A 72,089-nucleotide genomic window follows, 5' to 3' on the forward strand; every position below is an offset into this window, starting at 1 on the left:
GCTAAGGGTCTTATTGTTGGAGGAAACCAGAGTACCCGGGGAAAATCCACTTGTAGGGCAGAAGACCCCTTACTTTTTCACGTCCATTCACGGAATTGAACCCCAGACGACTAGGTGAAAGGCGAGTGCATTACCGCTGCACCACATGACCACCAAGTGATCGCAATGTTGTAATCTAATGAATAGAATTATTATCAATGGCCACAATGAGAAACTTTGTACTGAAGACAACTTTCACTACAGGTAAGTAAATGCTACTATCAACAATTATTGATTCACTTGAATGTATTACCTTCATTAAGCATGTATCCTATAATAACCAGGCTTTTAATTCAACAAGGAAAATATAGTCAATTATTAAACAACAGATCTAAATTGAATCCCTATACAGATTTTATCATATAACAGACATGTAAAATATTAGTCAAAATTTCAAGCTGGTAATTTTCATGGTCAAAATCATCTTGTTTTTATTTTTAAAACAATCAAATAATATTTTAACAAATAAAATTTTACAATGTGGATGTAAAAGGACATTTTTTACACACATCTCGTTACCAGTTATTTTCTCAGGCTAAATGTTCGTGATCAGTTTAAATGTACAGTGAATTAGCAATTGGCTAATAGGATATGTCATTTAGGTTCCAGAATTTATATATGCAAGAAAATCTATTAAATATATTGTTTTGTTTATACCTAGCTTTAGAAAGATGAAAAGAAAGAAAAATAATTTTTTCAAACTTATACTTTTTTGTCTCTCATGTTCTTTAAGCCACTGTTTGAGATGGCCCCCTGGGCTTTTCGGAGAAACACACTTTCTATCCAGTTTACCATAACAAACTCTGGAGATTAAAACATTTAGTTCGGTGTTGACACAAAAGAAAATGTAACATGAAATATGTTTAAGGAACATACCAGCAACATATCATGCCACTAGGGGTTTTAGTTCATGAGATGAAGTCATTTAAAGGTTTTAACAAATTTGACCTCTGTGACCTAGAATATATGTCAAGGTCACTTCTTTTCACAAATTTTGTTGAGCTACATCCTAGAAACCTAGCAGCCAAATATCAAAACATTTGGCTCATTGGTTCGTGAGAAGAAGTTGTTTAAAGAAAATGTTCAGGCCAGGTGAGCTTAGTATTATATAAAAAACAAAATCAATGAAAATAGGAGAGGCCCAAGGGCCTTAACGGTCACCTGAGTTACAATGTTTCTTGTAACATGTCATAGAAGAAATGATTTTGTTAAAAAAAGTAAGATAACTTTAACTACATTGTGCACATTTACAGCTGTCCCATACTAAGGCTTCTAACTAAGTTTGAATTAAATGATATTACACTCAAAAACTGAACTCTTCCATCCAGGAACAGTAGAACATTTAAAAAAAATTTTCAATCTTGAAATTTATAAACATGAAAATTAAATTCAAGATTGAAAATAATACATTAAATGTCTCTTCACAGTAAATTCTTTTCAATATTTGAATAGTAAAACTTTTTATTATGATTATCAATTTCTTTTCATTTTTTCCATTGAATATCATTCAAATTTCATTAATGTGACAGAAGTTTTCATGTTCATAAATGTGAACATGATAAAGGGAATATCTTAAATATCAAAAACTATATCACATATATTTGAAACAATCTAAGTTTAAAATCAATTTGGATTATCACTTGAAAAATGAATATGTTTTTCAGCAATTTTTACAAATTTGCAACAGAATTTTCAACATATCTGTGAATAATCATATTGTACAATTTATATGAATACAAAATCAGACAATTATGTTGTGGTTACATTAAACAAGATTGATAAGTTACTCCAATACATATATATACATGTGGGTATATGATTTTTGATAGATGCATTTTTTTGTTAAAAAAACCTACATACCTTACATCAAGCATTTTGGATTGTGTCAACTCCTGTTTGAATTGAGATTATAATAATGGTACATCATCGCACAGAAAATATCTCCTCAACACACAGGAAGGTCAAAAATTTCTCTAACAAGTGGTAATACATTGGAAAAGTTGTCAGAAAGATCGAAGACTTTCTTCCGTAAATTGTCACTGAACTCCTCCACAATTTGTCGTAAATCAGATATAAGTACAAGCAACGATGGAAAAATTTTGATGTTTTTCGGATGATTATGTTTTAACTCAATGCGCAGAGCCTGCAGTAAGTCCATCTGCATGTTTTCTAAGTGTTTCACGTCAGCGATGTCTGGAGTTTCTGAAAACAGAATATACAGAATGTTTCAGAAGTGATGATTAACAGTATGACTATGTATCCTACATTTCACAGGGCTGGAAAAACCTCATGAATGAATAATGCCAATACCATCTTGTCCTCTGGTCATAATTTTAAACAAGCCAAGGTACTAAAATGTTACCTGATAAATCTCGACAAAATTGAACCTACAAAGAGCTGTAACACTGTAGGTGAAATCTGATTGGCCCCATCGTTAATCTTATCAGAGATTTTAATGATATAAGGCTACAAACCAAATTTCATTAATAATCTGTCCCTATTTACCGTAATTATTATGTTTCCAGTCCAATGCAACAAGTGGCTCATAGGGCCTGTATTATTCACTTGGATCTTTAAGCCCAGCAATGTTATATAAGCCTCAAATATTTCCAAATTAATGCTCGGTCAATTATCCTCCTTGGTTGGGGCAAAACCAATGTGTAGATTATTATATCATCACTGTCTTTCTCGTTTGATTCCCAGTAAGTTTATTTGGTTACTGGTTGGTATCTCAACTATATACCAGATACTAGAGGGATCTTGGTGCCCACCATTGTTTGATCTTGCTTTTTGAAAGTTGGATCTTTTCCCTTCTTTTCTCTTCTCTGTTGTAGCTCTTAATGATAAGAAATTAAAATTGAAATAGCGATGATAATCTTCATTTTCCACATTCAAAATGGTTGTCTGGAAGCCATTTTGTTTCTTCTGATCAGTTCCAAAATCAAACAGGCACAAGTAGAGACCAAAGAGAACATACATATGAAATTTGAAAGAGATCCATCAAGTTCTTCTCAGGAAATAGCGATAAAAACTTTTCAAAGTCAAATCCAAGATGGCTGCCTTTCGGCCATTTGGTTTTTCTGATCAGTGCCAAAATTACATGGGCACAACTGGGCACACCTAGAGACCAAGGGAAATCTACATATGAAATTTGAGAAAGATCCATCTCTTACTTTTCAAGAAATAACAAAACAAAAATTGTTTATGGATGGCGGACGACGGAAGGACGGACGGATGGACCAGAGATGCAGAGTGATTTGATGATGATGAATAGCTGATTTCACTTGTATACAGCCAATGGGTTATGTTACCTGTGTAATATTACCTGTAGAAAAGGTATACAGGTGTCTCCAAGGTAGTGAGTATACATAAAATACATGAAGAGTGTTTGTCTTATGTAGTGTCTGTGTTTATGTGTTAAATGTACATGTTTTGGTGTGTCAGGTGTCCAGAGCAATGATTGGGTGCTGTTGTGTACCTTAGACTGAGTTCCCGTTTTCATTGGATGTAGGTAAGAGTGTATACATGTTTTGCATGTCCCTTCCATGCACTCAGGAGACTCGGACGAACTTACAGGGATGTACATTTCTTACGGCATCTTATGGTCATTAATCGCAAAAATGCCTTTGCAGTGTGGATAATACCCAGCTGTGTTGGGGTAAGTATGTCCTTACTTAACATCATTCCTGAAGTTACCTTTTTAAATGTTTATGAAGTATATTACCATATTCTGACCAATCAGAAGATTATGAAATATGGATAATGTGAAAACTAAAATAGAGGTCAATGCCTTTGCTAGAATTTGAGGTTGGGACTTCTGACTTACTGTAATCATACCTTCAACCAAATGAGCAAAAGAGAACCTCATTTTAGCAGTGTTGTGTTTTGCAGCTTGTTTTGCCGGGGTGATGCGTACTTACAAAAATGGTTGTAAAAATAATTTGTCTTTGATGGTAAAAGGAGTATTGGTTATAATCAGCAAAAGATTTACAGAGCTGACTGACGATCGGAGGAAAGACAATCAAGGTAGATAGAAGATATGATTACATTTATGAAACTGCTCCACTGAAACTGACAAAGGACGAGAAAAAACAAAATACTGGAAACTATTTTAGTCAACATACCTGCAATGAGCACCACAGCACAGAACAGGGCTAGCTCACCCCTCTGTAACTGAAGTTTTGTTATTCTGTCAGCTACTCGGAGATGGTGGCTTAGTAATAGAGAGGCCTCCGTACAGGAATGGACTGCTGACCGATGAATTGACATATCTCCCTGAGATTCTCGCAGGGTTACACTGTCACAATCTGCAATGTCATGCATCTGTAACACAGAAATCCTCATATGGATTACAGTCAACATCAGTAACAATGTTTTATGGATATCCAAGTCATCAATCTTCTCTTAAATATCGTCTTTTTTATCTTATATACGAGGAAGAATTTTACGCAAGACCTTTTTGTAATATTCACAAATAAATCTGCATCATTTCCAATACATGGCAACAGTCTTTAAAAGAAAGTCATATTCAAACCATTACATATATATGTTAAGGAAAACACCATTTGACCCAGAGCTCCAGGGCGGAGACAGTAGGATCATCACGTCTACAACCAGGTACTAGACATTTCAACATCACATGTCAAACACAAGATTGCCATCAAAGTGTTACACATTCACTAACAAGAGGTCAAAGGGTCGTAATGGTTACCTGAGTTACAATGCAATACGTCATAGAAATAATCTTGTTTCTAAAACATTGTTACATATAATGCAAATGTAAAATGTGCTTGACATTAACTGCAATCCCATGCTAAGTCTTTTAAACAAGCTTAAATTAAAAGAAATTGCACTCAAAAAATGTAATTTTCTTTATAAATCTCTTCCTTTCATAACCAGTATTTAGTTATATCTATAATATATGGGTATTGAGAATATCTTTGAAATTTGAGACAATATGGGAACTGAGAATATCTTTGAGACTTGAGACAATGTAACTCCTTTTGGCCTCACCCACCAGCCCCTTGAGGGGTACAGCCTGGATCAGTATGTGCATATCATTACAAAGTAATCTTACATTAATAATTTTAACCAAGTTTAAACTTTTTCCGACAGAAAATGAACAAACTATTCTCAAAAATGTGATTTTTCTACATAAATTGTAATGAACTTTATCCTCACCCCAGGGGAAAATATGAGATCCTGGGGTCACAAAATTTACAATTTTTTTTTAAATCAGCATAAGAGGAGCATTTGGTTCTACCATATCTGGGTAATGATAAGAATATCTTTGACACAATGGATGACCTTTTCCCTTGCTTTACAATTAGGTTAAAATATGCATCAATCTGAAGTCATTGTGCCTGAACAAAATGGTAAAAAGTTTGGAAAAATAATCATCTTGCACAATATTCTAATTGCAAAAGGTAAATTTGGATTGATATGGCTGGGATTTAAACTTTATATTCGTAGTTTGAAGCCACACAAAAATTCCTGGAAAACTGAGTATGTATGGACATGCAGACAGGAGAGTAACACTATATGCCCCCTACTTCATGATAGGGGCATAATGAAAGTGCTGCATATGTTCAATATATGTGATTGACAGTTGTAACGGTTCATAGTGCTATAATTTGACTGCATGTGTATAGCAGGGCTCTCGATCTGCCAGATTTGGGGCCGAATTCCCAATGCAAAATAGTATCTTTATTCCCAATTTAGACCCGAAGTTTTCCCAATTCTAAGGAAAACACCATTATTTTCCCCAATTCTAAGGGCCCCCGAGCCCCAGCCCCAAAATGGGGTGTGAGAGCCCTGTATAGTCTCAACTCACCATGATTACTGAGACAGCCAATGTGCCCTGTTTCATGAGGCTGATCTGGTCGTTTAGAGGTAGACATGTGAAGCCAGGGATTCTTTTGGCAAACTTAACAGAAGCCTGCATCAGAGGGACAATCATTTTCTGGTAGCAGGTAAAAACACCTTGGTTATGGAAATCTTCTGATGTCATCAAGTTCACTATGTCAGTTTTGTTGTCAAATTTGGTTGTGACTTTCTGAAAATGGTAAGAAAGATTGAATTGAATATTATTTCAGTGTGTGTGTACCTCATTACTGACAGCGTCATTTATCAACACCTGTATAGAATCAATAACTGAGGCAATGCGCCATCTAATGAAACTTATTTACAGCTCATTATAATATCCACCTCATTATAATATCCACCCCATGAAAATATACACCTCATTATAATATTCACCTCATTATAATATCTACCTCATTATAACATCCACCTCATGAAAATATTCACCTCATTATAATATTCATCTCATTATAATATCCACCTCATTATAATACCCACCTAATTAAAATATTCACCTCATTATAATATCCACCGCATTATAATATCTACCTCATTATAATATCCACCTCATTATAATATCTACCTCATTATAATATCCACCTCATGAAAATATACACCTCATTATAATATCCACCTCATTATAATATCTACCTCATTATAACATCCACCTCATGAAAATATACACCTCATTATAATATTCACCTCATTATAATATCTACCTCATCATAATACCCAACTCATGATAATATCTACCTTATTATAATATCCACTGCATTATAGTACCCACCTCATTAAAATATTCACCTCATTATAATATTCATCTCATTATAATATCCACCTCATTATAATATCTACCTCATCATAATATCCTCCTCATTTTAATATCTATATCATTATAATATCCTCCTCATCAAATATCCACCCCTTTTAATATCCTGTGAATCTTTGATGAATGCAATGACACCTGACGATGCATTATTCCTGTAAATCAGTTTTCAGTGGGTCACATAGATAAATTAGTGGTGTGACAGATATATAACATATAAACACAGAAACTGGGCCTTCTCAAAATGATAGCTAGAATAATTGACATAATTGCGCTTCTTAATTTTCCATATATGTTAATTGGATGTAAATGATCAAAATAACCCCTTTTACAAGACATATCTCTAAAACGACTATTCAGGTACAAACACCCAGTGACCCTGACCGTTTCCGGGAAATAATTACCAAACAAACTGCCAAGGTGAAAGGTTTATTGCTTCATGAATAGCCAGTCAGGGTCATTTGAATTTGGGTATTCTTGCCGGTAAATATCTCACTGAACAACATGCAGGAGATCTGCCACATGCTGTCCAAAGCAAACTAAGTTGTAGTGTTGGGGAAGGACACCTCAAAGACAATTAACATAAGATAATGGTCTGTGATCTCAGCTTCCTGTGATGTAAACCATCACGAGAATGAACCAGGAAATCATCAAATATTTTCAGGTCATGGTCTTAGTTTTTCCCCGGAGGTCGTAAAGTTTGATGTTCTACCGATATCTAACCCTGGTCTAAGTTTTTCCCCGGAGGTCGTGAAGTTTGATGTTCTACCGATATCTAATCCCGGTCTAAGATCTTCCCCAGAGGTCGTAAAGTTTGATGTTATACCGATATCTAACCCCAGTCTAAGATCTTCCCCTGAGGTCATAAAGTTTGATGTTCTACAGATATCTAACCCCGGTCTGAGATCTTTCCCTGAGGTCGTAAAGTTTGATGTTCTACCGATATCTAACCCTGGTCTAAGATCTTCCCCTGAGGTCGTAAAGTTTGATGTTCTACCGATATCTAACTCCGGTCTAAGATCTTCCCCTGAGGTCGTAAAGTTTGATGTTCTACCGATATCTAACCCCGGTCTGAGATCTTTCCCTGAGGTCATAAAGATTGATGTTCTACCAATATCTAACCCCGGTCTAAGATCTTTCCCTGAGGTTGTAAAGTTTGATGTTCTACAGATATCTAACCCCGGTCTGAGATCTTTCCCTGAGGTTGTAAAGTCTGATGTTCTACCAATATCTAACCCTGGTCTAAGATCTTCCCCGGAGGTCGTAAAGTCTGATGTTCTACCAATATCTAACCCTGGTCTAAGATCTTCCCCTGAGGTTGTAAAGTTTGATGTTCTACCGATATCTAACCCCGGTCTAAGATCTTTCCCTGAGGTCGTAAAGTTTGATGTTCTACCAATATCTTACCCTGGTCTAAGATCTTCCCCTGAGGTCGTAAAGTTTGATGTTCTACCGATATCTTACCCTGGTCTGAGATCTTTCCCTGAGGTCGTAAAGTTTGATGTTCTACCGATATCTAACCTCGGTCTGAGATCTTTCCCTAAGGTCGTAAAGTTTGATGTTGTACCGATATCTAACCCTGGTCTAAGATCTTCCCCTGAGGTCGTAAAGTTTAATGTTCTACCGATATCTTACCCTGGTCTAAGATCTTCCCCGGAGGTCGTAAAATTTGATGTTCTACCGATATCTAACCCCGGTCTAAGATCTTTCCCTGAGGTCGTAAAGTTTGATGTTCTACAGATATCTAACCCCGGTCTGAGATCTTTCCCTGAGGTTGTAAAGTCTGATGTTCTACCAATATCTAACCCTGGTCTAAGATCTTCCCTGGAGGTCGTAAAGTCTGATGTTCTACCAATATCTAATCCTGGTCTAAGATCTTCCCCTGAGGTCGTAAAGTTTGATGTTCTACCAATATCTAACCCTGGTCTAAGATCTTCCCCTGAGGTTGTAAAGTTTGATGTTCTACCGATATCTAACCCCGGTCTGAGATCTTTCCCTGAGGTCGTAAAGTTTGATGTTCTACCAATATCTAACCCCGTTCTAAGATCTTCCCCTGAGGTCGTAAAGTCTGATGTTCTACCAATATCTAACCCTGGTCTAAGATCTTCCCCTGAGGTCGTAAAGTTTGATGTTCTACCGATATCTAACCCCGGTCTAAGATCTTTCCCTGAGGTCGTAAAGTTTGATGTTCTACCAATATCTTACCCTGGTCTAAGATCTTCCCCTGAGGTCGTAAAGTTTGATGTTCTACCGATATCTTACCCTGGTCTGAGATCTTTCCCTGAGGTCGTAAAGTTTGATGTTCTACCAATATCTAACCCTGGTCTAAGATCTTCCCTGGAGGTCGTAAAGTCTGATGTTCTACCAATATCTAACCCTGGTCTAAGATCTTCCCCTGAGGTCGTAAAGTTTGATGTTCTACCAATATCTAACCCTGGTCTAAGATCTTCCCCTGAGGTTGTAAAGTTTGATGTTCTACCGATATCTAACCCCGGTCTGAGATCTTTCCCTGAGGTCGTAAAGTTTGATGTTCTACCAATATCTAACCCCGTTCTAAGATCTTCCCCTGAGGTCGTAAAGTCTGATGTTCTACCAATATCTAACCCTGGTCTAAGATCTTCCCCTGAGGTCGTAAAGTTTGATGTTCTACCGATATCTAACCCCGGTCTAAGATCTTTCCCTGAGGTCGTAAAGTTTGATGTTCTACCAATATCTTACCCTGGTCTAAGATCTTCCCCTGAGGTCGTAAAGTTTGATGTTCTACCGATATCTTACCCTGGTCTGAGATCTTTCCCTGAGGTCGTAAAGTTTGATGTTCTACCGATATCTAACCCCGGTCTGAGATCTTTCCCTAAGGTCGTAAAGTTTGATGTTGTACCGATATCTAACCCTGGTCTAAGATCTTCCCCTGAGGTCGTAAAGTCTGATGTTCTACCAATATCTAACCCTGGTCTAAGATCTTCCCCTGAGGTCGTAAAGTCTGATGTTCTACCGATATCTATCCCTGGTCTAAGATCTTCCCCTGAGGTCGTAAAGTCTGATGTTCAAAGCATGAAATATGGCAAAAACATGCTTTGGACCATAATTAGGCGGTATGTTTGTTTTTTTCAATATGGAAGGAGTTTTTCAGCTAAAATTAGCTATATTTGGTATACATAATTACTATGGTTTTTCTTTACTGATGTTCTGAATAAATATATACTCTCAGGGGTTTTATTTTTTTAATTCAAATTGGTTGTAAAGTGACTTTCTTGATTTTGTCAGTGAAACAATAAAAGACAAAAGCTTGTTATCAAAATGCATCATTACTTTGCATTTAGATTTTTTTTCTATTAGGCCACGTCCCTCTAGCCCCTGGGGGCAGAGGCCTACTGTTTATACAAAACTAATTTCCCTTCAATCAAGCATGCTTCAGACCAATTTTGGACAATATCCTGCCATTCCAGAAGAACATGATATATTTTAAAGAAATTGATAGATTTTCTCTATCGGGCCCTGCCCTTCAGGCCCTAGGGAGGCTAGACCCATCATTTATACAAAATTAGTTCTCCTCTTCCCAAGAATGCCTCAGACCAAATTTGAATAAAATCTGCTCAGTCATTCCTGAATAGCAATATATTGTAAAAGTTGACAGGCACCTAATGCTGCAATATCCCTATAGCTCACTTAGCCCTTCAGGCCAGGTGAGCGAAAAAGGAATTAATATTAACCATTTGTTATATCTCTTTTAATTGAATATAATTTCACTTTTGAGAAAGGATTACATTTTTCAAGTTTTAAAACTTCCACACCTAGAAAATGTTACATTTTCTACTCAGTGGTTGGGACATTTCAAGAGAATCACAATCCACTGAATTTCAGGATTTCAATTTGATAACGGCACCATAAATCTATCATTGTAATAAATGTTATAACCTTGGTAAGTGGCCTTCCTGATCAGGTACAGATTTAGAATTAATTACGTGGTTAACCAACATGGTGCTATGCAATGTATTGAAAGGTGACCCGACCTCTCACCTTATTCAATACGACCAATCCCCAGGAACAATACGCCATACAAACTGAAGAATACCGAGACGAAATGTTAACGACACCAAAAACCACTAAATCTTAAGCACTGAATGTCACTGAATTTTGCACAGGAGGACTTCAAAGAAACTTAATGCAGATCAATATGGTGCTGAACTCGCAAACACACAGAACAAGGTGACATTGTAAGTGTCTGACAGTTTGTTATAAAAAGTTATCCCTCTTGTCCGTCATTGTGGCAATCTGATGGCAGGCTGAGGCAGTATACACCTGAACTCTATACAGCAACTTTATGAATCCTGTCACCTGTCTTCTAAGTGATGTTATGGTGGCCTGATCTACTAATTCATTCCACGATCCCCCAAATTGCTCATGAATAAATTGTCCTCACAGTTAATGATTCAAACTTTGTATTTTTTTTGGCAGGTTAGCTTACAAATATCTATTAATGAAGAACTCCGTTTGAAGTATGTCTGTACCAACTTTCACGCCTTTTATCATGATTTGAATTTTTTTTTCAGTTTTTTCATCCCCTACATGGACTGTCAGTCAAACCTAAAAATATATGGAATAAACTATTTTTGAATATGTTTTACTTACCAGTTCTTTTCCATTTTTGTTCTTGTCAGTCATTAGGTTTGGTTCTCCAAAGAAATCTCTGAATGAAGCCTTTATATGATCTGACAAGGCCCTTAGCTCTACTATCCTCTGACAGCTGTTTTTTGAAAGTTCTTCTTTATCGGCAACAAGTTTCTCTCTTTCAACTTTTGGCATTCTTCCAAAACGCACCGCTGCCAATAACAAGAAAATGTGATGAAGATCATGTACAAATACACTGCTTGAAATGAACATACAAAACTCACATGCTGGTGTCAAACTGTTACCTTTATATCAGAAATTTTTTCTCATTTAAAAAAAAAAAAATAAATGTACCTAAGGCCAAAAGATGTTTAATACGTGCATTCTGAGCTATAAACTGATATGATAAAAATAACTAAAACTATAACAGCAATATTGGTGGACATTTTTCCAAGACCTCTCTGTTCTTGGTCAGATATGTCAGAAGCCAAGGTCAAAGATAACATTACCCCTTGCAGATGAAAGTCTTTACAAATCAATTGTTTGAGCTTAAAGTCCAAAACACCTCAAGAATTTATGATTTAGAATTTCCCTCAACATGTACAATTCACTTGTCATTAGCCCATACTTTCTAAGAGCACATATTGACATCAAAACTACTTCATGTCCTGCCATTAATGAATTTCGACATTGTTTAAGTATAAAAAACTAGAAGTGTCATCCTGAGGATAACTTACATCCCCCCCCCCCCATATGTAAAGACATTATACACCAAATATGGTCAAAACTCCAAACAAAAGAAGTAAAAAAACAGTTGACAATCAATTGTTGGCACTCCTTCATATCTATACACAAATTTTGGTAAAAATCAGCCAAAATCCAAATTTCAACCAAAAAGAGGACAGAATCCCCGACTGCCTCTATAAACCTAATTGGACCAAACTTTTAACCAATCAGAGGCCACCATTTGCCACTGCATGGTTTTCATGGCAATGAAATGCATACAGTAAGTAATATTTGGCATTCTCTTCTATCCCTATTTACTGAATTCGATCGAAATCAGAGACCAGGATTTTGTTACCATATTCACTATTTCTGAAACACCTAATGTATCCTAGTAAAGGTTTTTACTAGTTATACCATTTGAACATTGTCAAATAATAAAATTTATTGAATGACCCAGAAGTAACTACCATTTATCTTAAACCTCTTTCATAATTAATGGTTACCATCACAAACAAACTTTTAGCACTTTTACATATGGTCCTTTTTATTGATATAAAGTTTCGTTGGAATCGGTTCACTGGTTAGGAGGAAACCTTCAGACAATATTTGCTGACTTAAGACTTCCAGACAGACAGGAGGATTCCTGTTTATTCACCCATCCATCAAACTTTGTGGGGCATGATAACCACATCAATAATTTTATAAACATTAACTTTGATTTAATTTATAGAGTGAATTCTGTTTGCATTTAAAATCTCCATTATTACATAAATTTTGCACACAGTGCTTCAAAATATGTGTATACAATATCTAATTATTTCACAAGGACATGATTAATTAATTTTGTCCCTCTGTTTCCTCGATCTTATGATCGCGTGGACATGTATTAATATCCTTTTTAAGATCATGATGGTGACCTGATTTTATATGAACCTGACCTAATAAATTTCACAATGGTATGCCATATACCAGTCCTAAATTGTCACCCAGGTGATTCTTAATTATTTTGACAGGTGCCAGCAAGTAATATCTATTAAAACAGGTATTTACATAGTCAATGGTAAGATTATGTCAACATCAACGGTTAATATATCTAAAACAAGCATCCTAAGCTCATGGATGAAGCTAAGTCATTTATCATTTTATGAGCACAGCGATTTACATATTAATTGGTTGGTACCAATAAAAAGTGAAGGTGGCACCTAGAATAAAAGCAAGGTACTGATTGTCATCAAAACATTTATTCTGTTGATTTAAGAATAGGTACATCAATTAGTTATGGTAAATTTAATCTTACTTGACAAGTTTTGATATAAAGTACACAGTATAAAAATTGATATGAACTGTTTTAGAACTGTTTTTTACTACTATTTGAGTGTCTGATTTTTTGCTTTTTTTCGACATGAGACAATTTAATGGTAAAAATTATTATTTACAAATTTTGAAGAAGAGAATATCAATAATATTATGTATTTTCGATTTTTGCTTTGAATCAAGACCATGGCAAAATTTGATATAACTAAAAATAAATATTCATTAAAGCCCAAGGAGTCATGAAAGTTACAATTTTGATAAAGCACTGCAAGACACTTCTTCAATGCGGAGTATTTGGTTTTACATTAACTGGGTGTTGAGAAGAAGATTTTTGAAATTTTGTCAGTCCATTTGACCCATTTTGTGGCCCTGTCCAACAGCCCCTGAGGGTCAACTGAGGTCAATATGTGCATCCAATCAAACTGTCATCTTATACTAATAATTCTTACCAAGTATGAACTACTTCCAACAGAAAATAAACCAATTATGTTAGAAACAAGTCATTTTCCTATATAAACTATTGTAAAGTTTACCCCCTCCCCAAGTGAAAATGTGAGACCCTGGGATCATGAATGTTACATTTTGGTTAAACCTCTGAAGGCATTTCCATCCATAAAGAATATTTGATTCTACCATATCTGGAATTTGAGAAGATTTTTCAAGTTTCCATGAATTTGGCCCCTTTCTGGCCCCACCCCCTCAGGCCCCTGTGGGTTGAGGACCCATATAATTTACACTTTTGGTGCCTCTTTAGTCATGGAAGATTTTTGTGAAATTTCATTGAAGTTGATTTCAGAGTTTTCCAAGATGTCAAAAATGTAAAAAGTTTATGACGCATTATGCTGGATAAAAGGGGATTACAACAGGTTACCCTAAGTCAATTGTACACCCACGGTGAAGTGAAGTTACCCTAGTGTAGTGGGAAGGTGGGGGTTCTTTAAACGTATTATCTTTTCCCTTCTCCTTTTCTCCTTTCTTTTTGCTCATTATTATACAAGATTTGAAAATTAAGAATTATAGTGAAAATGTTTTAATTGTCAAATCCAAGACTGTTTTCTAATCAGTACCAAATTAAACACATAAATGGGGACCTAGCAAACCAAGGCAAACCAAGGGAAAATTTTAGAATGATCCATCAAATCTCTCTACAAAAATAGCGATAGCAAATCGCTAATGCCACAAAATTGCCAACATTTAGTTTTCAGATTTTGCCATATAGTATCTCTTCATAACCACTTCAAAATTAAGGGTGGCAGGACGGTTAAAAATTGGTGGCAAAAATGTCTCATGATGCATTGCTAAGCCTATGTGATTTGTCTAATCACCCTGTACAGAATCATTTAAAAATCTACACAGGAAAATAGTCCTTATTTTTATGGAGGTTGAATCTTTCATTTTCATAATATGCTCTAGAAACAATATTACTGTTACTCACATATTTCCTCAAATTTGGGAATTTGAAATAGGTACATGCGGTCAACAACCTGCTGTTGTAGGGTAATGAAGAACTGGAACTTGCCTCAACTTAAGATTAATTGTTTGAGACTGTCTGATCAAAAAATGGGTGTTTTTAACAAGTCTCAAGGTTCGGCTAGATTGACAGTTGTATATCTGGCAGTGACATGTTACGCTTTTACTTGAGACAATAAACTCATTTGTTGACCTGAATAAATTAAGGTGTCTGAATATAGAAAAATCTGTCATTCATTTCTCCATCTAAAATTTTTCAAGGTGACTTTTATCACATAAGTTGAAATTAACCCTGAGTTAGATACATATACACCTAGGAACAGTTCAACACATTTTTTCCTCTAAATATTGACAAAATAGAAGGAAAATGTTATTTTTCTGGAAAGCAAGACATGCCAACAGTTATTCAATCAAAATTTAATCCTTCTTTCTTTTGTCTAAGTTATAACATTCAATAATAATTCATTGTTTGTGCAATATTGAATCAGGCTAGCACTTAAACATTATCAAATCTCCAGCTGGAACATCCAGTTTATCTAAGTCACTTTGACAACCTCCAATGTCAAATCTCCAGCTTTAGACTGGAACATCCAGTTTATCTATGTCACTTTGACAACCTCCACTGTCAAATCTCCAGCTTTAGACTGGAACATCCAGTTTATCTAAGTCACTTTGACAACCTCCACTATCAAATCTCCAGCTTTAGACTGGAACATCCAGTTTATCTAAGTCACTTTGACAACCTCCATTATCAAATCTCCAGCTTTAGACTGGAACATCCAATTTATCTATGTCACTTTGACAACCTCCACTATCAAATCTCCAGCTTTAGACTGGAACATCCAGTTTATCTATGTCACTTTGACAACCTCCACTATCAAATCTCCAGCTTTAGACTGGAACATCCAATTTATCTGTCACTTTGACAACCTCCATTATCAAATCTCCAGCTTTAGACTGGAACATCCAGTTTATCTAAGTCACTTTGACAACCTCCACTATCAAATCTCCAGCTTTAGACTGGAACATCCAGTTTATCTAAGTCACTTTGACAACCTCCACTATCAAATCTCCAGCTTTAGACTGGAACATCCAGTTTATCTAAGTCACTTTGACAACCTCCACTATCAAATCTCCAGCTTTAGACTGGAACATCCAGTTTATCTAAGTCACTTTGACAACCTCCACTGTCAAATCTCCAGCTTTAGACTGGAACATCCACTTTATCTAAGTCACTTTGACAACCTCCACTGTCAAATCTCCAGCTTTAGACTGGAACATCCAGTTTATCTAAGTCACTTTGACAACCTCCACTGTCAAATCTCCAGCTTTAGACTGGAACATCCAGTTTATCTAAGTCACTTTGACAACCTCCACTGTCAAATCTCCAGCTTTAGACTGGAACATCCAGTTTATCTAAGTCACTTTGACAACCTCCACTGTCAAATCTCCAGCTTTAGACTGGAACATCCAGTTTATCTAAGTCACTTTGACAACCTCCACTATCAAATCTCCAGCTTTAGACTTCAACATCCAGTTTATCTAAGTCACTTTGACAACCTCCACTATCAAATCTCCAGCTTTAGACTGGAACATCCAGTTTATCTAAGTCACTTTGACAACCTCCACTATCAAATCTCCAGCTTTAGACTGGAACATCCAGTTTATCTAAGTCACTTTGACAACCTCCACTATCAAATCTCCAGCTTTAGACTGGAACATCCAGTTTATCTAAGTCACTTTGACAACCTCCATTGTCAAATCTCCAGCTTTAGACTGGAACATCCAGTTTATCTAAGTCACTTTGACAACCTCCACTGTCAAATCTCCAGCTTTAGACTGGAACATCCAGTTTATCTAAGTCACTTTGACAACCTCCACTGTCAAATCTCCAGCTTTAGACTGGAACATCCACTTTATCTAAGTCACTTTGACAACCTCCACTGTCAAATCTCCAGCTTTAGACTGGAACATCCAGTTTATCTAAGTCACTTTGACAACCTCCACTGTCAAATCTCCAGCTTTAGACTGGAACATCCAGTTTATCTAAGTCACTTTGACAACCTCCACTATCAAATCTCCAGCTTTAGACTGGAACATCCAGTTTATCTAAGTCACTTTGACAACCTCCACTGTCAAATCTCCAGCTTTAGACTGGAACATCCAGTTTATCTAAGTCACTTTGACAACCTCCACTGTCAAATCTCCAGCTTTAGACTGGAACATCCAGTTTATCTAAGTCACTTTGACAACCTCCACTGTCAAATCTCCAGCTTTAGACTGGAACATCCAGTTTATCTAAGTCACTTTGACAACCTCCACTATCAAATCTCCAGCTTTAGACTGGAACATCCAGTTTATCTAAGTCACTTTGACAACCTCCACTATCAAATCTCCAGCTTTAGACTGGAACATCCAGTTTATCTAAGTCACTTTGACAACCTCCACTATCAAATCTCCAGCTTTAGACTGGAACATCCAGTTTATCTAAGTCACTTTGACAACCTCCACTATCAAATCTCCAGCTTTAGACTGGAACATCTAGTTTATCTAAGTCACTTTGACAACCTCCACTATCAAATCTCCAGCTTTAGACTGGAACATCCAGTTTATCTAAGTCACTTTGACATCCTCCACTATCAAATCTCCAGCTTTAGACTGGAACATCCAGTTTATCTAAGTCACTTTGACAACCTCCACTATCAAATCTCCAGCTTTAGACTGGAACATCCAATTTATCTAAGTCACTTTGACAACCTCCACTATCAAATCTCCAGCTTTAGACTGGAACATCCAGTTTATCTAAGTCACTTTGACAACCTCCACTATCAAATCTCCAGCTTTAGACTGGAACATCCAGTTTATCTATGTCACTTTGACAACCTCCACTATCAAATCTCCAGCTTTAGACTGGAACATCCAGTTTATCTATGTCACTTTGACAACCTCCACTGTCAAATCTCCAGCTTTAGACTGGAACATCCAGTTTATCTAAGTCACTTTGACAACCTCCACTATCAAATCTCCAGCTTTAGACTGGAACATCCAATTTATCTAAGTCACTTTGACAACCTCCACTGTCAAATCTCCAGCTTTAGACTGGAACATCCAGTTTATCTATGTCACTTTGACAACCTCCACTATCAAATCTCCAGCTTTAGACTGGAACATCCAGTTTATCTATGTCACTTTGACAACCTCCACTATCAAATCTCCAGCTTTAGACTGGAACATCCAGTTTATCTATGTCACTTTGACAACCTCCACTATCAAATCTCCAGCTTTAGACTGGAACATCCAGTTTATCTAAGTCACTTTGACAACCTCCACTATCAAATCTCCAGCTTTAGACTGGAACATCCAGTTTATCTATGTCACTTTGACAACCTCCACTATCAAATCTCCAGCTTTAGACTGGAACATCCAGTTTATCTAAGTCACTTTGACAACCTCCACTATCAAATCTCCAGCTTTAGACTGGAACATCCAGTTTATCTAAGTCACTTTGACAACCTCCACTATCAAATCTCCAGCTTTAGACTGGAACATCCAGTTTATCTAAGTCACTTTGACATCTTCCAATTACAATTACAAACTGGAGACTTTTCTAAAATAGATTTCTTCATTTTTTCCCCCATTTTTTTCTAAGCACAATTCAAAATAAGTGAAGTTGTATAACACAAATCTGCAACATTGTAACCAACAATCTCCAGCCTGTGGAAGTCTTATAAACAGCTAGTTTTGACCCTTTACATACAATATTTGTCTGGCCTGCTTTACATTCTTCACCTAGTGAGGATTACTATTGTAAGTGATATCAAAACATTGACAGTTCTGTGGTATATAGATTTTTGATGAAGACATGTTGAGACAATTCACATTGACCCAACCCACGCGCTCCACCACACAAACTCACACCATGAGGCATTCTACACAAAAACACAACCCACCCGCTCCACCACACAAACTCACACCATAAGGCATTCTACACAAAAACACAACCCACCCGCTCCACCACACAAACTCACACCATGAGGCATTCTACACAAAAACACAACCCACCCACTCCACCACACAAACTCACACCATGAGGCATTCTATTTTGAACTCCTCCACTTTGGAAAGGAAGGTGTTATTTATAAAACCATGTTTAATCAGTATGATGGTTGATAGTGGTTGATGATACACTTTCATAAATAAAAAGTGTTTTGTCTGACACTTCCTTAATTTACTAGGAGACAGTTTCCATATTTTGTAAAAACTGTCATGACACTTTGTCAAATCATATGCTGACAGTTTACATTTTTTACTTTCACAAAATAAACATTTGGCAGAAGGTTACTAAGTGGGGAGTTGGACTGCATAATTCAGGCTGAGAGGAATATCTTATGAGCAATATAATCTCTCATACCTTTTAATGTGAATGAAAATAATATCTTCAGGACTTTTGCGGTTACTTCAAAGCCGCAGCAGAAGTTACCACTACCGTTTGCATCTTGGGGTCAATAGGTCATTGAGTTATAGGTCAAATTCTAGAATGACCATCATGCTTCTTTATGATATGAATGGCTTTGTGTAACTTACCAGAAGAAATAAAATGGGATTATAAGAATTTGGTCAGCATGCAAGGGCCTTCGTTAATATTGAACAGTACAGACAGCGGTGGAGAGATTGTTTAGTAAACTATACGTAACATCAGGCCCTATATCTGTGTGTAGACAATCTGTTAAAGCTACCAAGTTTGATATTTGCTAAGTTTTTTTAACTACTTCAATAAAATAAAGGATTATCTGTGTACATTTCATTTGCAAACTTTATTAAATGTTTTACTGACTATATGTGTCCTCAATTGTCTGTTATATCAATGATCTAGGTCAACATAACGGTTACCACATCGTCAGAACTGCCTCCCGTTATCTGTTACCGTTATATCAAACGTCAACAATAGTGGTCACCATATCGTAAGAAAGGGTGCGGCTTATATTCCAGTGTGGCTTATATGTGGATCAAATAGAAAAAAAATCGGTAAAAATTCACTCTGTGACTTACATACAAGAGCGGTTAATAACCCGTAAACATGGTATACATAGAATATGAAGTTGTTCATGTACAACCTGACAATTAAACTTGCATATTATATTACAACTTTGTATGGTTGTCCTCTAAGTAAAGGTTCCATCCTAATGTAACATTTGGAACATCTACCAACGACATTTACAATAAATCAGTGTCACTCTTTATCATTAGTAAGACATTACTCTCAGCTCTTCCGACATCCACTCACCCCTTAGTTACCTCCTTCCAAATGTTTAATTTGGGAAAGAAAAAGGTGTAACCTGCCATTTGTGATTTCGCAAAGAGTCATGACAGTTTACACTTTTCAAAAAATGTGTAACATATCTCCTAGTAACCTTACAAAGTGTCAGATATAACACTTTTTACCAAAACGGGTTCTTTTGTTGGCTGCTATCGTTAAACAGGACACGATAAAATCATGCCGCAATGTTTATTTGTGTCTTGCTCAAAATGATATCATGTCAATTATGACGTTATCACAATACCAATTAAAAAAAACTGACGAGCCTCTGAAGAGATGAAAGCACTAGTTCAAGAAAGATGTTGACTTTGTTATCGCATTCTTTACATACTACATTTATATATATATCATTTTAACATTTTCTGGAAAATTTAAATTTCTTAAAGGTTTATTATATCTATCTGCCAGTGCAAGTTATATGCTCATATCCGAAAATAGTTTGCCCTGCATTAACATTTACTGAAGTTGTCCTGTAATAAGCCCATCCCCCGATTTGAGTGGCAAGTTCAGATTTTAAGTTCTATTTTTAAGGATGGATATGCTATAGATATGATATTTAGAATATGTCTTGAAATCGCTTGAGTAGAAAATCCTTTTGAGTAAAATAATTTTCAAATCCTGATTTCTTTGCTTTTATATCTTGGTAATTTTAGTTTCGGATGGCTGAAATTTCATTGAAACACAATTTTGGTTAAGTCAAAGCAATTTTGCAGTCCTTTCAAATGTAAAGCAAGGAAAAAAGTCATTCATTGTCTCGAAATTAGTTTTTGTCAAAACATCGGCACGTCTTCTGATTAAATTAGTCAATACATACACAGAATAGAAAGTCACCTGTGCATAACGCATGACTAATTACCGCGTATTGGTCCTTCGTACACACAACACTTGGTCTCTGGTGTTTAATTACCAGTTTAATTATCCAATTAAATGTTGGCTTCTGAATTAGTGTCACCATCCTGTGACAGTGACTTACCTGTTCATTGAAAAAGTAGTGTGTTTACACAAAACAAGAAAATATTTAGCTTGGTTGCATGCATCTTCAGGAATGATAAAAACGAAACTGTCAAACCTGTACAAACTTTTTGACAAAATCTGATTCCCACATTTCAAAGAGAAGCTGATTTTGATCTAGCTTGTTTACTTATAGGACTGTGATCGAGCACTTTGTCCAATTCATTGTTCGAACAATATGAAGTGCTGAAAGTATTTTTCATTGAGAGACTATATCTGTGCGTATTTGTTAAGTCTAGTGCTTGTACAATGTTTTCTGTAATGGGTAAAAGCTTTCTAGGGCCGCGTTTTACATATGTTTATTTATTTACAACAAAGTCATATTAACACGATCTGTAGCTTCATGCATCGTTTCTTGTACTGGATCAAAAACAAATTTTAATTTCATATTATTGTCATTCTGTAAAACATATGCATATGTGCTTGGTCAGTAAGGGTATTGTACACGTGTGTGGGATGGAACAACACGAGTACGAATGTATTTGATTGGAGTTGTTGTTATATGTTTTGTTGTTTGGATAAATTAACAGGAGAAAAAGAAGAAAGTAGAAATCAATTTATTTGTTATTTACTGCCATTTCAAATAACAGATTAAACAACGCTGTTTGCCTGCTATCGTAGCCCTACTTCGTTCAACTGTAATCGACTTAAGGATACTGCTATTGTCAACCTTATTTATACATATAAATAATATATATTTGTAAGTCGAAATTTGGATAAGTTGAAATGTTTTCTACGGTCCCTTGAGTTCAAGATAAAGAGTTTCAACTGTACATGTACAAGAGTTAATGTTCACAAGAATTTATAAAATTCTGCCTAAACATTAGAAGCACGTCAAATTATTGTATTAATCACAATATCTTAACAAAGCTTTTTATACATTTATAGACATGCATTTATTCAACAAGAAAAAAATAATGAGGGTTTCTAATCATGTCATGTCAACTTTTATGGGTCAAGCTGTCTTCATGAGGTACTGAAAGACCTAGTTGTGCAAAAATTTGACCTTGAGTTCAAAATTGAATTAATTACTGATACCAGAATGAATTCATGTTTTTTGTAACGAGTCTTACTAGCAATGAATTATGATATAATTGTCAATTAGCTTTTCAATACTTGTTCTAGTCTGATATATATGTATATGTTAATGTTAAAGTGGTTGACTTATTTCGTATAAAGTTGGCTTATTATGGAAATAGGTATGGGTTACACACTTAAAATTCACCTAAATTCTAAGTTCATTGTTGCTTTACGTTCTAGTTAACAGGTAGACCAGGTCAAAGCTGTTCTAGGGTTAGGTGGTGTAGGATAGTTTCCAGAGAAAAACCATGGATCTACATCCAGTTATGGGAACAGCCTTATGTAAGCCTTTATGTGGAGGGCTAGTAATAAAGATGTCTAAATGCCTTAACCACTCCCCCCCCCCTCTCCAATTCTCATAAAGGTCTGTATGAGTTGTATATCACAAGTATATGAATAATTCTTCAATATATACATATGTATGAATACATACAATTTTTTTGCGGTCTAATTTTGTAGTTTTAAAAACTGGCACTTGAGTTCATGGATATTAAGCAAATATCACTAACAAAATCCACCTTTCTTATTATCAATGTCAATTTATATACATACATTTTGTGGAAATATACAATTGTGAATTAGGGACAACCACAACTCCAAAAAAACTGAAGACCCCAACGAAAAACTGATGATTATACAGCGTCCTTCAATAACCTATAAAAAGACATTAAAGGGTTAAAGGTCACAGACATCTTTTTTTCTGAATTGTGTCATAATGAGGTTTACCATTGGGTGACATGCCAGCATTGAGACATCTCTGAAAGCGGCAGGCTTGACATTTGTTCCGAGACGCTGTGTCTAACTTGCACTGTTTGCCGTTTTTGCATGCTTCATATGTCAATTTCTTCTTTAACGTCCGTCTGAAGAACCCCTGTAATCATAAAATATCACATCACTTGATCACATTAAACTACACGAGTACAACAGTCTGTTTAGTTGATTGTAGCTGTATGTCTCAGCTATTACCAGCAGGGTCATTTAAGTACGTGTCAGGTTCAGCCGCACTGATGAAAGCCAGAGTTCCTGGAAAAAACGGCCAAAATGGTGACTGCTCCACGTAGGCATAACAGGTGGAGGGCTTCAGTAACAAGAGATACCAGAGGGATCTTGGCACCCACCATTGTTTGATCTCTATTTGTTCTTTGAAGGCTGAATCTTTTTCTTTTTTTCTCTTCTCTGCTCTTAATGATAAGAAATTTGATCATCCTTCGCAGAAATAGTGCTAATAATAGAATGGCACAACTAAGGACAAAGGGGAACCTACATATGACATTTAAGAAAGATCCATTTGGTTCTTCTCAAGAAATGGTGATAACAATATTGCAAAGTCAAAATCAAATTGTTTTTCTGTTCAGTCCCAAAATCAAATGGACACAACCAGGGAACAAAAGAAACCTACACAAGAAATTTGATAAATATCTTTACTGTAGTTATCAAGAAATAGTGATGATAAACTTTAAAAGTCAATAACCAACTTTACTAGGTGAAATCCAAGATGGCCACCTGTTGGCCATTTTCTTTGTTTCATCAGTCCCAAAAACAAACTGTCATAACAAGGGATCAAGGTGAATCTATAAATAAAACTTGAGAGAGATCCATTTGGCATTTCTCAGGAAATAGCAATAACAATAAACAAACAACAGTAGACTCAAAATCAAATAGGCATCACTAGGAACCAAGGGAAACCTACATATGAAATTTGAGAAAGACAAATGGATGGACGACCCAACGACAGTCTACTGACCATGATGTAGGGCGACTTGAATAGCCCATCATCATCAGATGGTGGGCTAAAAAAGAGAGTCTGACCGCTTACCTTCTCAATAATTGCAAACAAGCATACAAAATTCACCTGTAAGTGATCTTTTTGAAACATTGTTTTATCCCACAAAATGTTTTCTTTTTCTTATGAAATTTTTTTGTTATATTGGCTCTTCATTAGTGTGGTGGTCTTTATTTTTCAGCCATCTATGGCTAATATCAGAGTACATTAGAGAAAACATTAGGAGTCCTTATCCTTCGGCCATGTGTCGAGTACACCAGGTAACACCTGTGGTTCTTATCTTTCAGCCACGTGTATGGGACATCTGAGTATACCTGTGGTCCTTATCTTTCAGCCACGTGTACAGGACATCTTGGTACACCTGCAGTTTTTACCTTGCAGCTTGTATAGCGGACATAAGGGTGCATATGCAGTTCTTACCTTTCATCCCTATGTAGAGGACATCTTGGTACACCTGCAATTCTTACCTTTCAGTCCTTTATAGAGGACATCAGGGTAACATGTGGTGCTTACCTTTCAGCCCTATGTAGTGGACATCTGGGTACACCTGCAGTTCTTACCTTGCAGCCCTCACAAGAGTGCACTCCATAGTGGAACCCGGATGCTTTGTCCCCACAGATGCGACAAATCACTTCAAGCTCTGTCGTGTACAGCTGTTTACTTTGACCACTCATCTGTAGTATTAAATAAACAGTAAATAAAACTAAAAGATAAAAACAAATAAGAATTCTGGATCAACATATTGAACATATTGAAGTTGTATGTTACATGTTTGATAATTATTTGAAATAATCTTATTTTCTTAAGCTTGTTCTGAATATAATGGTTAAGGGACTTCAGACAGTTGAGAGCTCGCACTAAATATCATATATAAACAGATTGATGAACTCAATCATACACTGATTCAAAAACTCTTAATTGGACAATTGAGACAATAACTCATTCGTTACTCTAAGCAAAATCTAGCTGGCTGTCTGGCCAAACACACAAAGATTTATGAAATGACATAAAAGGCCAAAATTTGGAGCTACGTTTATTTGAAGTACTTCAGTGAAGTCAGCTAGCACTGATAACATTCTGTCTCCCTAAACAACAACTGTGGACAGGCAGAATTACAGCCATATCACCTAATTCTTTGAGAATATGTCTTCCTTAAATTTGGTCTTCACAACATAACTGTGTAATAAAGCTTCAAACCACAATTTGTATCCAAAAAAAATCAGTCACATACACATGCTGCATACATGTGTACATATATGTATATCAATGAAATTCCAGGTTAGAGAGGGGGTCGGAGAGGCAGATGTTTGGACACAGGGAAATGAAGACAAAGATAAGGAGAGAGGGGGTTGAAGAGGGCAGAGGTGTGAGGGGAAATGAAGACACAGATCAGGAGAGACGGGGTTGAAGAGGGCAGAGGTGTGAGGGGGAAATGAAGACAAAGATCAGGAGGGAAGGATAAGAAAGGGCAGTTGTGTAAGGGGAAATGAAGACAAAGATCAAGAGAGAGGGGGTTGAAGAGGGCAGAGGTGTGAGGGGGAAATGAAGACACAGATCAGGAGGGAAGGATAAGAAAGGGCAGAGGTGTAAGGGGAAATGAAGACAAAGATCAGGAGGGAAGGATAAGAAAGGGCAGAGGTGTAAGGGGAAATGAAGACAAAGATCAAGAGAGAGGGAGTTGAAGAGGGCAGAGGTGTGAGGGGAAATGAAGACACAGATCAGGAGAGACGGGGTTGAAGAGGGCAGAGGTGTGAGGGGGAAATGAAGACAAAGATCAGGAGGGAAGGATAAGAAAGGGCAGTTGTGTAAGGGGAAATGAAGACAAAGATCAAGAGAGAGGGGGTTGAAGAGGGCAGAGGTGTGAGGGGGAAATGAAGACACAGATCAGGAGGGAAGGATAAGAAAGGGCAGAGGTGTAAGGGGAAATGAAGACAAAGATCAGGAGGGAAGGATAAGAAAGGGCAGAGGTGTAAGGGGAAATGAAGACAAAGATCAAGAGAGAGGGGGTTGAAGAGGGCAGAGGTGTGAGGGGGAAATGAAGACAAAGATCAGGAGGGAAGGATAAGAAAGGGCAGAGGTGAAAGGGGAAATGAAGACAAAGATCAGGAGAGAAGGGGTTGAAGAGGGCAGAGGTGTGAGGGGAAATGAAGACACAGGTCAGGAGAGAGGGGGTTGAAGAGGGCAGAGGTGTGAGGGGAAATGAAGATAAGGTCAGTACTTACTAAAGAGGTGGAACTAGGACGTGCCCTAGTCAGGGAGAAAATGTTCAGGCTGCCAAGTTCTGATGATGGTGATGGAGAGGGAACTGGAGATGAAGATGATGTTGAAGACGAGTAAGACAAGGCAGATTGTGGTGATGGAGCTTGTGATAATGAAGATCCAGACACGCAGGAATCCTGGCCAATGTTTATCAGCATGGTCTTTGATGTTACTCGGTCATTTTGGTGGATATCGACTAAAAGGCGTTCAGTGTCCAAATCAGAAAAATCTGAAAAGACAAAGAATGTTTATCTAATGAATGTTTATAGGATAACCAATGATTTTTGTTTTGTTACAAAATGTCTGTAAAACATTAATGTCCCCACATCCAATTTAACGTGGATGAACAAGTGGCTCAGTGCTAATGCACTCATCTTTCACTTAGGTGTTTTGGGTTCAATTCCCGGAACAGACATGAAATATAGATTGTCAAGTTTTTGTTTAGTTTTTCAAACAGCAACCAAATTTTTAAGAATAAACTTTCTCACATATTTGATCTCCATTTAGTACAAGAATGCACTGTTCAGTATTTATGTGAAATTTTCATATTGTTGTGCTACTTAATTAGTTTGTCTACAGAGAGAGTTATATGATCACAGGTAAACAGTAAACAGGTAAACAAGTTAGTATGATTAATTCATTATAGATTAAGTACCTGGTAATAATACAATAATAGCCTTTTAGTAAACATTTGAAATTAAAATTTTTCACATTAACTCGGTTTATTCCATATAAGGCAGATAAATTACTTGAGACAAATGCTAATTTAATGTAATTCTGTTTTTGTTTTCAGCATGTTTAATTCATCAGTCAACAATTTTTGTATTTTCATATTCATTCATACACACAAAACTAAAATAAAGGCAAAATATGTATTTTAGGTAATGTACATATATTTCATTTCTAAGATAAATACAATGTTTGGCAACAGCACATTTAAGCAAATTTAAACTTATCTTCATTTTCAAAACTATTAAGTCTCATACACATGCTCATAATGGATTAGATATTTCTTGCAAAAAACTAAATCAATCTAAAGGTGATATTGAATTTTAAATCTAACAAAACAGCAATTTGAAACAAGAGGCCCAGAGGGCCTGTATCGCTCACCTGGATATTTAAGTCAATAATGGAAAAATTTACATTTCTTTAGAAGGAAATTATTTCCCCTGATGAGCCTCATCCCACAGATACAGCTGCATATTCCCTAAAGGTGTGGACATGCAGAGATCAGTTGTTAATCTCTTGATGTCCAGCAATGTTATTAAGTTATGGGATGGTAATCTCAATGGCTTCAAAGATATAATTTGTCCTGGAGTGGGACCAGACCCCAGGAAAAATGATCATGTATGATTGTGTTTATCTATTGTGTTTATCTCCTGATGCTCAGCAATGCTATAGTTATTCAGTGGGGATCACAATTGTTTCAAAGAACCAAAGATCCAAATCAGTTGTTGATGGTTGATTCAAAGCAATGATATAAAATGAATTAAATCTAATTGGGGGGTTAGGTTTTCCCTGTTGGGCCCTGGCAATCTGGCCCATAGGGCAGAAACCCATAAACAATATCCTGCAATTCCTGAAGAACAAGACAGATTTCAAAGAAATTGATAGATTTTCTCTACTGGGCCCCTGCCCCTCAGGCCCCGGGTGGCCAGACCCACCATTTACACAAAATTGGTTCCACTTTCCCCAGGATGTTTCAGACCATATTTGATTAAAATCTGCTCATTCTTTCATGAACAGTTGCAACACAGAGTAAAGTTGACACCTGACAGATACTGTAGTATCCCTACATGAGGTTGGAGGTAAACAGGTTTAATAAAATGATGATATCTTATTAGCTTTGATAAGTAAAACACAATTCCTATCACTGTAAATTGTAGGTTGGGAAATAATTAGTGACGATATCACTGTAATATTAAAGTAAACTATAACGTATATCACATAGATATATACTACATGTGTGAAATAAGTTGTATATAACCATCAGTACCTGTCACCCTGATGGAGTACTATAGCTGAAGTCTTCATTATTCATTAGCTTTTGAGTTAAAGCATTTCAGTCATCGTCTACTAATGATAATTAGGGTAACTTATCACTTCACTGGGATATTTCATTACTTATACGTGACCTATAAACAAATCTAGAGTATATAACACCTACCTGTATGGACCTTAGGTTGGAGGTAAACAGGTTTATGTGTCAAATATTTGTGGGATAACAGGAATCAGGTACAAAATACCATTTCATTGATATTGAATGCAGCTTACCAAACAAGATCTGTTGTAGATATTTCATTTCTCTCACTGAAGTTGGCTATTTTTAAAGGTTAAAGAAAAAAAAGCCCTGTTTCTGCTACTGTAACAATGAAATGACCTTTTTCAACATATGGGTTAAATACCCAATTGAAATATTTAAATCAATTTAATTTCCATTTTAAATAAAGAGTATTAGTGAAGCTCATGAATGCTCTGTGAAAAGGACTTTATTGGACAGAAAATCAATGGGATTCAGGCACTGAATTCAGTACACTGTACATCCTCTCAGTATGATCAATGTATCCATCAAGGTTCATTATCCTAGTTTTAATGCAAGCAAAGTTAACGCTCACGTCACAAAATTGTGATAAAAGCAATGATGATATTAATTTAATATACTGCACATTTTCTTAGTATGACTTATACATAAATCACCGGGCCAAGTTATGCTGAAGACACATAAATTTAACAAAGGGCAATAACTCTGCAATTAAGTGTTTGGGGGCCCAAACATTGGTGCACTGCACATTATTTGTGTATTATCAATGTATTCACCAAGTTTCATTATCTTAGCTTACATGATGGGCAAGATATTTGAACAAAGGGCAATAACTCTGTAATGAAGGAGTTATGGGCCCTGAATTTTGTACCCTGCACATCCTCTTAGAATGATCAATGAATACATTTGGTTTCATTATCCCAGTTTAAATGTAAGGAAAATTATGCTCTGGAAAAGATATTTCTAACAAAGGGCAGTAACTCTTTTAATCAAAGAGTTGTGGGCCCTGAATTTTGTCCACTGCACATCCTCTTAGTATGATCAATGTATACATTTAGTTTAATTATCTTAGTTTTCATACAGGCAAAATTGCCAGTTGCTGAGAAAAACCCTTACAGAATAGTCAATAAAAAGGGAGTTAATGAGGAAATACCACAACATCAATGCTTTGATTTTTCCCTACCTTTCATCCCGATTCAACTTCGTGAGAAATATGCTAATTGTGGTTATTGCTTAATTTAAACTACAATGTAGCATGTTTACTGTGAAATCTGCTTTCAATTATTTTATTTTTTGGGGGACAATTAGTTGGTAAAACAACATGTACTGAATATGCATCATTATTTTTTCCACAAGACATCCCTGATGTAATGTATATTTGCATATATGTGTACACTACAACAGGTGACAGCACAGTGGATAATCAGCAGACATAAAGAAATATTTGTTGATATTAATACAAAAGTGTTGCAAGTTAACTGGATTGACATCAACATACCTAACATTGTCTTAATTGTCTGATCAAATCAGAACACATCATGTATCATTTAAATGATCCAAAAGCATTAATTTACAACCAATTTGATAACAATATAATCAAGACAAGGGAGGCAACCATTGTTTGTCAAGCTAAAATGAATGAATGTCTGGATTATTGTTACATTACATTACAGAACCAAACAAATAAATAGTCCCTCCACACACCTTTCAGCTTTAAAAACCATGAAAATTAAATAAAGGATAAAAATTTCAGTTATTTTTTTCAAACTTTCAAATCAATTTTTTTGTTTGAATCATCTTCAATTTTAGGTGAGGTATCAGTCAGGAAGTGTGTGGGTGGTCCATTGACTGTAGTCTGTTAAAGACAGGAACGTCTTTTCCAACTGATCTGCCGAGCCAAGTCAAACTAGTGGCTCCTCATTTGGGAGAGCCCAGTACTTAGCTGAGAGGATTCAAGATTTTATGAGACAGTCAGCCCAGGTTGTACTGTGTTCCCATTCTGTGATGGAAAAAGAGTAACTCCAAAATACATAGCAGCCCTCCCAATGGATATTGTGTCCTGTACATGAATAAAACTGATGCATTTAGTGTCTTTTGTTTTAAGCATTACTTGATTATCTGCTCTTCAATCTGTTATAAGCCTATGGCTACAAGATCACCTTGACTGTGACGTATACTTGTAGCATATTGTACCCTAACCTTTACAATAATGCCACATTTTTTTTGCAGGACATTTTACAGATTAATTAGCATAACCCATCTTCTTTAGAAACATACATCGTTGCTTCAATTAGGGAAGTCCACCAGGAACCTTTCTGTTATGTTGTACTGTTGTGCTGATGTATGATATATTACTTATAATCAGAGAATGTGGAATGTGATCAAACAATTATAATAGAATCACAAATTGAAACTTTATGTTTTGTATTTGTTTTAGATTTCCAGTTTGTGTATTGGCAATCAAAAGTTTCAAAAAAAACATAATTTGTTCAATGTTTTCATCTGATATACTTTTGTTCAATAAAAAAATTGCCATCATGCACAAAGTTAATCAGCGGTACTCTCAATGTATTTGACAATTATTGTAAATTGTATTTCACTCTGTTAAGAGTACATGAAACTTTTTCAGATTTTAGGTTTTAGGAAAAAAACATATCACTAGTTAGATACATATATTTTGAACTGTACACAAATGTCCACACATAAATGATATTAAATATTAATACACATATTTTACTACTGGTAGTATAGTTCACTGATTTTATGATAAATCAATTAACTAGAGACAATGATGTTCGAAAATCATTGCTTACATTGTGAAATTTGATGACGTCACAATGTCGTAAATAACACATCATAAATTTTATAAAAATAAATACATTCTTGTAAAAATGATTGGAATTGAAATGGACACTGTGCCAGCAATGATGGTCCTATCCTGATAATTTTTAGCTCATTTTAATGGTTTTTTTTATCTTTTTTTTAATATATTAATGCCAAAATATAAAAATCTATTTTTTGACCAGCTCATATAAATCATCAGGCAAAGTTATGCTGCTGACACCAAATTCTAACAAAGGGCAATAAGTCTGTAATTAAGCATTTGTGGGCCTGAACATTGGTGCACTGTACATTATCTTTGTATGATCAATGTATACATCAAGTTTCCTTATCCTGGCTTAAAGCCCCAATATACGTAACATTCACCAAAAATTTAGTGTAGAATCACACATAATTATTGAGATATTCTCTAAGATGTAGTTAAAATTAAGCTATTCAAACAATAGTTACCATGACTTTGTGCATGAAGTATTTATATATGAGCAGTTGAAACTTGCTATTTGTAAACACACCTCCATTTTAAACACGCCGCCATCGAAATTAGATTGTTGCCGAAACACGTCGGAAAGTTCATGACCTGATCTCGCAAGAGTTGAGGCTTCTACTTATAGAGGAAGCAAATGCAGATATGTCTACGGTAAGTTTTTGTTTACAAACATTGTTTGCAAAGTCTTGTCGTACAACTGAGGTATTTCTGTGATAAACATTCAGTTTTTGAGAGATTGTTAGAAGGAATAATTAGCTTAGAAACGATATCATGCACAATTATAACCTAAGAATTCAGAATTGGCCTGTATATGATTGGAAAAAAAGGAAGCGACTGGTGAACGTCTGTACTGTGTCTGCCATGTTTACACACGCGGAATATGCGCATGCACAATGTCATCGCTACGAGCGGTAAGGTATGAATTATTGTGGGTCCCACATTGTTTATTTCCCGATTTCTTCAATTTTTATTCAAATTGAAAACAGTCAGTTTTATTTTCTTTAATTGAAGGAAAGTATTTGTTTTGTTACATATATTACGGAGAAAATAAGATAAAAATTGTTTTTTATAGTGATTTTTACGTATACTGGGGCTTTAAATGAAAGCTATGATCTGGAAAAGATATTTCAACAAAGGGCAATAACTCTGTAATAAAGGAGTTGTGAACCCTGAATTATTTTCACTGCACAACCTTTAAGATCAATATATAAATTAAATTTAATTATCCTAGTTTTAATGCAAGCAAAATTATGCTCTGGAAAAAATACTTTAAACAAAGGGCAATAACTCTGTAAAGAAGGAGTCATGAGCTCTGAATTTTGTTCACTGCACATCCTTTAAGATCAGTGTATAAATTAAGTATAATTATCCTAGTTTTAATGCAAGCAAAATTATGCTCTGGAAAAGATACTTTAAACTAAAGACAATAACTCTGTAACTGAGGAGTCAAGGACCCCAAATTTCTTATAATACATATCATCTCAGTATGATCAAAGTATACACTGTTCCATTATCTTTGTTTAAGGAGCTTCCTCCAATCTGTGTTTATAGGCATTCATATCATGCAAGCAAATCACACACAGTTGGCATGCATTTAGCACATAATGCCTGTATGTGGTACAGAGCTTTAAACTTGTACCTGTTTGGAAGCTCTAGCATCTGATCCATGTGCCTGGCACACAGTTCATGCATCTAACGATTCATGGTCCACAAGAAACTCGTCCAAACCTTAGCACACACACAGGCCTTTGGCCTTTTAGCATGATTAAGAATTATGATTGTACAGATGATAACTACCTTTAAACACTGACCCTGACTAATTTATTGAACTAATGCAGTGAATATTTATGACATCATAGGATATTGTCAAATAATACTTGTCTATCATTACATTTCTCTTTTAGTTGACGATCATTTGTCAAAAAACTTTGTACCAACAACTAATTTAAAGTTCTTACATGTCACATTTTGACTAAAATATAGTTATAGCATTTGCAAGTTTTGAAAGTTGACAGCTTTATTTTTCAACTAACTGGCTATTTGAAGTATTTTAAGTATGAAATTTGGCACAAAAAAGAAAAAAAAAAATGACAATAGGATATACCATAGGGTAACTTATGGATACATACAGATATTGTCATTATATTAATATCTTAATATACCTTAATATATTTCAGAAAGAAGTAATCATTGTTATTTTATGATGTTTCTGTATTGCTTGCCAAATGATTATATATTTCATTACAAGGTTTTTCCAAAATTGATTACAAAGTCTTTAAAACATTAACTGTTAATAATTCAAGAAGTCTGTTTCAGATTTCGACAACTCTAAAGCTATTTAAAAACATTTCTGAATACCATGCCTGAAATATTTTGTCCTGATATTTTGTGTATGTCCAATTAAGCTATCCTCTTGTTTAACCTAATGTATCATGATTCCTTTCTTACATTCAGCTCATGTTGGTTGTTCATCATTTTTAAAAGGTTCATACAATATAATAACTATTGAGCATCAAGTGAACTTTCAGGAAAATATCACTTAAACAAATAATAAAAAATTCTATAAAGAAAAAAACTGCAAACTATTCATACTATTTTCTTTTTGTCTTTTTTAAGAAATTAAATACTTAATCTAATATTTGTACCAGGAAGCAATGAACATTACCTGAAAGGAAGTCCAAACAGCTTGTAAATGGATCCATTGAAATTCTTAAGTCACATTTCTTATTGAATAGAAGCATTAAGCAAATCCTCTTTGTGCATCCAAACACTCACTTGACTGAGAACTAAGCATTCTAAGCACCGAGATTCTTATAATCCATTTGGCAAGAGTTACCCCATCCTGACACAATCAACTTTGTTGTTAGTGTTTATTTCCATTTCTTCTTCTGTGTTGACCTTTCATTATTGTCGAAACAAGAGGAGGTAATTTTTACGCAAGGCTAGTTATAAAACAGAATGAATCATTTCCCTGCTGAAGTATTGTACATGCATATGTTAAATGTACCTGTCAACCCTGACCTAGATCAGTGAGAACTATATATATATATACATAAATATTTTTTCCAGGTGTAGTATTAAAAATAGGACTTCCAAATAAGGTTTATCATCACTGATGTTATTTCGTCATTGCAATTCTGAGACTATGAAAATTTGGAATAAAAAAGTAGAAAGGAGAAAAGAACAAAGTAAAAAAAAAAATAACTAAAAAACCCTGACAGGCTGAAACAAAATTCAGCTGATAATGTCAGAGGCTTACTCAGGGCCAACACTGGAATCAATAGACAGGGATTATATTGTAAATTAATTCCCTGTCATTGTTATGTAAGCTTTATTTCATTCATTGATATGTACATATACATCAGGATTATACAAGAGGCCCAAGGGCCTTAATGGTCACCTGAGTTACAATGGATCTTGTGACATGTCATAGAAATGATACGGTTAAAAAAAGTAATGTAACATTCACTAAATCGCCCACATGATGCATATGTTAAAATTGTGTATACATTAACTGCTGTCCCATGCTAAGGCTTCTAAACAAGTTTGATTTAAAAGAAATTTCATTAATAAATTGAGCTAAAATTTTTCATCCAGGAACAGTAGAACATCTTTGAAATTTCAGTCAATTTCAATTTGACCCTTTTTTGTTCCTTGCCTATCAGTCTCTAGAATCAGCAATGGTCAGTATGTGCATCTCATCAAACTGTCCGCTTAAACTTATAATTCTAACCTAAACTAATTCCAATAGAAAATACACAAATTATCTAAAATAATGTTATTTTCCTATATAAACTATAGTAAAATTTACCCCCTCTCCAGGAAGAAATGGGAGACCCTGGGGTCATGCAATTTATAATTTTGGTAAAGCATCTGAAAGCCTTTCAATCCATTAAAAGTGCTTGATTCTACCATACCTGGGATTTGAGAAGATTTTTGAAGTTTTAATAAAAGATGAACTTTTTTTGGCCCCACCCCTCTGGGAGTTAGGGACCATATAATTTTAAATTTTGGTGCACCTTAAGCCATGGAAGGTTTATGTACAATTTCAATCAGTTCTGGAGTTTTCCAGAAGAAGTTGAAAAGAATAAAAACTTACAATGCTCAACGCCGTACAAAAGATTTTGTCTCAGGTGACCTAATAAGAACAATTCTATCTGAATTGAATTCAGAAACAAGGTTTTCAACTCATATACTGAGGATATTTAAAGGCATCTTCAGTAACATTAAATATATTTTGTATAATATTTTTGTATCTTTCACGAGTGTACAGCATTAGACACACAAGAGAAATATATTTTTATTACTGAAGACACTGTTTAATATTCTATTATTACATTTTCACAAGCAAAATTAATGGGATATTTAGAACAGATACCAGACAATGAAGCTTATTAGGCATGTCATAGACACTACTTACTCATCATAACTTTACTGTATGTGACACAATATAGTCTGCTTTAAAAGAAAAACAAGAGGCCCAGAAGGCATGTATTGCTCACCTGCATATTTAAGTTAACAATGCAAAACTTTATATTTCCTCAAAATAAAAACATTTCCCCTGATGAGCCTCACCCCACAGATTCAGCTTCAAATTCCCTAGGGGTGGGGACAGAGATCAGTTGTTAATCTCTTGATGTCCAGCAATGTTATTAAGTTATGGGATGGTAATCTCAATGGCTTCAAACATACAATCTGTCCTGGGACGTGACCAGACCCCAGGACAAATTATCAGTAATCTTTATCTCCTGATGCTCATTAATGTGATAGTTATTCAGTGGGGATCACAACTGTTTCAAAGAATCAAATATCCAAATAAATTGTTGATGGTTGATTCAAAGCAATAATTTAAAATGAATTAAATCTAATTGGGGGTTAGATTTTCCCTATTGGGCCCTCCCATCTCGCCCCAGGGGACCAAAACCCATGTCTCATACAAAACTGATTTCCTTTCACCCAAGCATACATCAGACCAAAATCTGGACAATATCCTGCAATTTCTTAAGAACAAAATAGACTTTAAAGAAATTGAAAGATTTTCCCTATTGGCTTCCACCCATCTGGCCTCAGGCCAACCATTTGCACCAAACTGCCTTATCTTTCTCCAAGGACGCTTCAGAACAAATTTGATTAAAATCCACTCAGTCATTCATGAATAAATGCAATATATAGTAAAAGTTGACAGATGATTGGTGGCGGACACTGTAGTATCCCTGTAGCACACCTGGCCCGCAGCTAATAAATCATCGCAAATATTTTAAATCTAAAGCATATTTAATTGTTATCTAATTTTTATATTCTCATTGAAAATGTTACTTATTCATATCACTAACAGACAAAACTTGTGGTCAAACATTCAGAGGGATTTAACCTTTGAAAAGTTACTAACCAGCTGAAAATGTGGTGGCAACCTACAGCTGTCAATGTTCGTGACATGAATCTCCTTGAAATGTCTAATATGTTTCAAAACATTTGGGTTTGATCTGTAATAAGGTAATTTGCATTATTTGCTGACTTTCAGCGAAATGAAAGTTTACTATGGAATTGAAGGTTGTGTTATTAGTTAACAACCTGTCACGTTTCTAATTTTATTTTTTTTATACAGAGTTGTACGATTTGTCAATTGTATCAAATGATTAGTGTTCCTTATTTTCACTGGCGTAAGTCTGCAAAAATGTTATTTTTCAACAGCAAAGAACTCTAAGAGACTAATCACAGACAGCAGACAAGATTTCATGTAAAGGCTTGTTCGACAAGAAAAACAGAGGAAAATTCTTACCAAAATGAGTGTGATGCTCGTATTACGTTGAGGAAGAATTTCTTGCAGATACTTAGGGAGGAGACCATAAATCATTTAATGGAAATGAACAATTTTTATGATATTTATGAGAAATATTTAGTTTTGGTGAAAACTTAGATTTGATCAATAAATATGATCAGTCCAGCAACCAATTTTTGATAAAAACAGATTTAGATGTTTATTTGCATTAACTTCAGGAGTAAAGTATTGTTCATGGTTACAGGAGGATGAAATACACTGTAAGTTTTCATATATGTCAGTAAAGTTTCTGTTTTTGCAGGATTTAAATTTGACAATCAATTTTTCAACTCATTCATGAATTTTACTGAGATCGTAATTTAACATTTCTGCGCTACTCACGAGTGTCTCAATAATGACATACAAAAAGGGGACCAAACATCAAACCCTGAGGAACTCTGCCGTCAATATTCTACCAATTAGAAAATTTACAGATGTGAACAACTCTTTGTTTGAGATTATGAAGATAACTTTCAAATCATTTTAAGAATGAGCACCAAATTCCAAAACAAGAAAGCTTACTTAAGAGCACCTTACTGCTATCCCCACAGGTGATTTCACGAAGGCGCACACCTTTATGCTATCCCCACAGGTGATTTCACGAAGGAGCACACCTTTATGCTATCCCCACAGGTGATTTCACGAAGACACATACCTTTATGCTATCCCCACAGGTGATTTCAAGAAGGCGCACACCTTTATGCTATCCCCACAGGTGATTTCACGAAGGCACACACCTTTATGCTATCCCCACAGGTGATTTCAAGAAGGCGCACACCTTTATGCTATCCCCACAGGTGATTTCACAAAGGCGCACACCTTTATGCTATCCCCACAGGTGATTTCACGAAGGCGCACACCTTTATGCTATCCCCACAGGTGATTTCAAGAAGGCACACACCTTGAAGCTATCCCCACAGGTGATTTCACGAAGGCGCACACCTTTATGCTATCCCCACAGGTGATTTCAAGAAGGCGCACACCTTTATGCTATCCCCACAGGTGATTTCACGAAGGCGCACACCTTTATGCTATCCCCACAGGTGATTTCACGAAGGCGCACACCTTTATGCTATCCCCACAGGTGATTTCAAGAAGGCGCACACCTTTATGCTATCCCCACAGGTGATTTCAAGAAGGCGCACACCTTTATGCTATCCCCACAGGTGATTTCACAAAGGCGCACACCTTTATGCTATCCCCACAGGTGATTTCACGAAAGCACACACCTTTATGCTATCCCCACAGGTGATTTCACGAAGGCGCACACCTTTATGCTATCCCCACAGGTGATTTCAAGAAGGCGCACACCTTTATGCTATCCCCACAGGTGATTTCACAAAGGCGTACACCATAATGCTATCCCCACAGGTGATTTCATGAAGGCACACACCTTTATGCTATCCCTACATGTGATTTCACGAAGGGGCACATAACTTTATGCTATCCCTACATGTGATTTCACGAAGGCACATGCCTTAATGCTATCCCTACAGGTGATTTCACAAAGGCACACCACACCTTTATGCTATCCCTACAGGTGATTTCACAAAGGCACACACCTTTATGCTATCCCTACAGGTGATTTCACGAAGGCACATACCATTATGCTATCTCTACATGTGATTTCACGAAGGCACATGCCTTAATGCTATCCCTACAGGTGATTTCACGAAGGCACATACCTTTATGCTATCCCTACATGTGATTTCACGAAGGCGCAAACCTTAATGCTATCCCAACAGGTGATTTCATCAAGGCGCTCACCTTTATGCTATCCCCACAGGTGATTTCAAGAAGGTGCACACCTTAATGCTATCCCCACAGGTGATTTCATGAAGGCGCTCACCTTTATGCTATCCACACAGGTGATTTCACGAAGGTGCACACCTTAATGCTACCCACACAGTTGATTTCACGAAGGGGCACACCTAAATGATATCCCGACAGGTGATTTAGAAGGCACACACCTGAAAGCTATCCCCACATGTGATTTCACGAAGGTGCACATCTTTATGCTATCCACACAGTTGATTTCATGAAGGCGCACTCCTGAATGCTTTCCCCACAAGTGATTTCACAATACCCTGGTTGGATCTCAGGTCTTGATCGTTCAGGTAAGGCTGGTTTTCAGAAGTGATTTTCAGTATATTCAATCATTTCAGACACAAATTTGATTTGGTCTTCAGAATTGAGAGGGATTGGTATTGGAAAGTTTTTTTCAACTCCGAAGTAAATGATTCACATGCTGCTATAATCAAAAAATTATTCAGCTTAAAGACCTGGTACATCTGATTTTAGTTTTGTACTGGTCAATATCTAACATTTAATCAGAGCAGATCAAAATCACATCATTGTGCATTCATATTAAGTAAATATGGTTAGCCAGGCATTGCAATTCCATTCATGGTTCCATCTTGACTTAAAAATGATAAAGCATATGTCCATTAAGTGTGAGATCAGAATCCTTTATGGAATGAAGCTGCTATAGTGCTGACAAAGATTTTCTAAAAATGGAACAATGACCTTGATCCTACAACCTAGAAATTCAAACTTGCTCAAATATTAAATTTTCGTTTAAGAGTGGTTTAATCAAAATCCTGCATGAATGAATCTGTTTAAAGATTGTTGACAAGGAATTCATAATAAGAGCCTCAACAGACCTACATCAACTGGTATTAACACACTAGAAGGGAGGTAACTCAGTTCGGTCACCGATTTTAATTCTAAGCCTACAAAAAACCTATTAATACTTCATTTCCAATGTAGAATATGCTATTTATCAGCAGCATATATCAACGCTTAAAGATCATGCATGCCTAAATTTCAGGGACAATTAAGTAATTAAATCATTTAAGTGTTGAATATTAAAATTATTAGAGAATAAAATTAGCATAAATCATCATTTAAAATCAAATCATATCTACAGGATAATTGATCCGTTAAAACTCCAAACTGCATATTGTAAAAAAGCTAACAGAATTTTACTTTTTATATTACAGATGCCATATCAGCACATATAGAACCAATTATCTTGTTATACAAAATTGGAATACAAACATGTTTTAGTACAAAGGAGCTTTTTTCTTCACTGTTTATACTTTTTCATATAAAACACATTTTCCAGATTCCACCTAGCAGTTGACGTTTGGAAAGCATGCTGAATTGAAATGATAATTAACCATCAATAGGGCAGTTTGAGGGATTGAAGCCATTAATTGGAATAAATAATACCTAAATCGTAAGTATAGAAATTGTCGCTACTAAGTTTTCAGCAGTTAACAGAAGTTATAATTTCATAAATTTAGTTTAAATTAAAAAATATTTATTCAACATTAGTAATTCAGCAACATTATACACATAGATATCAGCTTTGATTTTAACTTTACATGTAAAGTAGCAACAGGCCAATAAAATTATTAACCTTTGCAAGTTAAATAGTTGACCAGCCTCACATGCTAAGTACATGCTACTGATCAAATATGTTTTTTACGCTTGGTATGAGGGTTACTGACTGTGCGGGGATTGTAACACATTTGATGCCTGGTGATTTCGAAATTGGATCAGTTACATAAAAAAGATTGTTACATAAACAAGACTGACATTTCGTTAATGTCATAACCGTCTGTCTTGTTGACATTCAGAAGTTCTTGAGGGGAAAATTGATAATTAAGTTCAAGTTGTATGCATTTCCTTATCAATTTTTTTAGACATGTTTCTAGGTGAAAAGACAAATGGACTACTTAACAGATTTAGCAGTCTTAGCTGTGTTTCTGTGAACGGAGACATTGTGCATCGAAGATTGACTCTATTTTCATTGGTTGTTTACTGGACACATATCTTATAGCATGGCGTGAAGGAAATGAATAAGAAATAAATGAATAGAACCATGCTATAATTATAAAGACTAGCAATGTCTTTTATCTAAATAGTTATAAGTATGAATATAAAACAAACTAGAAATTGTTGCTAACAATTTTGCGGGCTTTTCACTTCTTTGGCGACAATCTACCGAAAAACAAAACATTAAATTCATCGGAAGGATGTTCTGCATCGATCTGAAGAAGAAAATTTCAAGAAAATTCAAAATTGAAAAAAAATAAAAAATTTGTTAAATTTTGAAAACTTTACCCAACAGCGAGCTTTTTTGTTCGACATATTCTCTGATAACATATCATGACAAAAATTTAGATAAGGAAATCCTCTACAATTAATATAACTGCATAAACTCTGTATAATCAACGGTTCTCGAGATATTGTCGTTTTTAAGTTTTTAACTTATGACGTCATGGCGGCCATATTGGATTTTTGACCTACTTAAAAAAACGGCATCGACAAGTTCATATACATATCTACATATAGGTGAATAGACTGTATATCTATATATTTCAATTTAAAAGATTACGAACCCACAAAATTGGAAGAAGAATAAGAATAATAATAATAAGAATAATAAGAAACCGAACAAAAACAATAGGTCTTTTCACCACTTAGTGAAAAGCCCTAAAAAGTAATGTGGAACACTCGTCATTGAACTACAGCACACACGTAGATACGCATCCACTCTTATACACTTAACTCGATACTTAAAGTAATACAAATATTGTACCCACATTTATATCCTTAAGAGTAGCAAGTCCACCCAACAATATTTCAAAACAAGAGATCCCAGAGGGCTCTTGGCATCCACCATTGTTTGATTTTTATTTGTTCTTGGAAAGTTTGATCTTTTCTCTTCTCTTCTCTTTTTTTGCTCTTAATGATAAAAATTTTTAATATTCCTTTGCAGAAATAGCGAAGATACTTTTTACCTGCCAAATCCAAATTGGTCACCTGGAAGCCATTTTACTTCTTCTGATCAGTCCCAAAATCAAACAGGCACAAACAGAGACCAAAGGGAACATACATATGAAATTTGAGGGAGATCCATTCAGTATTTCTTTAGAAATAGGGATAACAATCTTTGCCAGGCAAAATCCAAGATGGATGCCTGCTAACCATTTTGATTTTTTGATCAGTACCAAACTCTTAACAGCCACAACTAGGGACCAAGGGGAACTTACATATGAAATTTGAGGCAAAAAATCCGTGAGATGGTAATTATTTTTGTTTTGTTTCCAAAATTGTGCTCAACCTTAGACTATAATAGGGCTAGACATTATATCTATACTTAGTCATAGCTAGGATATTGCATGTTTTGATTACCAAAAGCAATGTCCTACTTAGAACTCAAAGTTCTCCTTAACCAATACAAGCATCATTCTCAAAATGGACTATTCTTAGAACTCAATAGTTAGAAATGGCAAAATTTAAATAACAAAACATTTTGAATTTTCCACTTTTTCCTACAACTTTACAAATAGGTCCCCAACATTGGGTGTGAGTACGTGCACAAATGAACATTTGTCACATGTCATCGAAGCTCGGACAATAGATACTGTTTAATGTTGTTTTTTTATCAATAACGAAAGTGGTCTAGTGGAGTTGCAGTTATAAGAAAACAAATCAAATAATACATATGACTCCTGTTGAACTGTTACAGCAAATTTAACACAACATTAGATCTTATATTTGAGCTACTGTGATACTCGAGTTAGGATGAATGATTTGTGATAGATTTTTATGACAGATTTCGTATCGAAATCTAACAAATTTATGTGAAACAGGTCTTTGGATATAAAGGACAGTATTATTGTCTGAACAGAACACTGCCTGCCTTCACTGCATGAAAAACATCTGGACTTATTGACCTTCTTTCTTCTCACACCAGAGTATTTTGTATTGCCTTGTGATATGACAGATCATTTTGTCCATACTGAACTCATTTTGGTAACTTCTTGCAAAGATATGGGACATAAAGTAAGTAGTTTTTGATGTGATAAAAATCAAAATATAGTCACATGTTCATTCATCCTTTTATATATAACGTTTTACCCAGGAAACTATACTTTGACGCATATTAATTTGTTTCGGAATAATTTCCCATAATTCTTTTTCATTTGAATACACCACTTAGATTTCATCAGAAAAAAAAAAAAGTTAGCAGATGAACTGTTTGGACGATAATTTGTATTCAAACAGCACAATATCAAGTCTTGATGTTACGAATATCTTATGTATCGGCAACTTTCACCAAAAATCTTCTGAAGAAGTGTTTTCTTCACACCATTGCTGACAAGACTAACCAATCGAGTGATAAACTGTTCACCTTTGCCACACGTTTCATTGGTTGTTAAATTAGTGATTATTTTTAATGACCAATCAGACGTTGTGAAACAGGGCATTTAAGGGAAAACCAAGGGAGATAATAGATTTTTTAAAAACAAATGTTAATGCTTACTCTAACTGCCTATGAAGGAAGACTGAAGAACACTTTACCCTAACATGCTTCAGTTTCTTTCTGTCTCTATACACTTTTTTATTTGCTCACCTGGCCCGAAGAACCAAGAGAGCTAATGAAAAAGTGGGCATCAAAATATCCACACCTCTGACCGTTAATTTAAATTAAAAATTAACTTAGATAATACATTTCATAATTTTAAAGATTTCATGTTCTAGGTAAAAATAATATTTAAAACATGCAGGTGTGAATAATTATCAGGTATGAAATGGAATAATTATATGTCTGTGGTTTGCAAAACAGTCTCTGTACAAGAACAATGAGCTAAAGGATATGCTCATCCGTTTGGCAAAATAGATAAATCACATTTCAGTGTGCAGTTTTTAACATATAATGATCAGTCAAGCCCATGGATATTCATGTATTACAGAGCTTCACTAACATCCAGACTGAAGATACACTGAAATTAATTTACACTGGTTTGCATTTTCAAAGCATAACATTTGCATTTATAATAGATAGAGCCATATTCATAAGGAATGTAAATTAGGTTGTCGTAACATATTAGCATATTCCCTATTATGATGTTCTAGCTATCAGAATAATTAAGAACATCTTGTAATGTAGAATTAAAAGGCTTAAGACATTATTTATATAGAAAAAGACAGGCAATGGTATGACATTTACATTCCAGTCTTTTTCAATGATGCAAGTTCATATATTATATTACAAAAAATCATTATTTCTTTCCTTCCAATGCTTCTGTAACACAAGAATTTCAGATCTACAAAGACAGATTTATAAAAAATATAAAGTCTCCTGATCATTCAAAGTTACGTCAGTTCTTGTTAATTTTGTCTCAAGAGCAACTCTATTCATCACCCCATGAAATTGAAACGAGCAATAATGAGTGCTTACATTTCAATTAAGCAGGTTTCTTTTCAACATTTTGAACAAATGCAAGTGTGCAGATACAAGAACTTGTGCAAGTCTAATGGACTGCGTTAAAAAATGCAGTCCCTCATTTTAAATGATTGAACAGTATTACTTGGGCAAAATAAAATTATGCGACAAAAAATTGAAAATGTGATTAAAATGTAATAACTAATCTAATATCTGTACTTCTGATTTTGATTAATTTCACACAGTTTAGCATCAAACATTTGTTTATCTATCATAACAGAATCTGTAAAGGAAGTATTCATTTTACTTGAAAAATTGAAAGTCCAACGTGGGGAGTGCACACATGTCCAATGTAGGGAGTGCACACATTAAGAGGCAATAGGAATTTTTATTTTTGTTTTTTTTTTTTCTGTGGAAAAATCAAAAAGATTCTGTGAAGATGTCATAATTGAATGTCGGGTTTATCAGGTAAACAAAACTAACAGAGGAAAGATCTGCTGATTTATATTTATGAGCAAAAAAAAATAATACAATTATCACTGAATATACAAATGCTAACAAACCGAGTCAACATCCTCTGAAAGCAGGACAAAGTGTTTAAAGAGAAGTAACAGCAACTAGCAAGACGGGAACCTGATGACCTGTAAAGACAGTGGCATGTGTGGAAAACTGAAAAATATGTTGATTATATATATATAACTTTATTTTGAAACGTCTACGTTTTTAAATTTTTGACTCGTTAAGAAATGACAGGATTCATGTTATTCTCTATCTCTGTGGATAAACAAAGGGACAAGCTGTGTGCTCTTGTCTGCTTTATTGTGTATTGGTGGAAAATAGAGTTGACAAAGTAGTATGCAGGCTCTGCATTCCAGGTCATATGACTGCAGGTTTGTTTTTTATTAAAATTATATTTCAAGCAATTATCTTATCAAAAGAAGTAGTGAAAGTGTCTACATTCCCTGCTCCGCATGCTGATTGCTTGCAATACAGAGTTGGGGCCTCAGTTTGTGTCAGCCGACATGCGCACAATGTAACAGCAGGACACAAGAGAAAGCTTCACTCACAAAGATCGTCATTACCTGTGATGTGCATGATAATATGTGACTAAGAAAATATAACCAGAGACTGGTGTGTTATACATGTCTCTAATAAAAGTCATAAAACAATTATAGAGAGAATTCTTTCCTGAAATCGATTTTATTCCCTAAAAAAATCAACACATAACAAAACCTAAGAATAAAATAATGCTTCTCTTAAATGTGATACCTATACACATGTGAATCATTGGCGGCTGAGGAAAAAAAATTTATCTCATCACAACTCAAGCAATTTTACAAATATCAACATAAAACTCTGTACAAGGATGGACTATTATCAATCAACACTACACATTTTCATGTTGCTAACTTGTTTTTAGAATTTTAAGCAAAGTATCTAAAGTCACGTCATGATAACCCGTGGTATTATACAGATGCATGTCAAGCTGTTGTTCTCTATAGAATAAAATCGTCCCAACTAGGTCATTTTTTTATATATGAAACTTTGTATATAAATAACATTATAATTATATTAAATAGATATCTTTTGATGTCACTGACTTTATTTAGCAGTTAAGATATGCATCACTGACGACGCTGCCATTCAAGTGTAGTACACAATGCGCTCCACCGTAAAAATCTAGGAAAAGTCAACCCTTCACTACTGGATCAATTTTACAAATATCAACATGGTGTACTGTGATCATATCTATGATGTCGCTAACTTTATTGATTATTTCACATTTTCTAAAGATTCTTTATAACTCCTACTGTCCCTGATTATCACTCGTTGCTGATTTTTGATACGATAGCTAAGAAACATGTCAATGATATCATAATTCTGTTATATTATCCAGCCTTGGTGAATCCTCTACATACCAGAGCAAATGCATTGACTGAAATCTATCTCAGAATACTGTCATGAACACCTTGTCTGTCAATTTTTAAAAATTTGTTGTATAACACCTGATTGTCTCGTAGCACTAACTATATTGATTATTTAAGATATGTCTTTGTAAGAGTCTTTACGCTGATAATCACTTGGCTTAAGACCCATTAAGAATAAATGTCAATTATCCCCTAACTCTGTGTCCTGCCTCGGAGAACTTTCTGCAAACCGGAGCAAATTACTAGTAAAATCTTCTTCCAGAGGTTGTGAAAGTAGGCTGAAACCACAACTGGGTTACATTTAGCCTAAAATGTGCCTATCCAACTATTAAGCATGCTTTTTAGTCTGGAAAATTATGTTTCCATCTATTGTGTGAACGTTCAGTTAGTTTTAATCTTTTAAATCTTTGTTCGTGTCTGAAGCATCTATAAGCAGCTTCCAAGCACAGCGTCTAGTTCCTTACTCCGTGTACATTGTCAGGGTGTCATGCAAAACCTACTAGATTCCAAAGTATAGAGGACACATGCGTAAATGGTTCAGAGAAACCACTTGAATCTGACAACTACAGAGAAGTCACTTGACTCTGACAACTACAGAGAAGTCACTTGACTGACAACTACAGAGAAGTCACTTAACTGTGACAACTACAGAGAAGTCACTTGACTTTGACAACTACAGAGAAGTCACTCGAATGTGACAACTACAGTGAAGTCACATGACTGACAACTACAGAGAAGTCACTTGACTCTGACAACTACAGAGAAGTCACTTGACTGACAACTACAGAAAAGTCACTCGACTCTGACAACTACAGAGAAGTCACTTAAAGATTTCTAATATATTGGCCCCTGTGACCTTGAATGATATTCAAGGTCATTTAATTGAACAAAGATGATAGCCCTTTATCCCAGCATGCTACTGGTCCAATATCATGACCCTGGACAATGTGGTTATTAGGATGAAGTTGTTTAAAGATTTCCAATACATTTGATCCCTATGACCTTGAATGAAAGTCTAGGTCATTCATTTGAGCAAATATGATGACCCTTCATCCCAGCATGCTACTGGCCCAATATCATGACCCTGGACCATTTAATTATTGAGAAGAAGTTGAAGGTTGAATGATTTTAACACATTTGAACCGTGTGAATTTCAAAATAGGTCAAAGTCATTCATTTGTATAACTTGGTAGGCCTATATCCCAGCATGCTACTCGCCCAATAAAATGACCCTTGACCTTTTTCGTTTTTTAGAAGAAGTTGAAAATCTAAATTGTTTATGATGAATAACGAATGATGCTGGACAAATGATGATCACAATGGGTCACTTGACACTTTGTCTCAGATGATCTAAAAATTTACTTCTTCATAGAAAAAGGTTAAAATTAGGTGAAGTTGATCGGCTAAGTCACAGAGGATTATGGAGAAGTATGAATTCACTATCTATAATTATTATATCTGTATCATTAATTGATATGAGGAAGAGAGGAGAGGATGAGGAAGAGGATGAGGAAGAGGAGGTGAAGATGGAGGCTGAGGCAGGAAGAGTGGAGGATCAAACATTATAATAGAAAACATGATGTATCAGCCTCAATATCAAGTAAATCGTGTATAACAAGATGCCCATGATCCTTAACAGTCATCTGACATAAGATATCTCTGTAACAGCAGTTGTAGAAGTAGAAACAGTAAATAATTAAAACAAGTTTTAGCAGTAAAAAAGAAGAACAGTTTCCATTGCAGTTTCTCAATATTCCCACAAACTTAATGACACAAATGGAACTTAAAGGAAGAAGTGTAAAATGTGTTTCAAGATGCTGGGCATGGTGGCCATATTAGTTTCCCAGGCCCATCTCAGCTTAATCTACCTGGTAGAAATCAACAAGCTGAAAAAAGGTGCTGTTCAGGGAACCAAGAATATGGTGGCCATTTTAGATTTTGGACTAACCGTAAGATTCGTCAGGACCATTGCAGGTCCATTGCAGGTCCATTGAGCAGGTTCAATTAAAGAAACTTGAAAAGCAATTAAAAATATGAAAGGTTTATACACAGCACATATAAGAAACAGATGTATCCTGATAGCCATAGGTCATCCTGACCCTTCAGGCCAGGTAACTTAATAAGCAGCCAGGTGTGAGGTCCCTTGGTGTTGTCAACCATGACTGAAGTAATGATATCATTATAACGACAATAACTTTGTAATGAGGTCGTTCATTACGCTAAAGTCTATTATTATCAAGGGTTAAAGACATGACAAATTAAAACACCAGAAGCAGACTTAGAAAATAGACAGGAATGTCTTGTAAGGCTGTCATGGATGAAATATTTTGTACATTAAACTCTGCTCTTCATTGTAAATACGGAAACTGCACGCATAGGAATTTACAATGCAAATGTGAAAGAATTAATCTTCAGGGTATACATTAGCATTCAGTTATCATATTTTATAGTTAAAAATATATTTAAAATTAGAGTAAATATGCTTGTATAATGCACTACAATGTTATATAATGTCATCTGCATTGTCATCTACAATGTCATCTTCTGCCATCTACAATGGCATCTGTCATCTTCTGCCATCTACAATGTCATCTGCCATCTAATGTCATCTACAATGTCATCTGCCCTCTAATGTAATCTACTATGTCATCTGTTATCTTCTGCCATCTACAATGTCATCTGTCATCTTCTGCCATCTACAATGTCATTTGTCATCTTCTGTCATCTACAATGTCATCTGTCATCTAATGTCATCATCAATGTCATCTGTCATCTAATGTAATTTGTCATCTACAATGTCATCTTCAACCATCTACAATATCATCTGTCATCAACAATGTCATCTGCCATCAACAATGTCATCTGCCATCAACAATTTCATCTGCCATCAACAATGTCATCTGCCATCAACAATGTCATCTGTCATATTCTGCCATATATAATGTCATCTGTCATCTTCTGTCATCTACAATGTTATCTACATCATCTTATGCAATCTACAATGTCATTTAGTGTCATCAACAATAACTGTATTAATTTGAATTTCTCTAAATCACCCTTCAATTGTTATATTGCCCAAGAGTCATCCTTTTGTGAGCCCCATGGCGCACTCAGAACTTTCCTCTAGCTGTTACGTCTACAGTCATTCTGAAGAGTTCTGACTGCACTGGTAACAACAACAATGTCTGCTGGTTGATGCTATTGTCAGAACACAGACGAAGAAATGGCAAAATTAATGCAGGAGAACTTAGGTTATTCATGAGGCTGTAAATTCCTTTAGAAACCCTCAAGCTGTAACAGGTGAGCTCGACAACTTGTATGTTGACATATTGACTTCCCAATATATTTATTTGTTAGGTTTTTGCCAAATTATGAAACCATCATTGCCTTTAATCTGGGTTATGTTGTCTCTCAGGTTGTCAAATTTTCATGTCAACCCAGTCCTAGGGCAATTATTGTATAACAAAACAAGAACATGATCTTATCAGGAAGTTAGAAGATAAGGGAAATCCCCTCCGTACCCTTGGCTTCTAGTTACTGGCATTCATGCGTAAAATGTTGCTTGAAGATTTTTATCACATCAATCCCAGGCAATGACCTTTTATTTAAACAAACTTTGAAAATCTCTTTATTCCAGTATACTACCTACTAAATATTATGACCTTGAACCACTCCACTTTTGAAATGTTTAATTCATCATGAAAAAAGCAAATATTACAGTGTGAAAATGATCCTTCCCTTAAAAAGAGAAAAGATGTCACTTTTCTGATGAAAAACAATTATGTTTATTGCTGTCATTACTCATCAAGTTATAATCAAAATTCAAATGTGTTTGTTTTTTGTTAAACCTTCCAAGACACACAACAATTATTTTATCTAGATTTGTGATGAGCTGAAAGCTCATGCCTTATGAGAGAAACAAGAGGTCTAGTGACCTTGACGATCACCTGAGATAAGCAATATTGAATAGCAAGGTTAAAGGAAAGTTATCAAGTGTCATGAAACAGTAATGTCAAAACAGTCATCATATACCGATAATTCTTATTTCCAGGGAATAATCAATGTTATGCTCAAAAATTCAATTTTTCTATGAAATTTACAGTAAAGTCTAAAACATTTTCTTCCATAGGAAAAAATGTGAGACAGATTTTGGTCATTAAAACACCTTAAGATGATTCCATTCATGAAAAATATTTGATTCTACCATATCTGGGCGTTGAGAGGAAAATGTTTGAAATCTAAGTCAATTTGACCCCTTTTGGCCCCGCCCCTCTGGCCCCTGTGGGGTGGGGACTGTATAGTTCACAATTTTATCTTATGCCAGGAAGGTTTCTGCAAAATTTCATTGAAATTGAATAAGTGGTTTTCAAGAAAAAGTTGAAATTGTTGACGGACACATGCACTAATTGAAGGCAACAAAAATGGGTCACCAGGCGACCTATTAATCATTTGTTTGCATAGAATAAATTACAGATAATATGATTTTAATTAACTCGTTGGACCAAATTACTGCAACAGTTGTAATTGTAAAGTTGATTTCAAAATGAAGCTTTAATATGAAAAACAAAAATGGAGTAAAGTCATTGTCAATTTTCGTTTGCACGGATTCCAAAGTGTTTACATATCATTTGACCGACATATTCAAATACAATGTTGGACATTTAATTAGATTTCATCAAGGTAACACTTCCTTACAACAAAGTAGACATACATCCAAAATAAGTAAGAGTTTCTCAATCTCTTTACACATAAATTTATTGTTCATGCCACTTTGGGCATGTAAACATGGCAGCCAATATTGAAATTTGTCTCTTGATATTCAACCTACTTGTTTTTGAAGAGAGGAGACACAATGTGAGTCAAGTGCTTATACTATGCCAAAATACCCCTGATTTAGTATAATTTCAAATAGTATGAGGAAGAAAGCATCAACATAACCTGTATTATCCATGAAGCAAGCAATCTAAGTTAAGGAAACAGATTGACCTAAATAGCATTCTGTGTGTTATTCTTTTTGTTAACTCATATTTATGTGAAAAATAAAAGCAGAGAAAAATCACATTCATCAAAATAAAATGTTTCCATATTTTTCTTCACAAATAATGTTGTAACTGGAGCGAGAACACAACACATTTTAATTGACAATTTGACCTGTTATGTACACTGTCAAGATCTGAATGGAATAAATGACAAATTGTATTAATTTTTATACAAGAGGGTCATGGCCTTCAACGGTCATCTGAGAATCGACCAATGGATGGACAAACCACTGAATTCACTAATGGTGGTCTGATAATTAAATCTGATGAATTCAAATTTTGAACATTCTTTGACTGTATCAGAAACTCATAAATGGTAGGTACTGTTCATGAAAAACAGTTGTAGAATCATGTCATGAAGTGGCCAAATCATCTTTCTGAGTTTGAGAAATAATTCCCTACCACAATGGTGTTTCAGACCAAAATTTGGATGAAATACGCAGAGGCATAAAGCAGAAATAGTGTTTTAAAAGAGACAAAACTGATTTTCCTTCATTCAAGAATGCTTCTGACCAACTTTGGACAATATTCCACAATTCCTAGTGAACAAGATAGATTTCAAAGAAATCGATTGATTTTTCCTACTTGGCCCTGTCCCTTAGACAACAGGGGGCCCAGACTGACCATTTACCAAAATTTGGTTCACCTTTCCCCAAGGATGCTTTAGACCAGACTTGATTAAAATCCGTTCAGTCGTTCATGAATAGTGTCAATATATAGTAAAAGTTGACACACGACGGATCCCTATAGCTCACTCGGCTATTAGCATCAGGTGAGCTAAAGAAATTGCGAACAGCGAACGACAGATGCATGCTAGCATTGGGTCAGATGACCTAAAAATTACTTTAATCATATATATATTGATGTGGATTTGATAACAATCATCCATTTCACAATACAATTTGGCGGCCAATAGGGTATTATCCTCGGATAAGCCCATCCATTTTCAGTGAACTATAGCCTCCCAGGCTTATATCCAGTTATGTATGGTACCAGCTACATGTTTTTAATATATCTGACCTTTGTGTGTCACTGAGTACAGGTCAAGGTAATTTCTGATCCAAAACATTGGCTAATACAGGATGAAATCATGAATGATACATGAGTGATTCACGAATAATGAAAACTGCTGTTATAGTTTTGAATTCATAAATAACGTTCATGAATATTCATCAAATATTTCATGAACTCTTCATGAAATTTTCTATATAGAGTTAGCAAAATCTAACTATTCAGCCATTTAATGAAGAATTTCAAATATGACAAACAAAATTATCATTGAATGGAAGGATGTTTTAAGAATTTACATTTCCCCAATTGGGCCTCTCCTTTTGCCTTGGGGGCCAGAATGCACTGTTTATACAGAACTTAGTCCCCTTCACCCACAAATACTTCAAACAAAATTTGGACAATATCCAATTATTCTTATAGGAGTTGTAAGATTTTAAAGAAATTGCTGACTTTCCCCTTTTGGTCCCTGCCCCTAAGGCCCCTGGGGAACTGAGAGTCTAATTCCTCTTCTCCAAAGAATACTTCAGACTAAATTTGGGAAATATCCATTCATTCCTACAGGAATTGGATTTCAAAGAATTTACTCTTATTTCCCCTATTAGGCCCCGCCCCCTGGGGGACTGAGATCAAAATTTTATACCAAATTGATTTCCTGTCTCCCAAATATGTTTCTGACCAATTTTGGGCAAAATCCAATCATTCCTACAGGAAAAGTAGGATTTTAAAGAACCAGCAAAATTCCCCCTTTTCAGCCCCACCCCTCAGGCCTTAGGTGGCCTGTGGCCTTCAATATGGGCGAAGGTCAATTCTTTTTGTAACATTATCATTATTTGACCCTTGTGACCTTAAATAAGATTAATTTCTTTTTGCAAACTTCGTTGGGCTTTATCCACCAAACCAATCACCCATCTGTTAGTCAGAAGTTTTAAAGTTTTTAACAAATTTGACACTTGTGATCTTCACTATTGGTCAAGGTAATTTTTTTTGCAATTTTTGTTGGGCTTAATCCTAGCAACTTATCAGTCAAATACCATGTCTCTAGGCATTCGGTTAATAATGAAAAGCTGTTGAAAGTTTTTAAGAAATTTGACCTCTGTGACCTTGAATAAGGACCAAAGTCATCTTTCTTCACATTCGTTGTTGGACATCATCCTAGAATGCTACCAGCCAAATATCATGCTCCTAGGCCTTTCCATTAATGAGATTGTTTAAACAAATTTGACCTTTGTGGTCTTTGGGTCAAAGTCACTTTTTGCAAACTTTTGTTGAACATCATCCAAGCAACCTACAAGCCAAATATCGTGCCTCTAGGCCTTGGGAGTTTTCAAGACTATCTGCATTTGATTATCAACAGTCAACTAGTTATCAGGCAGACCTTATGGCATGTCTAAACAAATATCTATAAATATTATATGTTGGGTCAAATCTAAACAAAGATTTATAATCTTTTTAAGCTGGGTCATATCTAAATGAATATTTATAAATGCTTTCATGCGAAGTCAAATTAAACAAAGATTTATGAATTTTAATGGGTCATATCTAAATGAATTTTTTATGAATATTTTATGTTGGATCATATTTAAACAAATAATTATAAATTTTTTCTTCTGAGTCATATCTAAACAAAGATTTATAATTTTTTTCTGCTTGGTCATATCTAAACAAATATTATAATGATTATGCTGGGTCAAATCTAAAGAAATATTTATAAATATTTTATGCTGGGTCATATTTAAACAAATATCATAATATTCTATGCTGGGTCATATTTAATAAAACATTTACGATTATTTTATGCTGGATACATGATATCTTATGTACCTATGTCCATGATTTAGATTACACTAACTATACAATCTATCCCTATTTATTATGAAAAATACAAAAGAAGACTCAAGGATATGCTTTGTAAACACAAATGAGACTAATTTTAGTTAAGAAATAATTTTTCTATTTTGATGTTTACTGGTGTTTAAATTGCATTTTTAACAGATATTTTGAATGACGGATGTTATTGTGTCATTTTGAAATATCTGTTAAAAGATGCGGTTTACACTCAAGCGAACAACAAAAATGAAAAATCACTTCTTATATTTACATCTTGGGAGCATTTGTTCTTTATCTATTCTTCTTAAAAAAACCCCAATAATCCTTATTCATTGGATGTTATACATGCTGAAGAAACAGCCAGACAACTATTGGAATAGCCAAACAGCTGATTCCAATTTAATGAGAAAGTTTGTCAACTGCTGGAAGTAAACAGAACAAGAGTCCCAAGGGGCCTTAATGGTCACCTGAGGAATATATGTCAATAATCTGGGGATTTTAAAATGTTGCAAAAATTTAACAACACTTGTGCAGGACCGTGTGTAAAACATCTGTACCAAGTTTGAACATGATCCACCCAGTGGGTCTTGAGAGGAAGTCCAAAATGTCTTAGCCAAACAGAGGCCAGGGTGGCCATCTTGGATTTTGAATCGCCCCAAATGTTAAAACACTTGCCAGGACCTTGTGTAGAACATTTGTATCAAGTTTAGATATGATCAACCCAGTGGTTCTTGACTCTTGACAAGTTGAAAATGTCTCAGCTAATCAGAGGTCATGACAGCCATCTTGGGTTTTGAATCGAACCAAAAAGTAATAACACTTATGTAGGACATTGTGTTGAACATCTGTATCAAGTTTTGACATAATTAACTCAGTGGTTCTTGAAAATCCATCCACTGGTTCTTGAGAAGAAGTCATTTAAAGAAGGTTTTTACATATGGCCCCTTTTACACCACTTTGGGGCCCCAATCACTTTTTTCAACATAATTTCATATGTCCTTCACTGATGGATGCTTTCTACCAAATTTGGTTGAAATCGGTCAAAGTTGAAATTTTGACCCTTTTGAGCACCCCCTAGTGGGGCCGTTTTTGACCTGATTTTAAAGATCTACCTAATTTTACCCCCTTTTTCCCCCTCCTGGGGCCCCTATTAGGGCCGTGCCCTTATTCTTTGTAAACTTGAAACGGCTTCCCATGGGGATGCTTTGTGCCAAGTTTGGTTAAAATCCATTCAGTGGTTCTTAAGAAGTCGAATATGTGAAAAGATAACGACGCACGACGACAGACAAATCATGATTGCAATGCGTCACCATGAGCCTTCGGCTCAGGCAGCCTAAAAATCCAATAACTCCTGCAGAAGAAGAATTTGGAAGATTATTCTATATTTACTCCAAAGGATGCTTCTGACCACATTTGGTCTTCAAATTCAGTTGTTGATGACCAGTAGCGATTTGTAGGAAAAGTTGACCTACAAACAGATAAATGGGCTGATGAATAGACAGACGATGGATGTTGTAGTATGTCAGGTGAACTAAAAATGTTTTGTCCTGAATTTAGGGTACAACATATTTCTTTAAGGTGAGGGACAAAATGTATCCTCAGTGTCACTATAGTCCATACAAATAGTCTTGAAATTTTATAATTATTCAACATTTCTGCGGCCATGCATTTTGTTTTCACTTTGTCAAAGTCATTTCAATATTCGACAGCAATTACGCAAATGCTCCATCAGTACTACCTAGTACTCCCTGTAAATTGTATGCAAAGTATCAGATGTGTTCTGATGAAAGCCTGATCATTGTCGTCTGGACTGATTGTAGTTCAATGACAACTGGAAGCAAGTAAAATCTTTGAATATGAGGTGGCATATTGTGTCAGGAATACTGACTGTGTTTGAAAGATATCATCTGTTATAGGTGTCACAGTTCACTGAATTACGTTTGACATATACATACGCATTTCTCAATATAAAGGAACTGTTAATAACCAAGTTGGATTACCAATCTCATTTTTTTTTGGTGCATAAAAGACAATGTATACTAGTATACATTTTTAGATCATTGACAAATTCAAATTTATTTAATCTGATACAAGAAAAAAACTATACTGATCATTGAAGGCACGACTAATAGCCGTGGTCAATGGTCCGTGGCGCAGTTGAGTAATGATTCTGCCTTTTTGTGATGCAATATTTTTTTCTTACGATATTTGATACATTCATGAAGTTCATACTGCAATTATGTTCTAATATGTCATGTTGCTGGTAATGGATTCATTAAGTCGAGATATATTAAAATTTTACTCAATGCTCAATATTTTGTTGATGATACATCTTCTTTTTTCCGTCAAGGACACAAACGCCGAGAAAATGCTAAAGTTACAAGAAGATGCTATAAACTGTACAGAAGTGTAATGGAAAATGTACGCAAAAGTTAAACGGTTGGAAAACAACTTGTTTCTACTTTTATAGGATGTACCATCCATAAAATTGTCAACAGAATATTTTCAAAGAGTTTTCCAGTGGGCAGCTATAGATGCAAGTGTTAAGACAGTATTCCATGAATTCTACATAATGCTTCAGAAATGGTAAAGCAATGCTAAAGTAGTGCAATTCTATGGCAGTAATACGGAAACAGTATGCTTAAATTAGAACAGAAAGTGTCCAGGATTTAATGATTCATGAAGTTTGAAGTTCATACATATCTTCAAAACACTCCTAACTGAGACATTTCATGTATAATGCATTAATTAGCTCATGAAAGTTCTTGTATAATTTTATGTATCAAAAGTTCATGAAAGATATTTTTTTATTAATGGTATAATGAATTCATAAAACTTTCAGGAAATATTTGACTCATGAACTTGGAACGACATGAATATTCTTTTAAAAAAAGATTAATAAAAAAGTATTTAATTAACTAATCTTGAATTTTCATGAACTTTTCAAAATCATTTTGCAGGGGCAAGGATCTACCAGATATACACAATGACCCTAGACTAAAATGGTTCATAAGAAGAAGTTGTATATATTGAAAAAACTATTGGAACAATTTGTACAAATAGAATGGAAAATGTAAAGAATTCACCAGATCAATTTAGAAACTTCTAGTAATTTTTTCCTTAAGAACAAACATAATTTTATGTGACAAGAAGAAACAGCATTTGAATTTGGTTTAATGTGATAAAACATGACGTAATATTTAATGGCCAAACAGTTCAAAGATGTAGAATTGAATGGTGCAGAAATGAAAAATGAAATACAGTGCACATTTAGTAAACTAATGAGTCTGTATTAGAATTGTAGAAAATGAATACATCAAATTATAAATACCTTCATGCTCATGTTGCAGACTAAACTCTGTGAAAATTCCATTTGGTAACAAGGCTGTTGACATGGCTTTCTTGTGAAATCCTAGGAGGTGAGTAAAATTCTTGTCACATTATCACTGATATTTTTATCACCAGTAATCTATTTATATACTAAACACACAATGTCATTACAACTGAAGCATGTTTGTAAGGTATTTCCAATTTATCGATCAGCTTTAGCTAAAAAATATCAACAATCCAGGACAAACATATTGGTAAACTTAAGCAGTGAAAACACAACGCTGTAGTAAAATTTGATACCCTATAGAACTCACATGGTGTCACCACACACACACATACACACACACACACACATAGTAAACATAGATCCCTAAAGAGCTACACAAATACTGACAGTACACGTGTACTGATATACATAGTATCTTCAATCATTACCTGTATGAGAAGGTTATTTATACACAAATTCAAACCGTAGCATGTCCTGTCTACCTAAATCGAAATGACCAGTGGTCCTTAACTGGTCAAGCTAGAGTAGAGGTCAGATAAGGTAAGGTCGTTGTATACTGATAGAGGGTATATCAGGTCAGGTGGTAGCTAAGGGTCAACTCAGGTTAATGTTCCTGATAACACAAGGTCAGTGTTCAACAGATGGACACAGTGTGACATCCTAGGGCTCCAACAGGGTAATCCAATCCAGACACACACATCATAGCTGTCTAGAAAGGACTACGACACTCAAATTAATATTAATTCCTTCCATAATAGTAATCTAGAATTTTTTCAAAAGTATTGAAAACCATGTATTTAAATATACATCCAATGAAGGATTGTTCTGTTCTCTAAATGATATCACCTTGTCTGACCGATATAGATAAATACCTTCTAAAATTTCTCTACATCACTGCACACCAATTAACATTGTCATATTCTTAATATATATATATATATTTATATACACCATATATATATATATATATACCTACAGCTGAACTCTCCTCAGAATACCTTGTCTGATATCACAGAAACCTTCAACTGAGAAATTCAGAAATATCCATACTAGCAAGCAAGCTAGCTGAACTCATCAGAAACTGGGTCGATGACGTAGGCACATTGTCAATACAGCTCTGGTCTATGAAATGCTGTCTAGTGTAAAGCATTTGTGTCATGGAGCATGATATCCGTAGACGTAGGTTCATTATGCACTGCTACATGCATTAATATTGTGAATTTTAAACAGACATCTTACTTGATACATGTTAAAGCAATGACATGGTAATAGTATACCATTTATTGTAACCAATTAAGATAATTTTGTAGTAAAAATTTCACTATGAAAACACATATCTGAAGCTGACATGAAAACCTAGCTGCTACTCCCGAGAATCAATAATGCTGCTTGTATCATGATGGCTCCTCTTACCACTGACATATAATAGAAAATTTGTACACCTGTCACAGTGGCAGCCACATAAAAGAAACTGATATCAAATTTTCTGAGTAAGTGCACCAAGACCAAAAGATTATGAGAGAAAATAGATTTAATTTTGTATGATGGGCCGATGTAATGATGACATATAGAATATAAATATATCTTATCAGTTTGGCCAATAAAACCAATCTTGATCCTTGCACTGTCTGCATTTATATCAGGTTCTTTTGTATACACATAATTTATGCCAATACAGCAACATTCAAAATCAGGAAAAAATTCAAGGTGAAATTTGTTTGAATCTCCTCACCTTACACAAACATTGCATGTTTTCACATATAATGAATCAACGTTTTAAGATTCGTCAGCAAGGTGCACACACATAAAACTGGTTGCCTCATCCAATTACACAGGATTTGAATGTATCACGTTTTATAAGTGTTAACTGACATAGAGACTATATAATCAGTCAAAGAAAGCGTGCTATATATAGTGTTGTGATAACTGACACATCTCAACATTGGATCAGGTGTTTCTTAACTTTCTAACAAGCTTGTCACATACTGACGAATATCATGATTCAAATCTGATTATCAGGAGAAGTCATTTGAGTACTTAACAAATCTAACCCTGTGACCTAGCATTAAGGTCAAGGTCATTTGTTTCCACAAATTTGTCAGGCTGTCATTATTGAACCTACCGACCAAACATTTAAGTCATTTGGTTTATCAGGAGAAACCATTCAAGCATTAAACACATTTGACCCCATTGAAACAAATTTAGATCTTGGTCACTTATCTTCACAGACTTTGTCAGGCTTTGTCCATGGGAACTACCAACAAAATTACAAAGGTTAAAGGCTTTTAGTTTACTATAAGGAGTTGTTGGAATGTATATTTGACTGCTATGACCTTGAATGTAGATAATTTCTTTACTCAAAAAAACAAAGATAATACTGACATGTCAACAGAATCCAAGTTCACACAAGTTAGAAAAAATTAGGACAAAACATTAACAAACGACAGATTTACAAAGTGACTACTGAAAAAGTACAAGAAGAATTAGACTAGGTGTTCCAGAAGGATAAGCATTCCTCTGCTTTATCAACATTCACTTATTCAAGTTTTATCAAGGAATTTTATCTCAGCCATTTTTAAAAAAAAACTTCTGGGATTTTGGTTCATCTGGAGAGGTTCTTTGAATGTTCTAACAAAATCTTACTCCAGTAACAAAATTGGAGCGGAAAAGGTTAACACATGATTTTTTGAAATATGGCCAGTCTTCCGTGAAAGAAACTATCAGATAAATATCAGGATTTCTGGCCTTGAGGTTTTTATAAAGAAGTCATTTTAGTGTTTATTCAAGTGTGACTACTGTGCCTTTGAATTAGATAAAGGTAATTTTTTTTCACAAATTCAGTTATAAAAATTCAAGTACAAGAGGCCCAAAGGCCTTAATAGTCACCTGAATTACAATGCTTTTAGTAGCATGTCATAGAAATGATTTTTTTTAAAAAGTAAGATAATTTAACTACATTGTACACATAATGTAAATGTAATCTACATAACATTAACTGCTGTCCCATGCTAAGGCTTCTAACCAAGTTTGAATTAAAAGAAATTGAAATTAAATGTTGAATTTTTCCTTTATAAAATAATCTATCAATCAACAGTACAACATCTTTGAAATATCAGTCAATTAGACCTATTCATAGCTCCATCCATCAGCCCCTGGGGTCAGCCGAGTTCAATATGTACATTTCGTCAATCTGTCAGCTTATATTGATATGCTAACCAAGTTTGAACTATTTCAGAAAGAAAATAAACAAATTATGTAATTTTCCTATATATAATAAAGTAAATTCTACCCCCTGTGGAAATGTGAGACACTGGGGCCATGAAATTCATAATCGTGGTAAAGCACCTTAAGATGCTTCCATCTACGAAGAGCATTTGATTCTACCTTTTCTGGGTGTCGAGAAGATAATTGTCGAAATTTCATCAAACTTTCATCTTATACTAAAAATTCTTACAAAGTCTGAACTATTTCTGAAAGAAAATAAACACATTATGCCAACAGACCTTAACAATCATCTGACTATAAAGACCTATATATACAAGACACCAAATAGGCCTCAATAAAGTGCTCAACTACTCTACAGCTTACAAAGAAGACATTGATGGAAAAAAAAAAGATATTTTAAGACCTTGTGTTAAGGTCAAGGCCCTTCATCCACAGATATTAAAGAACCAAAATCAACAATCTGACCCATTTTCTTATTGAGAAAAAGTTTTTGAAGGTTTTAATACATTTGCGGTCTTTTAAAAGAGAAAAGGTCAATCACATGAACAAAATTGGTAATCATTCATCCCGACATGCCACAGACCCAATATCAGCACTTTGGGCCATTTGGTTATTGAGAAAATGTCAAAAATGTTAATTGTTTATGCTTGACAAAAGGCGATTGCAATAATTCGTAAGAACATTTTCTGAAAACTTAACACATACTACCACACAAATTCCATTAATTCAAACCTATTGCTTGTTGAAAAAGATATTTAAGGTCTCAACTTATGTAACCTATGAGATCTTAAATATAGGTCAAGGTTAGTTATTTTAACAAATCTGTAGCCCTTCATCCACTTGTATTAAAGAGCCATTGTCAACAGCCTGGACCCTTTGTTTTTTAGACTTTTAAACAGAGAAAATGCTGATCACATGAACAAAATTGATAACCCTTCATCCCAGCATGCCACAGGCCCTATATCAACATTATAATATAAGCCTTTTAGTTAATAAGAAGTCGTTTAAAGATTTTAACGTATTTTACCTTGGTGACCTTGAATGCAGGTCAAGGTAGATCATATCAACAAACTTGCCAGCCCCAACTCTATGTATGCTACAGGCTTAATATCAGCATTCTGGACATTTTAGTTATTGAGAAGCAGCCATTTAAAAAAAAATTGACATATTTTACCCCTATGATCTTGAAAGTCGGTCATGGTCATTGATATTAACAAACTTGGTAGCCCTTCATCCAGTCATACTACAAGCCCAATATTAGTACCCGAAGCCTGGTTATTGAGAAAAAATGATTTGAATGGAAGTTTTGCCCATTATGATGGACGATACATGATGGCTATAAGTTATCCAGATCCTTCTACCATGATAAGAATTCTTAATCAAAGAAATTGTTTGATTTTGCAAATTTACCTATGTGACCTTAAATTCTTGTCAAGGTGATTTTTTTCAAACAAAATCTGATGGATTTCCATCCTGGAACCTATATATAAATGATATGAATATTCTAAGTGATTGGCTAAAGTGAGAAGTAATTTGTATGTTTAGAAATTTTTTTTTCCAAATGAATTTAATCTATGTGACATTGATTATGAGTCAATTTGATAACTTTTAGCAGATATTGCTGGACTTAATCCCTGGAAATATGATGACTCTCAGCATCTTGTTGTGCCAAGACGTTATTTAAAGGAAACTCACTGCAGCAATGCATTCACAAACCTAGATAAACAAACAAAGCATCACTTATCTCCCCCTGATCTGTATGCATCACAATTCTATTTCAGCCGGTATAAAAACACACAGCAAAGATGAACTTGACCTTTGACCTCCAAACCTGAAAACCAATCCTGAATACACATTTGTGGAGAAGAATATTGTGCAGAATCTGCTTTTTTATGTATAGTAACAATGATGTTAACCTATGACCTCTACTGATCTGAAAAGCTCTCCCAAGCAAGCTTTTACTACAGAAGGGAAACTGGTTTCTGTTTAGGAAAGTAATCTCTGGCATTTGCTTTCAGTAAGCAATGCCAGATGAAAGAGAGAAATGGCACAACAAAAACATCTGAGACAAATCATTCATTTGCTATTAACAAATATATATAATTTTAGCACTAAAAATCTTCATCGCTTCTTGGCAAAAATTCATAATGTTGAATTTGGATATCAGTAGTAGTTGCACTAGATTAACAGAGCAGCAATTGGTGCTGTAGAGTTGAGTGTAGTGTAATCTAGTGAACTTAGTGCAAAAGGCTCAGACTACTAAAGATCACAAGAAATAGATTACAGGTATTTTACTAGTGCACAAAGGGTCAGTGCAGGTGTGTGAAAAAAATCCCTGATCTACAATGATTATAGATCCATGGCCTCCTTGTGTATGAACCATAAGAGACTGAAATAAAGTCAATGACTACGTGTGATATAACTAGTAGTGTTAAGATATTGTTGATGTGCCAATGGATCATGAATGGATGACAGACACTACCATACAGTATAAAAAAATAAATAAACTTTATTTAACTTACTTACAACAGCTTATATCAATCACTCTTACTGGCGTGGATGGAAGTGTGTGAGGGGTCTTACTGTGGGAGGAAACCAGGGTACACAGTGGTCAGGGAAGTGACTCCATACCTCTTCACGTCCATTCCGGGAATAGACCCCGGACTACCAGGTAAAAGATGACTGCATTACAACTGCACTACCTGACCATCAATAGAGTATAAAGCACACCTTGATCCTGCTGACAGGTGAGCTAACAAAAATGAAAACAGATATCAGATAACTTAATGATGACCATCATAATGATGGCAAGTCCGGTCAGTGATCTTGGCAATGTTGGTAGTTTATAGATTACACAAGTTTATAGAGAAGTGATGGCATTTCGACCTGTAATACCCTCTGTAAACAATTTTATTTGACCTTGTGATTACCCAAATATGTGTTTACCTTATGTAAACATAGGGTCATATGGCTGATAATAATGTCTGAACTATCGGACAACAAACTTTGGACTTTGCCAGCCCCAGTTTATCCAGACAAATACACTGATTCTTAATATTATAACAGCTGTCATCATGTACATATAGGTCTGACCATTTTTGCATATAAAATAAAAATTAAAATCAAAGTATGCAAGGTGTGAATATAACGATGATTGACAACCAAAATATGCTCAACAAAACAACAGGCCCACGTGGCCTTAACAGTCATCTGAATACAAAAACTTTCAGCAGGGAGAAGGGTTATTTTTTCTACTTTGAATGAAATCTTACTAAGAAGCTGTTTTCCATGATGCAGATGGTAGTTTTGGTGAGAAGGTAACTGTAGCAAACATTACCTATTGTTTAACAGTAAAGTTGCAGCTCAATCCAACTGGTGAAACTTGAGAAGTTTAAAATAGCTGTTGCACAGGCAAACAATAATTGCGCAATCATTTTCAAAATGGCCTCTCTGACTGCCATATTGAAATTATTTAGCCTTTAGGGAATGTTGTTCCATTCTTGTGTTAGTGCATTGTCTTGCTAGAAAATTAGGTTATGACATCTGAGAAGTGGAAGGACATGTAATTGGAGGATCTGGTCCCTGTATCAACGACATTGAGGTTTGGAAACAGGACCACTAAGGAGGGGTTTTACTCTACCGGAGATGCCTTCCCAAACAAATAACAGAAGCCCGGATGAATCGGTGAAACACTCAATGCGTCTGCGATATATCCTTTTTCTTCCATCTGAGCAATACAGACAGAATCTAGACTTGTCGGTGAATATCACATGCCTCCATCAACGCATCCCAAACCTATTTGGGCCATGTCATCCAGTAAAGAAACACTTGCCGCCTCTGTGGTGTCAGAGATGGTCCGACGTAAGGTCGACACGTAATAACTCTCTGCACGCAAGCGGTTCCTGGCAGTTTGAGAACTAATGGGTCTGCTATGAGTACCTAAGGAATGGATCACAGTCTCTACAGCAGTCTTGAAACTGCTGGGCAAGTGCAGTTATTGAAACACCATGGCAAATTAATGGGGCTGATCTTTGAGTACCCGTTGAAATTATTTGTTTGAAAAAAATCCGGCTTGGTTTGATCACGCTGTGTGATTTTGGACTAAAGAAGATAACAAAGTCAGACAATGATATTGTCGGGCTTGGCTGATTTTAGGGTAGACTGTCGAGAAGGGAGACCATTCTATATGTAATACCTGACCAAATATTCTATTATTTCTTTACAGCTAAGGTGTACTGCAGGGTGAAACTTTGTGTGTTTCTGTTAGTATAACGCTAATCCTGCAGTCACATACAAACTTCAGCAAAGGTACTATTAATCAAGTTGTTCTTATCTAATAGTTTTTCACTTCATAGTTTCCTTCTATGATGCTACAACAGCCTTGGCATTCAATAACAGCAACTTCCACTTAAATTTCATAGAGTCTAAACTTGAAATGATTAAGGATACATATTTTACTTTGTTGATGTTACCGTGTATATATACATATTAACATAAGAATTACTAATATTTCTACAATTTAAACAATCATTCTCTGTTTGAAGAGTTATATTGAGAAATATTTTCTGTTTCCTTTGATAACATATATAATCAGATAATTTTCTATGCTTCGTGGTAAAACTTCCTGCTTCTGTTTCAGTGATTAACTTTGTTCTCATTTCAAAACCTGACATTAGTTACTAGATTGACCAAGACTTAGATGCTAAACAAATCAGGTGATGTTTACCTATTTACAACAGAAAATGTGCTTTATACCCCTTGTACTTTTCACGGAACTCAAAAATTAAGATTGTGTTAACATGCCAATATATTCCTTGCTGTTTGTACTGACTGTGAAGGACAAGCCTCCATATTAACAACAGACCTTTGACACAACGTCTTATTCAGTGCTGTATACTTAATGTTGTGAGGTCTTAAAAATTTATACAAATAATTATTTCATTAAATACAATTAAGCAGAAAATATTGACAATTCTCCAAAGTTTGTACAAAATGTCAAATGTTATAATTCTCCATCATCAAAGTTTGATGAATTTGTACAAAATGTGACATTTGAACCTTTTAATTAAGATCAATGACTTATAGAATAGGATTAAATATAGAGCTTAAAGTTACGATACTACTTGTTTTTAATCTGTTGAGGAAATCTGAAGAAATAAAATCAATTCATCTGGGGACATGTAAAACAACACTGGACCAGAAACATAGACATCATTTAGACCCCCACTAACACTGGACCAGAAACATAGACATTATTTAGGCCCCTACTAACACTGGACCAGAAACATAGATATTATTAAGGCCCCTACTAACACTTGAACAGAAACATAGACATTATTTAGGCCCCTACTAACACTGGACCAGAAACATAGACATTATTTAGGCCCCTACTAACACTGGACCAGAAACATAGACATTATTAAGGCCCCTACTAACACTGGACCAGAAACATAGACATTATTTAGGCCCCTACTAACACTGGACCAGAAACATAGACATTATTTAGGCCCCTACTAACACTGGACCAGAAACATAGACATTATTAAGGCCCCTACTAACACTGGACCAGAAACATAGACATTATTTAGGCCCCTACTAACACTGGACCAGAAACATAGACATTATTTAGGCCCCTACTAACACTGGACCAGAAACATAGACATCATTCAGGCCCCTACTAACACTGGACCAGAAACATAGACATTATTTAGGCCCCTACTAACACTGGACCAGAAACATAGACATCATTTAGACCCCTATTAACACTGGACCAGAAACATAGACATTATTTAGGCCCCTACTAACACTGGACCAGGCAGTGACATCATTTAGACCCCCACTAACACTGGACCAGAAACATAGACATTATTTATGCCCCTACTAAAACTGGACCAGGCAGTGACATCATTTAGACCCCCACTAACAGTGGACCAGAAACATAGACATTATTTAGGCCCCTACTAACACTGGACCAGGCAGTGACATCATTTAGACCCCCATTAACACTGGACCAGAAACATAGACATCATTTAGACCAACACTAACACTGGACCAGAAACATAGACATCATTTAGGCCCGCACTAACACTGGATCAGAAACATAGACATCATTTAGACCCCCACTAACACTGGACCAGGCAGAGACATCATTTAGGCCCGCACTAACACTGGACCAGAAATATAGACATCATTTAGACCACCATTAACACTGGACCAGAAACATAGACATCATTTAGGCCCCCACTAACACTGGACCAGGCAGAGACGTCATTTAGGCCCCCACTAACACTGGACCAGAAATATAGATATCATTTAGACCCCCACTAACACTGGACCAGGCCCCCACTAACACTGGACCAGACAGACATCATTTAGGCCCCCACTAACACTGGACCAGGCAGAGACGTCATTTAGGCCCCCACTAACACTGGACCAGAAAGATAGACATCATTTAGGCCCCCACTAACACTGGACCAGAACAATACACATCATTTAGGCCACCACTAACACTGGACCAGGACTCCACTAACACTGGACCTTAAAGGTAGACATCATTGAGGCCCCCTCTATATGGCCCCCACCAATCACATCCCCTACAAAATTGTAAGGAAATGAACAATGTAAGTATATTTTTCTACAATGTACATCATTTAAAGGTCAGAATATCGGTTAACTTATTTTTTGAACTTTGGTAAAAAAATCTCCCATAATATTATCAATGTGCATTAGTTTTCATAAAATACAACCAATGGAGACTCGCTGTCGCTCTACATAAAACAATGTGTCAAACCTTAAGTTGTAATCTATAAATAAATAAACAAGTGACAATTCATTAATACTTATTTGCATATTCAACAAATTATTCATGAACATAGTTTGAATTTTGTATATAGCTAATAGATGTCGTGAACTTTGTGCTGAATGTAAAATGAGCGTTCAAAAGTGATCCCTACAGATTGATCAACAAAACTGATTTCGCAATGTGACATTGAAGTTTATGATAAAAGTATAGAGGGCACTTCATACATCCATCATTGTTGGATCTTTAATTGGGGTTTAAAAATTGAATTTTTTTTACTTTCTTTCCTTTGCTCCGAATTACACCAAATTTGAAAATTCCTCTTATAAATAGCAAGAAATATAAAATATAAAGTAGCAAGCAAATGATCTAGAACTCCCAAATTAAAGACGGTTGTCTGTCAGACATTTTATCTTTTTATAATCAGTCCCACAATCAAAAGGGCACAGACAGGGAGTATATGATATGAATGAAATTTGTGAAATATTCCTCCAGTATTTCTCAAAAAGGAGCGATATCACACTTTTTTTATGTGAAAATCCAAGATGGCCCCATATCAGCCTTTTTCCTGAATTTAGTCTGAAAAACGAATGGGCACAATAAGGGAACAATGGAGGATTACACACAAAATTTGAAATTTTTGATGTACTATCTATATTGTTCCTCTCTATAGGCTGTTGGCAACGTCATCATCAGTTTTATTTTCACCTTCTTGTTGACTTGAATTTGTACAACCAACGCTTCTAAACTCAATGCAAACTGTTGAACATTCCAAACCATACTTTCGACAGGAGCACCATTTTGTCTTACTTCCACTTTGAGAGCTGTACTTGATGATTTGAGGAGGTAAAGTGGCATGAGAAGGATACAACACATTGTTATTGAGCTGTCATTCCCAGTCAACTGGGGCTAAATGTGATCCAGCCCCAATCCATACTCGAGTCTGAAAGTATGCTTGTAGGATGTGAAATTTGAAAGCGTCAGACAAAGGGGGATGGTCCTGAACCTGAACATAAACTGAAGAGGTAACAGTTCTTTGCAGAAAGTTTTGGAACCTGTGTAAATCCAGTGTTTCATGTTGTATGCCCCCATGAAGATCAGCAATGATTTTTTACCCCAGCGGTGAACAAGGCTTCTTTTTCCAGTTTTAGATAAGCGTTTATGAGACTAAGTATACCTTCACATACCATAATCTTTAACGCTACACCTTTCCCAATTCCATGTAATCTTGAAACGGTATTGCAACATGTAATGACATATGAATTACTAGGTTAGAGATATTTAATACCAGGACAGATCCTGGTTTCTCCTTCCAAATTGGCCATAGAAGTGAAGGGACAAGTTAACATTAGAGTTGACTGGTAAGTTCCAGTCAGCATTAGAGCTGCCAACATGTTGCAATTCCAACAATTTCTTGTATGACATTGTTTCAAACCTTTTTGAAAGTGACTCATAATATCTGTACTATATCCAGCATTTGTCATGTTGTCAGAAGTAAAGTGGAGTCTGTTGACTGGCGGTCCCACATCATTTACCCCTGGGGTGGAGCATGCTATTATCTCTGGGGTGGAGCATGCTATTATCTCTGGGGTGAAGCAGGCAATCATCCCTGGGGTGGAGCAGGCTATCATCCCTAGGGTGGTGGAGGTTATTATCCCTGGGGTGGAGCAGGCTATTATCCCTTGGGGTGGAGCAGGCTATCATCCCTGGGGTGGAGCAGGCTATTATCCCTGGGGTGGAGTAGGCTATTATCCCCATCCCAGGGAATGTATCCCTTCCATCTATGGTGCAGGTGTTGTGATCAATGTTGTCTGCTGCATATTGCAGGATCTGTTGATTAGAGTATCAATAAATATCTCTCTTTTCCTGCTGTGTTGACCTCTGTATATGGAGAACAATAGCCATGAGGGTTGAGGACATCAATAAAAAAACTTCAATTCCTAATGGAGGTGCAGTTGGATGCCAAGACCTATCTGTAAAGGTGCCAGAAGACTTTGAGGTCTAGTTACCAGGACTATCGACTGTCTGATAACTAGTAATTCAATGTATTAGTGATGTCCTGCAATATGGAAACAAGACTACCTAGTAAGTGATGTATGTTCCTTGTACAATATGATATTTCGGATGGAGAGTGATAGGTTTCACATTCTGTATCCTCTGCCATTATGTCAGATCAAATCAGTTTAGCTGCTGTTTGGATCATAATTTTCTTTTCTGTATTATTATCCCAATATTTTGGTCGAGCAAAAAAATTTTGAAAAACCACTGATAAAACTTTCTTCACAATGATGATGTCTAGTTTCCCATTTTCCAAAGAGAATAACAGTTGTCTCCGTAGTGACTGATAAGACATCTCCTCAAGTGTTTCTGTGTGAATACATCTCCACTTATCCAATACTCAGCTTAGATGACACTTCAGCTAAAGTGAACTAGTCAGTAATCTCTTCTGTGATAGATAATATCTTCCAGGAATGTTTACCCTGAGCACCTTTTGCCTTGCTTTTATAATCTTGTGAAAAGGGAAGAGGTTTTTTGTCTTCCAGTTCTAAAATTCACTGTGCAGTTATTGTAAAATAAATCAATTTTCTTTTTTGTCAAAAAGTTTTTTCCTTTCATGGTTGTATATAAATAATTTCTAAATTTTTAGGGCATTTATTTAACACCGTAATTACTTTCAAAATGCTTTTACATACATATTGCCTCAGGAGAAGTTGATATTTCTCAAGTTAATATTCCTTCCTAGTTGTATAAACCTGAGATTTGTTCTCAGGTGACCAAAACACATTTACGCACATAATTATCATTGACAAGGTTATAATGATGATCACTGTTGCCTTTGAGGTGACTTAATATCTTTTAATGCATTTCATAAAGTGATGCCTTATTCTGTAAATAGAAGGAAAGAAGGTTAAATGATTTGTATAGTCATTAGGACCTCAGACATTTTGTGCCTCACCTAATTTACCACTATGAAAGAAGACATTAACTTTAATAATCTGTTTTTTTTTTAAATATGGGCCTTCCTTTAAAAGGGACTGTCAAAACTGTCATAAGTGTTATGTGGCAGCAAACAAAAAATGTGAACTTTTTACATTTAGAAATAATTACAGAGAAGGTACATGAACAAACATCATTAAAGATATTGCACTCTGTCATCCTCTAATTAAATGACACTTGACTTCAGGCATTTCTCAGACTAGACATAAAAAAAAACTGAGGAACAAGTGGCCATACATATATATATATGTACACCAATTAGGGCATTTCTGATTTCTCTGACCTTGAAAGGGGGCAAGGTTAACTCATAAAAAACTGAAATAACATTCATCTCAGCATCATACTGGTAAAATACCTTGGCTCTATACCAGTTGGGTTTTGAGATTAAAATTTTAAAAGGAAAACGTTGATGTCCAAATGACAATTAATAGATGATTACCATAATGACATCTGCTCCAAAGACTTAAACAAGAGGTCCAATATAAAGTCCATCTTTGCTCCTGAGAGTTATTTCTGTTACTTTTTGTGAACTTTAAAACTGATGACCCCATCTTTTCATTGAGTTTCATTTGTAAATATAGCAACATCCGACTTGTTGATACTTAATAATTTCTTAAACAATTTCAACACTTTTAACTTCTGATAAAAGTGGCCCTTTTTGTTAATTGGTTGTAATGACTCTGGACCTTCCACTATTCATTATTCTGTTATTGAAGATTTCTTAACATTTGTGACTTAAAGTAGGTCAAGGTCATCCACTTACTGGAATGTTCCATCAATTCAAGTGTGCTGATGACCAATATGTAATATACCTGTATAAAACTTGAGCATTATTTGAGAGAGAGTTCCAATTAAGGGTTTAAAGTGGAGATGAAATCATTACATAGCTATGTAACTATAATCAAACTTCGATAATTTGAAGTTCAAGGGACTAGTAAAAAAAATTTTTCATACATCCAGAGATCCATGGTTTGTTTGGCTTTTTATGTTCATGGCCCTAGTTGATGACACAACATTGTTATCTAAAGCAACACAACAGATAAAACAGAATTAAAATACAGATTGTATTTATATAACAAAATGTTCCATTCAGGTAACAAAAACATAACATTACAGAGAAATTAACAAGAAATGGATATCGGGTACTTATGTGTACACAGACCTTTTTGAAAGTTGTCTTTCTTTTAATTACTCAAGCCAACTGGTAAAAGACTCTAAATTGGAAAATTGCAGTTGTTAAGCAAATTGTTTGACATTCTCTTTAAACATTTTGCCAGAGTACCGTAAAAACCCACGTAATGTCCGCATCTGTGTAATGTCCGCACCCCTTTTTTGACACAAAAATCTGGGGAAAAAACCCACCTTCCATGTAATGTCCGCGGGTAAAAAATGCAAATTGAAGCTGCCGATTTCATTTCACGTACGCTAATGTCGTAATGGCCGAGAGCATGTCGCATTGTGTATAACTTACAGGTACCATTCAAGAATTCACTTAATTGTTTATAACAACAGTTATTCACCATAATGGTACAGTAAGCTTACCAGTATGACAAGTCCTCATTTCGATAATTGGTGTTTTGATAAGGGTTTAGCCCAGCAGTGTTGTAAACAGCTTGGGTCGTCTCCTCACCTCGAGTGTGAGTGAGTGACAGCGTGTGATTAGCCAATTAACGATAACTATACAGTAACATGACCCGCCCAT

The 72,089-nt window shown here is 35.3% G+C and overlaps 1 protein-coding gene across 1 annotated transcript; it reads right to left on the reverse strand.

The window, feature by feature from the left end:
• Nucleotides 1-1,984: 1,984 nt before the first annotated feature.
• LOC132549916 (peroxisome proliferator-activated receptor delta-like) lies at nucleotides 1,985-57,424 on the reverse strand. Its single transcript, XM_060213903.1, has 8 exons — nucleotides 57,361-57,424; nucleotides 26,259-26,524; nucleotides 24,597-24,710; nucleotides 22,980-23,124; nucleotides 11,357-11,547; nucleotides 5,873-6,094; nucleotides 4,164-4,362; nucleotides 1,985-2,241 (listed from the first exon to the last, which is right to left on the reverse strand). The coding sequence occupies exons 1-8, from the start codon at nucleotides 57,422-57,424 to the stop codon at nucleotides 1,985-1,987; spliced, it is 1,458 nt and encodes a 485-aa protein (XP_060069886.1).
• Between the last annotated feature and the right edge of the window lie 14,665 nt (nucleotides 57,425-72,089).

Source organism: Ylistrum balloti, unplaced genomic scaffold (assembly GCF_031769215.1).
Source record: "Ylistrum balloti isolate Yb309-2 unplaced genomic scaffold, AGI_CSIRO_Ybal_v1 Utg370090, whole genome shotgun sequence".
NCBI lineage: Eukaryota > Metazoa > Mollusca > Bivalvia > Pectinida > Pectinidae > Ylistrum > Ylistrum balloti.

Excerpts from the sequence above, each read along its gene's own strand:
- LOC132549916 (XM_060213903.1), bottom strand. The coding sequence starts at position 57,424 with ATGTCAACAGCCTTGTTACCAAATGGAATTTTCACAGAGTTTAGTCTG. Across the intron at positions 6,095-11,356 it reads ACAAAAATGGAAAAGAACTG|AAAGTCACAACCAAATTTGA; the intron begins GTAAGTAAAACA and ends TACCATTTTCAG. Across the intron at positions 2,242-4,163 it reads TGCTGTGGTGCTCATTGCAG|AAACTCCAGACATCGCTGAC; the intron begins GTATGTTGACTA and ends TTCTGTTTTCAG.